General features: G+C 38.2%; 2 long non-coding RNA genes across 4 annotated transcripts; both read right to left on the reverse strand.

The window, feature by feature from the left end:
• Nucleotides 1-23118: 23118 nt before the first annotated feature.
• Nucleotides 23119-44811, reverse strand: LOC137166771 (uncharacterized). 2 transcript variants are annotated; one of them, XR_010923809.1, is made up of 3 exons: nucleotides 44682-44811; nucleotides 25344-25408; nucleotides 23119-23403 (listed from the first exon to the last, which is right to left on the reverse strand). It is a non-coding gene; the product is annotated as an uncharacterized lncRNA (long non-coding RNA). The 2 variants fall into 2 exon arrangements; XR_010923808.1 differs by lacking the exon at nucleotides 44682-44811 and adding an exon at nucleotides 40894-41033.
• An 18891-nt stretch (nucleotides 44812-63702) lies between these two features.
• Nucleotides 63703-69326, reverse strand: LOC137166770 (uncharacterized). 2 transcript variants are annotated; one of them, XR_010923806.1, is made up of 3 exons: nucleotides 69264-69326; nucleotides 65800-65869; nucleotides 63703-64647 (listed from the first exon to the last, which is right to left on the reverse strand). It is a non-coding gene; the product is annotated as an uncharacterized lncRNA (long non-coding RNA). The 2 variants fall into 2 exon arrangements; XR_010923807.1 differs by lacking the exon at nucleotides 69264-69326 and adding an exon at nucleotides 67185-67204.
• Between the last annotated feature and the right edge of the window lie 2763 nt (nucleotides 69327-72089).

Here is a 72089-nt window from a genome sequence, read left to right on the forward strand (position 1 = left end):
GGACTTCAGAAAAGCAGACTTTGACTCCCTCAGGGAGCTGATGGGCAGAATCCCCTGGGAGGCTAATATGAGGGGGAAAGGAATCCAAGAGAGCTGGCTGTATTTTAAAGAAATCTTATTGAGGGCACAGGAACAAACCATCCCGATGTGCAGAAAGAATAGCAAATATGGTAGACATCCATCTTGGCTTAATAAAGAAGTCTTTGGTGAACTTAAACACAAAAAAAGAAGCTTACAAGAAGTGGAAGCTTGGTCAGATGATTAGGGAGGATTATAAAAATATTGCTCGAACATGCAGGAATGAAATCAGGAAGGCCAAAGCACAATTGGAGTTGCAGCTAGCAAGGGATGTGAGGGGGAACAAGAAGGGTTTCTACAGGTATGTTACCAACAAGAGGAAGATTAGGGAAAGTGTGGGCCCCTTACAGAATGGGGGAGGCAACCTAGTGACAGAGGATGTGGAGAAAGCTGAGGTAATCAATGCCTTTTTTGGCTATGTCTTCACAGACAAGGTCAGCTCCCAGACTACTGCACCGGGCGGCACAGAATGGGAAGGAGGTGAACATCCCGCAGTGCTGAAGGAACAGGTCCAAGACTATTTAGAATGATTAGAAGGGAGGTCTAGGTTGGACATTAGGAAAAGGTTTTTCACTAGGAGGGTGGTGAAGCACTGGAATGGGTTACCTAGGGAGGTGGTGGAATCTCCATCCTTAGAGGTTTTTAAGCTGTGGCTTGACAAAACCCTCGCTGGGATTATTTAGCTGAGTTAGTCCTGCTTTAAGCAGGGGGTTGGACTAGATGACCTCCTGAGGTCCCTTCCAACTCTAATATTCTATGATTCTATATAAAAGTTTGTTAGAAGGAGGAGGGAAAAAAATTGTTCTAGTTAACCTCTGAGGATAGGACAAGAAGCAATGAGCTTAAACGGCAGCAAAGGAGGTTTAGGTTGGATATTAAGAAAAACTTCCTAACTGTCAGAATTATTAAGCATGGGAATAAATTGCCTAGGGAGGTTGTGAAGATTTTTAAAGCACAGGTTAGACAAACACCTGTCAAGGATGGTCTAGATAATACTTAGTCCTGTCTTAAGTACAGAGGACTGGCCTATAAAACCTCTTGAGGTCCTTTCCAGGCCTATGATTCTATGAATCTCCTTTCAGAGCCTTCCTGTCCCACAAGCAAAGGAAAACAGAAGGCAGAATATCATGGAAGTGAACTGCTGGCTAAATAAATTGCATAGGGTTGAGGGTTTTGGTTTTGTGGAACATTGGTCCACCTTCTATGGGGAGAGGGCTGTAAGCTTGGATGTCCTCTACCTTAGTGTAAGGGGGAACCAATCTTCTTGGGGATAGCCTGGCTAGAATAATCAGGAGGGGGCTAAAGTAATAGAAAAAAGGGAGGGTAAAAAGAGGGAAGATATGAGTGTTCAGCACAAAATCAAGATGTTGAGAACAAAATTAATCCAGGAACCAAAGGACACGAAGAGAAGAAATTATTGACTTGCCTATATACCAGTGCCTGGGTAACAAACAAGAGGAATTGGAATTGTTCATTTATGAGCATCAGTTCAATCTACTTGATATCACTGAAAACAGATGGGATGATTTGAACGACTGGAATGTTAAAATCAATGGTTATAACCTATTTAGGAAGCATTGAGTGGGCAAAAGGGGAGGGGGAGTGGCATTCTATGTCAAAAATGGCATTACTTGCTTCCAAGTCACTGATAACTCGGAAGAAAATGATTTTTAATGCTTATGGATCAATGTCCTAATGGATAAAGCACAAGATGGGGTATTAGTTGGTGTCTGCTACAGACTACCAAATCACACTAGGGAATAGGATGACTGTCTCCTTATGTACCTATCTATAACGTGAAGAAAAAAAAAGATGTGTGATTATGGAGGATTTCAATCTAAGTGACATACGCTGCAGGTCTCATGCTGTCAGTACTAGAACATCCTTGGAATTTCTAAATGTTATAAAAGACAATTTCCTAACTCAAAAAGTTAAGGAGCCAACATGGGGGGAATCCTAACAGATAAAAAGGAACTGATCACAGAACTAAAAATTAATGTTAGATTAGGTACAAGTGATTATGAATTGATCATAATGCAAATCTAGACCAGTGAGATTAGATACACAGACACACACACACACACACGCACGGTGCTTTAACTGGGCCAGTTTCACAAAGCTGAAAATAATTATGAGTCAAATCAACTGGGAGAAAGAATTTAATGAGAAAAATATGAATGATAATTGGGAATAATTTAAGAACACCTTACTAGATGCCCAAAAAGCCACAGTCCCACAACTGAGCAAGGAGGTTATATTGTTTAACAAAACCAACTTTGTTTAGAGGAGATGAGAAAGCAGCTATAAAAAAATGTGTGTGTGGACACCATTTTGCTCTTCACACAGCGTGACCTCGCAGGCACTGTACTTGCAAGGTCATGCTGTGTGAAGGAAAATAGCGTCCTCCACATACTAGGGATTGCCGCGACCCTATCTGCTGATGGTGCGATCCCATTTGGGGTCACGACCCACAGTTTGGGAACCACTGCTCTAGGGGAATGCTTCAAAGCGACTCAGGGTGCACCTATTGTTAACCTGCAAGGCAAAGTAAGGGCTGGCATAGCCCAGAGTAGAGTGGTTGGCTGGCTAACAGACTGATGATGTCAGGGAGCTGACACCCGGTTAAGCCCAAACAAGTCTCCCATTCACTGGAGACAGGGGGGTAACAAAGTGACTCACAGTCCTGGGCACACAGAGAATTGTCACTGCCCCCCCAACACACAAATGAGCAAGCCGTGGGAAACACTGAAGTGCTAAAAACTTTAAAAGAGATGATAAAGATAAGGAAACAATGTAAACATGAGGATTTTAAATGTAATGTGCAATTTAGCTACTGTAACAACCACTGCAAATTCAATACATTCAATGGAATAGGTAAGGCTGCTGTAGCAGGAGCATTTTAAAATCTACTGGAGAATTTTCTGGGAAGATTTTGAAGCCTGCTACCCTCTATGTGCTAAGGAGAAACAAACCTACTAGAATTAGGCCCCTCTGCTTCAAAATGAGAGAACAGAACTTGCCCTTATTCCCATGGAAGGCTCTCCATGGTATACTTCTGCGAATCTGGAGGGAACAAAAGAGGAATGGTAGGGATGGAATGGAATAGGGAATGGTTGAATCCCTCTCACATCTTCTCAAATTTCCCTATGTAAAATGATGCCAACCTCATCACTATTATTTTATCCAGGATCTCTCCCACACACCGACTTCCCTAAGAAGATCTTCTCTGGCAATCACCAGTAGGGACTACATGGAAGCATGCTGCTCAGACAGCTTTTCTGCCATGTGGGATGCAATGCCTCAGGTGCAGTGTGAGAACCCGAGGCCTCACAGAACACAAAACACCTCCAAATCTTGATGTTGAGCCCCCTGTCTGCCTACAGGATACACATAGGGGACAATCTGGAGGAAACTGTGAGATAGACCTTGCAGAGTTTTTTGGAAAGTATCATTTCCTTCTGCAAGTTTATCTGCACAAGGAGACAATGTGCAATTTTAATCACAGAAACACTTATCAAAGCAGCTCTGGGAACATGGGTGTGCATGGGAAGAAAAAAACACATGAATTCTTATGAAAGTGATTGTCAAATGTTTGTCCTTCTCCATCTAGTTATATGATAACCATGTTATTATATTGCTAACCTGAACGGAAGACAGTGAGAAAATACAGTGAATCTACATGAACTACATGTAGGACTCGACATCAAGGGGCCTGGGTTCTGTTCCGAATTCTATGAATGGACTTGCTGTCCAAGGTTGGACATGTCACTTTGCCTCAGTTTACCCATTTGTAAAATAGGAATAATAATGCTTACCTATTTTTGTAAAGTAATTCGCCAGCCTCAGATGAAAGGGAATGAGAAACACAAGCTATCATCACTATTTTATTTTTAATTTTAGAATCCTATTCTTATCTACTACAGCTTCACTTAATAGGTTATGTTTTCATACAAATACTGTTTTTCAAAGATTAAGAGAAAGATATTCAGAAGAACTAGCACTTCCTTTTTTCCCAAGCGCTAATGTGTTTTCTTAAAACACACTTTCAAAATAAACCAATTTAAAGAAGAAAACCATAAATCCCTATGGTGGAAGGGTACTAGACTCAACGTTTACAGGGTAATGGAATGACATAGCTAAAACTCAGTGCAATTGTTTGAAAAATTAGAGGTAAGCATTTAAAATACATGCTTAGCATCCAGTTTTCATATTTTGAAAAGTGTCCTAGACAAAAAGTAGCTTGGCACATCTGTTCCTTAGTTAATATCCTCTCATGTTTGTTATACTGCTTATATTATTGGTAGGGAGGCTAAGCTTATCATAATACCATTGACAAATTGTATTACTGAAGGAAAAGGTTCTCTCAAACCTTTCCCTTACACGCAGTTTAAAAAAAAAACTGCATCAAAGGAAATCCCAAAGACCTTGTAAAAACCAGGTTAGAATTTGGTCTATAGATACCTCCAAGTAGCAGCCCAAATTTTTCAAGGGAGAAAGAGTTAAAAACTTGTTTATCTGAAGGTCATAGATCAGTTTTGTTATTGTCTATGGTGGACCTTGGAGACAAGATTTTCTAAGGCTTTGGCATCATGAGTGGAAAAACAGATTTGAATATTGCCCAGGGCATGATAATAGTAATTAAGATCTAAGTTGCTAATGACATTTTTAGGTAGAATAACGTAATAAGAAATGGGGAAAAAAGTCAGGAGCGGGACTTTGTAGATCAGTACAGCTACAGTAGGAGTCATTATAATAATTAACTTGAACTTAACCACCAGTTACATGTTTCACATCAGTGTAATAAAAAGGATCAAAGTCCAAAATAATAATAACCAAAATTGCCTAAGAGAAAGAAGGACATATTAAAAATAATATTTTTTGCTGTTTGCATATTAGTTCATGCCATCGTCATTACTTATCTGAAGATAATGCATCAATTCCAACATTGTGTAGAATATAAATGTAACCATGTTTGTAGTCATCCTTTTTAAGTTGGGGCAAATTAGGTTTAATTTTGTTGCTGTTTGCTAAAGTGAGACAGGTAAGAGGGATAGCAAAAAGAAAACAGGCAGTTCAGCAGCTGTCCTCACAGGAGTTAAATGGTTCCAAGCTCTCTTACCATTAAACTATGCTAAACCAATCTGTAATCCAATGGCCATTTTCAAGATTACAAGTGATCCAAATGCTAAAGGAATCTAAATCAATTTTCTCCTTTGTCCCAGTAGGTCAATTATTCTTTTTTATAAGGAAAAAAATGCACTCTTGTTCTGTGGTTCATGCAAGGACTTTGAAATTCATAAGATCAGGATCAACAAATCTATTATCACTCTGCTGGAAAGACAGGGATCATAATTAAGAAAAACCAAAGGCCTTGACAGATTATGCAATGTGGGTTACTCAAAGAACTAAGGTCTGTAGTGAGATCAAGATTTTTCATGCTTCCTTGTACTTCCTCTACTTCTCCTTACAGGCTAAACTTTATGTGCTTGAACCCACACTCTGAGATTATATATAGATCTCAATGTCAGATGCATGCCAATGTCTAAACAGTGTATAACTGATTTTTAGGATGCACACTGAAGTCACAAGGATAAACAAAGTGCACAAAATAGGACTAGCCACTGAGGCAAATATATTCAGTTATGCCCACTTTTTAACCCAGAATTCGGATATGAATGTTAACAATGCAAGTAGAATGGAAGAGTTTCAAATTTGGGTCCCATCCACACAAAAATTCAGTATTCACAGCTGAACAACAGAGAGGACTCCTCAGGGGTGACACTCGAGTTTCTCCATAGAAAGATTTATCATTTAGTTATTTTCTACCATGACTCTGCACATAATTTTTTATTCACAAGTAGCCCTTCAGATGCCGAAAGGAGCCTGCAATACGTACTTTTCACTAAATCACAAAAGCGCTCTCTCCTCCGCCCCAATTTCTAGATTCAAATGTCTTTAAAAACACAGGGCTAGATTCTGTGCAGTGCTTCTCAGGAAGCATAGCACAGCAGGTTCAGTGCAGGAAAGAGAAGACAAAGGTGGGTTTTAAAAGCTTGGTTTGATCCAGCTTTTTCTACACAGTCTCTAGATCAGATTCTCATTTACAATAAGGTCCTTTTCATGCTCTAGCAGCACATAGCCATCAGAAATTAAATTTATACCCATATTAAGACCATTTTGTATTGCCAGAGTGGTGTAAAGGGGCTGACCTTTAAATGACAATCGCATCCTCTCTTCTGTAGTCCCAGGGTTCTCTCTCTGTATTAGCATCTCTTTTCTGCTACTAATTCCCCTTTTTCCTCTCGTATACATTCTTTCCAGATTGTTTCCCTCCTTCAGCATTTTATTGCAGTGGGTGAGTGCCGTGCTCAAGAAGTGCCATAACTCAAGTACAGTAGAACCTCAGGTTACGAACACCTCAGGAATGGAGGTTGTTTGTTTGTAACTCTGAACAAAATGTTATGGTTGCTCTTTCAAAAGTTTACTGAACTGAATTGAACATTGACTTAAATACAGTTGTGAATCTTTACTATGCAGAAGACAAATGCTGCTTTTAACCACCTTAATTTAAATGAAACAAGCACAGAAACAGTTTCCTTACCTTGTCAAAGCTTTTTTTTAAAACTTCTCTTTTATTTTTTTTAGTAGCTTACATTTAACACAGTACAGTACTGTATTTGCTTTTTTTTGGCCTTTGCTGCCTGATTGTGTACTTCCGATTCCAACTGAGGGGTGTGGTTGACCGATCAGTTCATAACTGGTGTTCATAACTCTGAAGTTCTACTGTACTGAAAATACCAGAAGTGCCATGACACACCATTCTGATACCCCAAAATAGTGCTGGAATAGCACCCTGGAGTATTCCAGTAGGACTTGAGCACTGCTTTACTGTCCTTCTTCCTCCCCTTTAGATTCTGCCTTTCTTCCAGATTCCTTTTTTTTTGTTTCCAGGCCTCTTGAAACTATTCCTATCCCATCCCACCAGCGCCAAGAATAATCATAATAATGCCAAAACTTGCCCTAGGGCAGCATTGCAAGAGGAACTAATAAACTTTGAAAGTCTCAGTTCAAGCCATGGAAAAAATTAATTGAAACACGTTTATTTCCACAGAAAACAGAAAAACAGGTGCAATAAATATCAGTTTCCTGGTTTGCATGAACAATTGGTCTTCTTTTTACAGCTTCCTACTAAAATATTAAAAATAGCTATGACTTATAATAGTGTGATTCCAGTATTTGGTGCCAGTGACTCTGAGACAGGATACTGGACTAGAAGGACATTGGCTCTGATCCCCAGTATGGCACTACCTAAATGGACAAACAGTAAGGGCAGTGATCAGCAAATCTAAATTTCCACCACAAAATTATTGGCCATTAAAATCATGAAGCTAACGAAACACCCCAAAGGGGCATTTCATATTACCATATTACCCATAATACTGTTTGAATGTCATAACAAGCCATTCAAATTGTGACCTGGCATTCTGACCTAAACCTCTGTAAAGTATAATCAGTTACTACACAGATTCTTTCAATTCAGGAATTGAAACCTCTTCCTCCCACCCAAAGAAGACATTTGTCCAGAAATCTATTAAATTAAATGACTATTGCTATCTCACATAATCAACATTCAGATCTTGCTGTGTCTATGCAAGCAAAACTCCCACTGAAAAATCAATCAAGCTCAAACTGTGAAATTTCAGATTCCCTCTTTCTTTTCTTCTTCTCACACATTTTGGTTTTGAATAGTTACATTTTATCATAAGGGGCCTGGATTCTCATCTCACATGAAATAGTTTACACTGGCGAGTCTCCATTGACTTCAACTGAGTTACTTCTGCTTTACACCAGTGGAAGAGAAGAAGAAAAGAATCAGGTCTTAGATTCCATTCTTCTTTTAATTTCAATTATAGTAACATCTAGAGGCCTCACCATGCTAGGCCCTGTACAAACACATAAAGTATGTTTACACTTCAAGTGGGGGAAGGGGAGACATAAGCATGGGTATGAGTAGTAAGAGACACAGTCGGTGCCCTGGAGATTTTATAGTCTAAATAGACAATACAGCCAAAGAGGTGGAAACAAAGAGTTAAATGACTTACTCGAGATGACAAAGCAGGTCAGTGGCAGATTCAAGAATAGACCATGGTCTCCCATATCCCATTCCAGTAGCCTATCCATTGGACAATGGATTATTAGCTACAATGGATTATTTCTAGGATTTTTCACAACTCTTTTGTAATGGGATGGCCGGGAAGCCTTCTTTTTTTAACACAAGGGTTTTTCAGTTCATGGGATACAGTTTAAGAAAAAAATCCATAACTGAAATGTAAAAAAAAGCTTGTTAGCCCTCACACACCCACCCAGCCTAAGACATTTAAATGAGTTCAATCAAGCCAATTTGCATAAAGTGCACACAATAAGGGCATGTAATTTGCACATTTTATTGTAAAGTAAAAGCACTTCTCATGTCAGCATTCAAGGTTTTTAAAAGCAAAATTCTATGCACAGTGAATGTTCCATAGGAAAGGCTGCAGGATAGATAGTATTCATAAAATATGTTTTACCTAAATTGGTAATGTCTTTAGTAATAAATATGTCTGGAATACATGTTGACAAGTGGAAATTATATTAAAAACCCGGCATCAATTCAACATATTCACAGCCATGTTACTGTCATTTCTATTTCTTATTATATCTTAGCAATCTAAATAAAGTGTATTTATCCCAAATTGAAATTTACTATATTGAGTCCTATCCTGCAGATTTTACTCCCGTGAAATTCTCATTGATTTCAGTGAGAATTTCACTTGAGAAAGGACTGTGGGAATCAGGCCTATTATTTACATGACTATAATACTAGCAAATGCCAAAGCCTACGCCTCAATTTTAATGTTATAAATATTTTCCACACAAAAATACACTAATTTTATGTTCATAAGCAGCAGCTGGAGCCATTATTTCTAAGGTCAAGATCTATTTACATTTGAAAATCTTTGTAGAAGGATCAAAATTTCATCATATTTGTGCCCATCATTGTGTCTGTGTGTGTTATATACATGCATATACACACACACACAGAAAAACTGAGTTAAAAGATCATTACTTGTAAAGGCAAGCTCTCAAATAAGAGGAAATGGCAGAATTAAAGTTGCCTGGGGAGGGTAGGGATTTTATTATCTCCGTTATACACATGGGAAACTGAGGCCCAATTTTAGATACCAAGGACCTGATTTTTCAGAGCATTTAACATTATATAGTACATTATATATATATATATGCCATTGACTTCAGTTGCAGCTGTAAGTGCTCCACACTTCTGAAAATCAGACCCCAGGATCTCAAGTCAGTCCCCAGAAGATGAGGAATACACAATTAGTGACCACCTGTGAAAGTTTAAGAGTCTTGCCCTGTAACACATAGGAATTCTGTGGCAGGGATAGAATCCAATTTTCTAGGGCAGCATTAATCTACTTTAACCATGAATGGCCATCCTTTTTCTTCCTATAAGCCCCTGCCTCATTCACTACATGGCTTCCAACTTCTGCAACAAATGAGGCAAGGGTCCTGCAGACAATTGTCTCCTTCACCATACACCTCTGCTTCATTTCCAGAGCATGCTCTGTCCATTGCACTAAATGACAGCCACGTGGTTCATCAGCAAGGTTGCAACCTTTAGATGCGCTGCACAGACCTTTGCCACTTAAGCTAATGGAGTAACTGATGAAAGTAGTAGGTTGTCATCCTGCATGTGGACCAGCACTAGAGGGAGATGTGACACATTGCTAGTGTGTTACACAGATATATCCTGACATCAGAGGAATGGTGAGACTCAGGAATCTTGGGTTCTTTTCCAGGCTCTGGAGGGGTGTGTGTTCTAGTGGACACAGACTCTTCTGCCCATTATCCCCAAGCATGACACCTTCTGACTCATCCTCTGAAACTTACCCCTGTCCCAGTCCTGTCTCTGGCTCATCACTGTTTCTTTGTCTTAGTCCCACTCTCCTCACCAAGCCAATCCCAGTCTCCACTCCTCAGTTTCCTGTCCCAGTCTCCTCATATAACAAGTACCAGGCTCCCCCATGCCCAGTTCCAGTCTTCGTGTTCAACCATTCCTAGTTCCTCACCCCTACTACACAGCTCCTTGTCTCCATACTCCTTGCCCAACTAGTCCCTCATTCCCACTCCCCTCATAGCACCTTATTCAATGTGTCTGTCCCTCCCTCATCCTAGCCTCCAGTCATTTTCCATCCCACTTGTTCCCTATCCCTACTGGCTCCCAGTCCCAGTCACCCTCCGCAGGCTCCTCATCTAATCCCAGTTTCCCCGGACTTGTTGTCCCAATCTGTTTGCCCAGTCTTGATACGAGCAAAAGAGATATTTTCCCCTGGACTCATTTTCAGATATGGCAGAACTGTGTTCACTGATTTTTTGTGTGTGTGTCTTAAATCGGCCTGAGGCAGGCACCTAGCATGGAAAATGTCATCCCAAATTGCTAAAGTTTGTCAGATTTATCAACAATTGAAAATCGGGTCTTATTAAAGGAAGTGTTGAGTCATCATACTAAAAGGCGATATTACAAGCCCTGACTATAATACATACAAACTAAACTAAGCACATATTGCTTTATGTGAAAAGGAGAGTATATATTTAATTATTTACAAAATTTCTTCACAGTAAGACTTTATGCATCAAAGGGGAATTTTTCAGAGATGTTCAAGGTTTATGCCAGAACTATTACTAATTTTAATAGGACACTCAATCCCATATATCACTATCAAAATGTAAAAGCAAGTTTAATATAAGATACATTTTCATGGGAAATATTTAATATGCTTAGAATGAAGTTTAGTGGCAAAGAAATTTCTGTGTGGATATAACCTTAATTATAGTGGCATTAGTGGGTGCTGCCATGACAAAGGAATCACCAGGAATTGTGCCAAGGACACTGGCCAAATTGATTGCTTCAGGAATCTTGAAGTAAAGTGGAATAATGTTTGCTGTGTAAACAGCACACACGACAGTAATTAGGACTGCTGATGGGATGCTGTTTGGCAGAGGCGATGCAAGGGGGGGGGGCATGTGGGGTCCATGCCTTCCCCCCCTTGATTTGCTGCTTGAATTTGGACTGAGCATGCTCAGTAACACTGCTGAAGCAGGCTGCCCTCACTCTGCCTCCCTTTCCCCACTATCAGCACAAATCATCTCTGCTGCTTGGAATTCTTTCCTTCCAAAACATTTCACAGTTTCAGTCAAGGCTATGCCTGAGAGCACTGACTAGTGTAGTATGTCAGTCTGTTTATGAACTCCTCTGGGCTATTTTTGACAGATCATTCAGTTGTGCTGACCAACAAAAGTCATGTACATTTTTAAGACATCTCAACTATTTAGCGATATTTTATCCAGGAGGTTAGTCTGATCAAATTGAACTATTGACATCTACCTTCTTTGGTTTGCTTTGTTTTGACTTATGTCATTTTTAAGAAAGAGTTTGAAGAGCCCTGTGAGGAAATGACACCAGGTAAATGAGGGCCAGGAAGCACTCATATATATTCCTGAATCTGCCTTTGACTCATTATGTAACTTTAAAGAAGTCATTATAATTCTCCATGCCACAATTTCCTCATCTGTAAAATGGAGATAATAGTTATCCACCTTTGTAAAGCACGTGGAAATTTTCCTAATAAAGACACTACGTAAGTGTGAATAATCATCATTCAGGTAGCTATGCTTACCTTGGGATGACACTTCCAGAAAAGGTATGAAACAATCCTCCCCCCAAAAAAAGTATACAATGCATACGAAGCCAAAACGTTAAGCAATATATTGGAAAATAAAAGAGTTTGATTCTGCTCCCAGGAAAGTCAATGGCAAAACTCTTGTTCACTTGGGATTGATATGGGAGTGGTATCAGGCCAATTTTTTAAGAACCATGGGCCCAATCCTGGACCCTATTATAGCAGGGCAAAGTAGCTGTAATGTCATCTTAACCTGCCAGTGTAGGATTACCCCAATGTGAAGGACTCCACAATGTGGCATAGGATTACCATAGCAGTTCCCACATGACTCTAGATCCTGGTGTAGGTGGCCAGTCCAGGGAAAGAGGGTGGGTGGAATGTCGCTAAGCCCCAGTGATCTTCAGCTGTTGGAAAGCCCTTTTGGGGCCACACTCAGCCAGGCATAAATGCATAGCACTTTATTGCTGCTCTAACTTATGCAGAGAACCAGCCTAGCTCCTGGGCAGCCCCAGAATCAGAGAAGGGTTAAAGCCACTTTTGCACCTTGGTGTTAAAAGCCACTTTTGCACCTTGCATCTGCCCCACACATTCAAACGGGACAGAGCGCTGCTCAGCTCCTGACCAAGAGTAGGGCTCACATCAGATAGCTTTGTTGAGAAGCTACCCTCACAGCAAACGTCCTTGGGTAGTAGCACATTTACTATGGAAGCCAAACGGGAAAAATAATTAAATTTAATAGAAGCCAGCTTTGCTTTACAAAGCTGTAGGGGAATGTAATTCTATGTCAATGGCCACAGCTTATAAGTGAAGATATACAGTATTCCACAAAATGAAAATACCTGGGAAAGGACAATGTATTCAACATGAATGCAGCTGCTTTCTATGTCAAATATAATCCAGTCAAACATGATATAGTGCGGGAGGAAAAGAATGTAAAATCCTGCTGTCAGTGTCCACTTGCTTTTGTCCCTCTTGCTGTCCAGTGGGGTAAGCATAGCCACCTCTGACAACTCTGATAGGAGTTACTGTGTTCCCCTCCCTCCCCACTTCATGTAATGATCTTCAGCCTGGTTGTCAAACACAATTATTTCTCTGAGTAACAATATGAATGGCAGCTGCAGTGAGCGTGGAGGTCAGGCAAAGCAGGCCAAGGATGCTATGGCACCTGCCTCTTGCACACGAAATCAGAACAAATTACAACATTTGTCGCCAAGGAACTGAGCAGCAGCACCATGTGTGATGGCCTCACAAGCACCATTTTCATCATGTGTACGGGTATATCTTTTCAAATCTAGAGCAGGGAACAGATGTTTCATCAAAAGACATTTAAAATAAAGATAATTATGCAGTAAGAAGCTTAATTACATAGGATTATTCAGGTCCACTTAATTGCTTGACAGTCTGAGAGCCTCCCATGTATTTGTTATAGAGGCACCCATCTTTTATTGGGTTACCAAACTCTCTGATGGCTTCAGGACAAATGTAGTCGCTTAGTAATTCAGCCAATATCAATTCCTGATATCCGTCTGGAAGGAGGAAATGTAAGTAATCTTAGCGAGCAATAAAATATGGTCTTATTCCTATAGGCATTGTATGCTGTTCCATAAAATATTAATAGCCTGAACTACTAAAATGGAAACAAAACTGAGGGCTATTATGGTAATATACTTAGCCAAACATTAATCATACTTGAAATATTTCAGATCTATCCTTTAGTTAGGCTGACCAAAAGCCATACAAACCTAGGAATCTCCTATTTTCAAGGGGTCTGTCCTGGATCTTCTAATTAGGTTTGCAACAATGGGTAGCCTTTTCAAAATACTGTCAAAATACTCACACCTTCCTCACTCACAAACAAAACACTCTCCAATATCCCCCCAAAGTGTCCTGGTTTTACATTTTGAAAATCTAGTCACCTCATTTCTGACTGTCACATGACTGCGACACAATCATGTTAAACCACTAGAAAATACATTTTATTTTCCCCTCTTTACAGATTTCAGACAGTTAAATCCAAGTATGAAAAAAGCAACACTATTATATTGTTTCCCCTTCCTCCGCCATCCCACTTTTCTTAATCAACTTATTGCAGGGTACCAGCAAACCTAACTGCAAAATTTGTAGCTATGGGATATAAAGTGATATTAAAAACCTGTAGGTTAAAATATTCTATCCCACATTCCATCAAAGAAGCACTACACTGTGTGTGTATGTGACAAACCATTGCAGATTTTTCTTTATGTGGACTAGCTAGGAGTGATTTCATTGTGAATTACTGAAACAAGTTGCTGTGGAATTAACTTCATAAGAAGTTAAATTTGTCATTTAAAAAAAAATCCTTAGTTCAGACTAAGCTGCTAAATGTAATTTAAAACTGGGGAAAGATGATTACCCTGTAATGGCTCCATTCACATTCACAGAGGTGGGGTCATTTTAAACTACTGCTATATTTTGGAAAGCTGCCCAGAAAACTTTTGGTGTGAGAAATCTGCAGAATGCCTTTGTGCTACATTAACTACAGTATTTAAGGTAAATAATGCAGGCACAGGCCTTCCTGTATGCAAATTGTATTGTAAAAATTGTAAAGCCTTCCTACAACCTTGCTCTACTCTATTTAAAATAGATTTTGTTTGAACCTTTATAACCAGCAACTACAACAACAAAATAAAATTAAAAACATTCTGTTTTGTTACTATCAGGAGGGAACAAAGAGAGAGCCTGCTTACAAAGCATAAACCAAGGATATAGCTCTTGCATTACTTTTATTTAATACAGAGCTACAATTTAATTTTTGTAACCCTAGATCAGCACTAAGTGCAACTTACCAAGAAAACAACTGAGACTTATATTACCTTCCACACTAATGGTTACAAGGTACACTAAAAATGCTTTCCCTTTGCAACTTGCAAACAATTTAGTGAGGCCTTCAGCTAAGTGTATGTCCAAGTTCTTAGTTCTATACAAGTTATCATTTGCTATGGTGACATTATGACAGATCACACTCAGGCGCTGGTTCTCTCTGTAAATGGGCTCTCTTATAATGGAAATGTTTAGTTCAAAGCAGTGTATACGTTACATATGTTATTAATGGCTGAAACAGATGCTTCCTTCCAGTGAACGGGGTTTGTTTTTCCATAAAGCAAGTCCTCCTGTAAATTTGAATCTTTTATTTGGTTGCATTTCAGTATGAGGGATAGTAATAAAAAAGCCCTCCCTATTTTGCCTTATACTACAGAGGCATTTGCATTTTTAATTTGTGTTACATATAAACAAATGTATATACATAGGCACCCATTTTATTACCCATTTTATATGACTCCATTTGTGTCTACTGTAAATTGCAGAGTTTCTTAATCACTGCTAAGCATAAAATACCCTATCAGTAAGTTATTCCTACAATAAAATACATGATGTGGTCTACAAATGATGGCTATTAATTTCATGACAGAAATGTTGCATTTATGTTGTGGTTTATGTTCAATTAACACTTGGCTGCATTAATGCAGAGCTTCAGCTTAGCTTTGCACCAGATATTAAATAAAAATGAAGTACCCTAAAAAGGAATGATTGCCTGTGCGAAACAGAATAAGAACCAATTTATTTGGGGGTTTGCTTGCACAGTATCACCTAAGATACTCATGAGGAATTCCAAATGTGAGCATCACATTTCTGAAAGGAAAATAATTGATTGCTTTACCTTTTCATGCATTTTTTTGGTGAAAATAATTGTCTCTCTATGCACATGATAGAACAATAGTTCTAAAGCTGGAGCAGCTGCAGTTCATGAAAAACAGATTATTAGCAGAGGGAAGACATCTTTAAAAATAAGTCAATGGAAACAATGGTTATGATCCTTTTTGATGCAAAACATGTAACAACAATCATTAGATTTACTAGATGCTAGTAAATCTAGATGTGTAAAGCTAGCTATAGGAAAAATTTACTAGAAAAAAGGTGGTTTAAACTGATATGCTGAATCAGTCCATTTGTTCATAGCAAAATCCTGTATGAAGATATCACGTGTATGTTTTGAATTTGAGTACTTCAGTGGTTAAAACTAGTTTGACTGCAAAATATGTTGATTGCATGGTAGATCTCACACCTGATTTACTGGTCTCCCAACCTGTTAGAGCTCAATGTTTCTTTAGCCCTTGAATAAATATCTGAATTATTCCATGGCTGTAAAATATTCAAACTTGAAAGTAGGTTGGCATCATTAAACAAATCCCAGACTACAGTGTTATTAAAATGGACTTAACATCAGGAAACAAAATTATGAATTAAATGTTCCTTTTTTCCAGACTATAGAGCTGCGCAAGTTTATAAGTAACCCGACAGAGACTGTTTGGCATACCTCCCGAAAAAGCTCCGTGGGCCACCAAATCTCGTCATGTGCATTTTACATTAGAAAATACGTATTTGTAGAGGAACTTAAAGAGTCCAGCTGGTGAAAAAATCATATTGGCCCAGACCATCCCCTCACACAGGAAAACTCTTGCGAAGGGGCTTTGGAGGTAGAAATCTCCACAATGTTCCCCTCATGGAGATCCGCCCCTGTCATTCCATGGAGGGGATGGGGAACACTAGTGTTTGCTCCCTCAGGGGAACAGTTGCAGATTCAGACTCAGATTCAAAGCTGATGGATCCCACAGGAGGCAAGCGCCATCTGTGCAAAGTCCCCATGGCATCGGAAAAGCTCTGTCTCAGTTTTCCCTGGCCCTAGCAGCATGAATCCATTGCATTATCTTTTCCGGGAATTTTCACATGAGCAGGGCTGCAAAGGCGAGGAAGGGCAATATAAATCCCCCTCCACCAGCCCTGACCATGCCCCACGGGGCCCATATATTCTTTCTCCCACCTCCGACCCTAAACTTATTGAACGTTCTCTGCAGGGTTTAGGGGTGGGGGGAGAAAAGGGTGCATTAGAGGTTTCTGACCTTCCTCCCCCACTTTCATGCAGGAGAGAGTAGATGTGAACAAAGGGTCCTTCCATGTCCAGATACAGGGTAGGGTGGGGGAAATTCTTCCCATTAAAAACTTGTCTTTCAGCATTATGAATTTTTTTTGGAAAGGGATTTCTTGACCATTTCCTTCCAGTCTTCATTAGCTGTGTGGTTTGTCAGTCAATACTTTTGTAGATTATTAATCAAAACATTCTTCATTAACCCCACCTTTGTATAATCAAGAAACATGTAAAACACAGTAAAATTCAATCCAGATTTAGAAATCAGATTTAAGCCTCAATTTACTCTGAGTATTATTACTACTTAGGTCTTTATTCAGTCCTTACCTAACCTATTGGTCAGTGCATATTACACATCACTTTCTGTGTCTGATCCCCAGAGGATGAGAGCACATTACATCCACCATTTATGGAATTTGGCTCTTTTATTCATGATTTCGCCTATAGCATTCCCCAATTCAGTTTTCCCTGGATCACGCAAGGTGGTGGTCATCACATTTACTCAGGCAAATGTTCCATGGAAGATCAGTCTAGGACCTAATGTGGGTACAGCTTCTAGCACAATGGGGCCCAGATCTCTGACTGGGGCCGGTGCGTGCTATCACAATCCAAATGATAATAATGCACACACAGTGATTTGAACATATCAAGTGCTATGTGAAGGATTATTAATAATTAGATGTTTATAAAGCACCATATATACTCAGATGAAAGACCTATTACTGAGTATGCTGACAATTATTACTATATTGACATTTTCTTCTGAAGTTTGATGAAGGCTGATTCCAGTTCTCTGGGCCCAGTTCTCCACTGCATTACACCAGTTTATTGCCAGTGTAAGTCCAAAGGAATTATAGTTGAGACACAGAACATTTTCTTAGGTTGCAGTACTATGGGCCTAATTTGTATTTCACTTAGTGTACTACCAGTGTAAATTAGTAGTAACAATGATTTACACCAATGTAAAACTGTTGTGAGGTCAGAATTAGGCCCCATATGTTTGAAAGGTGTTGAAATTTCTTCTACTGGGCAAAGACTTTGCCCTTTTAACTAAAACATAAATTAGTCTAGTTTATGATAATAAATCCCTTTTATTGCTACCATATTCCTCCTGTTTTAGAGTAATATTTTACTATTAATTTACTATAAAGTATATATTTATATATGTAGGTGATTTATAGGGTATATTATACTGCTGTACATCATAGTTTATTGCTATTATGTTGTTTTTAAGAACAAGCACTAAATCAGGATTTGTTTTCTATTTTCTTCTTACTGATAATATTGCTCAAAGAAAACAGCTTGTCTCACAAGCTAGGCTTGCCCTGCAGGATGTCAAATGACATACAATAAAACTTACTTTGACAGAAAATTGACCAGACATGACAATGGGAGGAAGGAAAGAGGGCATGAGGGAGCTACAAGGATGTACATGTACTTGCGTATTCCACCACAACACTAATTTTTTTTTTTTTTCAAATTACTTTTTCACATGAAGGACACAAAAGGTTTGGTTCTTCCTGGCAGCCAGGAGGCAGAAAACAAACCCATTGAAAATTTCCAATTTGTTTATTGATGGTCTTCCAGGAGTAGACTGTGAAATAATTTTGTCTTTCACAGACAGCTAACAGCTACCTGAGGGCATTGTGGTTGAAAAAAAAAATAATTTAACTTTTGGTACTTGAATGTCCTATTGTTCAGCACTCAGTGGTAGCTCTTAAATTGCTCATCTGGCAAAGAAAGAAAACTGAACCACCCCCACAAGGTATGCTGAGATTTTAGGAAGAGTGCCTTTATTTTGTTTCCTAAACTCACAGTTTAAGTTTAGAGTTTGTCTCTTCCTCATGACCTCTCAGCCAGTCTCACTACAATATCAATAGTGATACCCTAATTTTTTCCCCTGTTAACATATGACATGCTCCCTTTTCCTTGTCCCCAGCAGCCGCACTACCTCATACTATGTAGACAGATGCTCCCTCCCTTCAGAAATCACTTCTGAACCCAGATCTTTTGTGTAACAAGCGGGGCATGTGCCTGCCAACAGTTTTATCTCACTGAACCTGAGAACCTCATGTAAATACTTTGGACCTGATCATAGAATCATAGAATATTAGAGTTGGAAGGGACTTCAGGAGGTCTTCTAGTCCAACCCCTTGCTCAAAGCAGGACTAACTCAGCTAAATAATCCCAGCGAGGGTTTTGTCAAGCCGCAGCTTAAAAACCTCTAAAGATGGAGATTCCACCACCTCCCTAGGTAACCCATTCCAGTGCTTCACCACCCTCCTAGTGAAAAACTTTTTCCTAATGTCCAACCTAGACCTCCCCTCCTGCAACTTGACACTGTTGCTCTTTGTTCTGTCGTCTGCCACCACTGAGAACAGCCTAACTCCATCCTCCCTGGAACCCCCTTTCAGGTAGTTAAAGGCTGCTATCAAATCCCCCCTCATTCTTCTCTTCTGCAGGCTAAACAAGCCCAGTTCCCTCAGCCTCTCCTCATAAGTCTTGTGCTCCAGCCCCCTAATCATTTTTGTTGCCCTCTGCTGGACTCTCTCCAACTTCTCCACATCCTTTTTGTAGTGGGGGACCCAAAACTGGACACAATACTCCAAATGCGGCCTCACCAATGCCGAATAGAGGGGAATAATCACTTCCCGCGATCTGCTGCCAATGCTCCTACTAATGCAGCTCACTATGCTATTAGCCTTCTTGGCAACCAGGGCACACTGCTGACTCATATCCAGCTTCTTATCCACCTGTAACCCCAGGTCCTTTTCTGCAGAACTGCTGCCTAGCTCGTCAGTCCCCAGTCTGTAGCTGTGCATAGGATTCTTCCGTCCAAAGTGCAGGACTCTGCACTTGTGCTTGTTGAACCTCATCAGATTTCTTTTGGCCCAATCCTCCAGTTTGTTTAGGTCCTTCTGTATCCTATCCCTACCTTCCAGGGTATCTACCACTCCCCCCATCTTAGTGTCATCTGCAAACTTGCTGAGGGTGCAATCTACCCCATCTTCCAGGTCATTAATGAAGATGTTGAACAAAACCAGTCCCAGGACCAACCCCTGGGGCACTCTGCTTGTGACCGGCTGCCAGCTAGACATGGAGCCATTGATCACTACTCATTGAGCCCTATGCTCTAGCCAGTTCTCGATCCATTATACAGTTACTTCATCCATCTCCTAGCAACTTCAGTGGGAACTGAATCAGACTTTTGGGGCTTTATTCTCCTCTCTGTGGGCCCAGGCCTAAGCACAGCATTGAACCAGATGCATAACTTTAAGTATGGGAGTAGTTTCATTGAAGTTAATGGCATTTCTCATAGGTTTTAGCGCATGCTGTACTGGGTCTTTAAAACATGTCCAGTTAAGAAAACGTGGGAATTATGTAGTTTATAGATGCACGAGACTGCTTGATTATTTTTAAAAAAAGTGTTAGTGTTAAGGAATGTACATTTCTGTTCACAGGTTAATCTCAAACGCGAATGCCCTCACTGTACATATTACCTGTTATGAGATATGGGTCAGACATTTGCACAGCAAGCTTTGTGAGTGTGAAGTGTTATTGCTAGAATAAAAACACTAACAACCAAGCAAGAGTGAAAGCAAATAATGATTTCAAAATATTCCAGGGTTAATGAACAAAGGAGTTAAAAGGTCTGATATGAGGCTAAGTGATATTTTTTTTTTTTTACAATAATATCAAACGTATGATATCTTTTATTTCAAAAGTAGTATTCAAACTATAGATGACCTGACTTTTAAAGATGCTGAGTACTCAACTCCTGTTTAAAAAAAAAAAAAAAAAAAATCAATGGAAGTTGAGAGCAGTGGCTACTCAATAACCCTGAAAAATCAGGTTTCACATTCTCTCTCCGTTTCTCACTCACACACAAAAATAATTTCACCCAAGTAGCTGTCACTGAAAATTCAGCCACCTTTTGGGTAGGACAGCAACATGGCCCAGCAGCTCATAACAGAATGCTGGAATTAGAGGTAGGAGTTTGGGTAAAAATATGCAATTAATCAAATTGAAATTTAACCAGGACACTGTGGTCTCTGATTTATTTACCACAAATTTGTGCATGCTACCATTTACACACAAAGTTGAATGCACAACATAAACTATTACCTTTGGAAATATAAATGAGGATTTGCAGGAGTATCTTGATTAGCTGGGTACCCAACTACCTGATTTTTTCTGCAAATGAGGTAACTATTTGATAACAGTGGCATATAAATTTGGCCTTTAATGATCACAAGCGTGCATCTTATTTTTATATATATATATATTTTAAAAGTCAGAAATTGGAACTAGATTAGACCCAATGATCATCAGATCTGATTGAATTATTCATTGCAACTAAATTAGTAAATAAATGTAGTCATTTTTTCTCTTCTGAAATTGTTTGTGAATATGCCTGATTTTTATAGTTTTACATTATTCGTAAGTATTACCTGAATAGTTTAGAGGAACAATTTTCAGCCAATGGGTTATTCAAACATTGATTATGTTGACTATTTGCTGTTCATTATTTGTGGTCTGTGATTAGCCACCTAAATCATATGGTGGTGTTGCTGATCACTGATTGGATGCCTGAAATTTTTTAAAAACAGAAGAATAATGAATAAGAGTGCAAGTAGCACACACTGAATGGTAAATATACCTTTGTTCACACATGAATAACCTTCTATAAATGTCAATGAAGGTGTAAATCTGAAGAAAAGCAATTCCCCAATCACTAATGCTATAAAAAAACCTAGTAGTATGAAACTCTAAGAACACCTTGTTTTTTGTAGTATTTAGTCAGCTCTGGTTAATATAGATACTTGCTGCCAGACTGATGCAGAACAAAAAAATTCACCTTAATGCAATCAGAAAGGTCGAATCCCTTTAATCGCACAAGTCATTGACTTTAACAAACAGACACATCATAGAATCATGGGGTGAGAAGGGAGCATAAGGGTCATATAGTCTAATCCCCTGCCAAGATGCAATGTTTGTTGTGTCTAAACCATCCAAGACAGATGGCTATCCAGCCTCCTTTTGAAAACCTCCAGCAAGGAGTTTCCACAACCTACACAGGCAGTCTGTTCCATTGTCCTTACAGTTAGGAAGTTTTCTTAGATTTAATTTAATCACATGAGATAACACTGAATATACTCCTGAAATTCAGAGACCTTGCATCACTGTGCCATATTCCCTTCATCCACTCATTTAGTAATTGGATTGTGAAAAGCAAGGCCTTTTCTTGCCCTGATCTATTCTTTTTAAGTCCATGTTGTTTGGTGCTCATTGTTCTGTTACCCTGCAGGTACTTACAGATTCTCTCTTTCATGGAAGCAATAGCACAGTGACTTAAGCAACAGTTAGCATTGTTGTAAATGGAGTTTCCAACCACATTTGGTAGGTGGTAAGCACATAACAGAGGTCACTATTTAGTTATGTTTCATGAATTTACAAAACCTCTATTGTTCCATACATGTTCTGTGCCACTTTCCTGTTATGTCATTCCTCTCAGTTTCTCCATAACTTTGTACTTCATTTTGCTGTCGAGGTTTGACTTGAGTTAAAAGTAAAATAAGGCAATTTTGAATGTGAGACCAACTGACCTATTGATTTTTTTTAATGACAGTTTTAAAATAAATATTTTAAATATGAGAATTCCATCCAACTTTTCCTTTTGTGTCTTATTTTTTTTTGCTGGTGGTTCCATAAGCTTTGAAGGCGTTTGTATATTATAATACAAACACCATGGTACCTTTTTAAAAAAGTCAAAATTCAGACTGCTTTGAGATATTTTTTTAGCCTTTATGCAACTTATGTGTATTTAAGCCTTTAATTAATTTGATATTAATATTTGTATCAAACTACATTTTAATCACACCGAATGCTCAAGTGGAAAAAGGAATAGAGAAAAACATTTGATTAAAAGGCACAAAATTGATACAAGATAGAGTTTTAAAATTTTAGGACACAATAGACAGTTACAAATAAATAATAAAAATTATGAGAATATATTTGAGTGAAATTCAGGTCCCCATTTCTCCCATGCCTAAGTACTTGGAAGTGGCATAATAATTCATGATAAATAGAAAAATGATAGAAGCATATTAACAACATAACAAAAGTGACCCTGAAACTACAAACAGGAAAAATAACCTATTACAATCACGAGAAATAGGCAGCTATTCTGTGATATTCTGATAAAGAGGACTGTGCTGGGCATGATGATGACTAAATTACATACTCCCATATGACTAGCTAGCTGCAGTTGTGTGTTCTTTATTTGGGACCTGAAGATAATCATGGGACAGGAAAGAGAATGAAAAAAATCTTAAATTGGAAATGAATGGCACAGGAACAAAGGCCCCCAGACTAAAGAGTGGTGACTTAGGGGACAAATCTTTAGCCTGAGTATTATCTGGAAGTCCTTGCTGAAGCCTGGTGTGAAAGATTTTGATGCCACCAAACCAGTTCCTAGGGAAAATAAATCGACATGACTTTGAGAGCTAATTTGGTCTCCAAACCTACACCCTACAAAGAGTGGTCTTTCTAGGTCATGGTTGAGGTCAATGGGATGTCACTGTGAAGAGGCTTAACACCGCATCAGCTTGCCTCATGTTTGCCCTAGGGATCAAAAGGAAAAGCTTTAATGTCAAGTCTTACCACTGCTTTAACCTTCAAGGTCAAACATATTCCACTCCCTCTCATCATCCCAAATCCTCAATCCCAGAATTAAATCACATTGTCAGAGTGATAAGAGAGAGACTGGAAAAAAAATGGTCAAAATCTTGAGACCTGGAGGTCATGCCGAGCACCCACAACTTGGTACCTGCCATTTCTTAATATTTGACCCTAAGATTGATGCTAATTCCCCAGCTGTTTAAAATGAGAGTTTCATTCAACAAAGAAATGTTCTGTAATATCTTCATCTAAAAAAAATAAAGTAATAATATAATCAAGCTTTCCATTTGGGGTTTTTTAATGTATAGCACAGCCACTTATCAGTGAATCTGGTAACAGAAATGTGGCATGTTTTTATACTGTAAGTACCATTTCAGCAAATATTTGCCTGTTTCAAAATCCTTCTTGCTCAATAATGAGGAGTCACTTAAAACAGCCTGGGATGAATCACATTATGTCATGTATCATAACAAAACATGGTTACTGGTTGAGCTGATAGGACTCAGTACTAATCCCTATGACAGACAGGAGATTTGAAAAATTTTCCAAAGAGAGTGGTGAGAGGTCTGAAGCTGCACTTAAAGATTAAAATAAAATTTCCCTTCCCTCCAATGAAAATATTCTAAGAGAAACATGTTCCTTATCATAACTTTGTGTGGTTAATCAGATCAATGGGTCGGTTTATGCTTTTTTCATGTTCAGCGAATGGAGATGTAGAACCACTGATTAGGCAGAGACCTCTCAAAGCAAAAAATATAAATGATGCAAAACATGTAGGGTAACTCCTGACCTTCCTTCCCCCATCAGAACTCCACGACACAAGGAAACATTATTCAGTTACACAAAAATGCAATGAGATCAATCCACCAATTAAAAAATTGATGTTTCCCCACATCCACATATATAGTCAATAATAAAACACACAGATCAAAAGCCATCCTCAAGTCACATCCAGGCTAAATACAATTGTGTGTTGGTGTGAGCCAGAAACTTGGAGAAGATCTTTTGTTCCCAACAGAACCAGCCACATGTCTGATTATAGCTGTGTTTTAGGACATTATTTTTATACCCCAAAAGGCAGGTGTTTGGGTGGTTTTTCCTGACAGTCTGATATTGTACTCAGACATGTTATAAGGCAGCCATGACATAAAATTTAGAGAAAAGAAATGGAAAAAGGTATTGGGACCAGCATGCATCTTGCAGTGTTGCTAATGCCAGAACAGTTTGGAAAAAAACAAAAACAAACAAACAAACAAAAAAAACACCACACACACTACACACACAACCTAAATCACATAGTTGCCTTGCATCTGCCCTTGGAAGTATCAGGCTGTAACAGGCAAATGGTATATGACTCTTTTGAAGGGTCATATATCCCATATAAATATCTAGAGATTCTATGGGACAGTTTGATACATTTAAGATTTTTACTATATTTGACTCTATGCTTTCTTTTGGTTTAGGAGGAGCCCCATCTTTCCTCTATAGGCTCTTCCTTTCCCCAAAGATTCCTCAGTTCCTAATAAACCAAGCACCATTGTTTCATCCATGCATTGAGACCCTGTAGTTCTGCCTGTCTAACTGACCTTTCACATAGAACTAGAAGCATTTCAGAGAATGCGGCCATGAAAGTCCTGGATTTTAATCTCTTACTTAGCAGCCTAAATTTGGCCACCAACACCTCTCTCGTACCTTTCCCTAGGTCATTGGTACCTACCATGTACCAGGACCACTGGCTCCTCCCCAGCAGTGTACATTAGTCTGGCTAGGTGTCTCAAGAAGTCCACAACATTTGCACTTGGCTGGCAATTCATCATGCAGTTCTCCCGGTCTTCTCAAACCCAACAATCTATATGTCTAATTGAATCCCTCATTATAATTACCTGTCTCTTCCAAATAAATGGGGTCCCTGGTCAGGTATCCTCAGTGCAAGAGGATGCCATGACATCTGAAATCAAATATTAAAGATTAAAAATGCATTTTGGTTACACATTTACAATTACTTTAAAAAATGTAATTCAAACCATTTTTCAAGAAAATGTGACTCACTGAATGGAAATGAATAAAGGAAAATATTGATTCTTCACTATCCCAACAGGTGATTTAAAACAGCTTCAATTTTAAGATGCACAGATATGATTTTGAGGCCAACTTGCCATTATGCTGGAGAATGCTTTTTGGGTTGTTTTTGCCTTAATTCGTTATATTGTTTTGACATTTTAGTTTTCAAAAACTACTGGGCTTTTGAATATAGCATCTCATTGCAGTGGAATGTATTCTAATGAAGGTTTAGTGCATTAATGAACTTGATAATAAGTTGTTGGGGCTTTTAAAACACACTGAAAACAAAGCCATGTAGAAAAACATGGGTACATTTACATGCCAGCTATTAAACTTCAGTGAAATTTTCTTATTAAAACTTTTCGGTGTAGCAACTCAAAATATGTATTGTAGTGCAGTGGTACTTTTTCATAATGAATATTTTCTTTTTTCCTCTGGGACTATGCAGAAAGCTGTATTTTTTTCCCCCACCTGAAAAGCTCTCTACTCTTTGGCTCATGAACAATGAGGGTATTTGTCACAGCCAAACCATCTTGGACTTTGCTTTGCAGTTCCAACATAGCCCCAAGAATTCTGCCATGCATTACACAGCAGGATTTCAACTACAAGTACATGATAAACAATTAAGATTCATTTACATTTTACAATTAGGTTTCATTTACATTTTACTGTGATTTTAACACGCATCAAAGACTTTATTTCACATCTTTACTAAATCCACAAACCGTGAATTTCAGCATCCTCTATTTTTGACATGTTATTCCACATGCTAAATGTCAGTAGTCTTCATTTGTTTGAACAAAGCCTAAGAATTATGCAAGAGTGAGTCCAAATTGAAATGAAATTACTCTGAAATCTAAAATCTAAGCTAAATCATTTGCAACAGCTTCGTAAAAGGCTGACAGATGAAATGCAAATATATTTAACCCATGTCATGTATTATAAAGGTCTCTGTTGGTAGATTTTTGAACATCTGTCATTTTATTAGATTATAGATGATAACCATTAATTGGAAATTGATACATAGCACTAGATGCCAATTTTAAATAATTTTAGGTAAATGAAGGTGGTAAATTAGGAAATTTCATGATTACACAAAAGGTGTAATTTTCACAAGCAATACAAAAGTAATTTCTTTTAATCTAGAATTGTATTTGCAGGTTCTAATAGTTGGAGGTACAGATTATCTCTGAAACAAGTTTTCCTTTTAAACTCTGGAAAACAATGATCTGCAGAATATACATCAAAATTTTATTGCTCACATATAAGATTTTTCCCACCTTCAGTTTATTTCCATTTCATGGTCATTTTATGAAAAATGTTACAGCTACTGCAGTATATATTTACTGTTAATCTCTTTGGATAACTTTTTTGGTATATTCACAGTTTTTCAATTTAAAAAAAAACCCTCCGATTATATACTTTCTCAAAATGGAACTAATCTGACAGTTCATATGGTGAAAATCACTTAACAGTATTATGTGCTGAGTTGTGATGTTATGAATTTTTCCTCCAGCGCACTGTAACATTTGTGTCATTATTTTGTGATGCAAACATCTCCAGAGCCCAGTGTTAAGAGAAAGGAGTTACGGCTTTTAAAAACACCATAATAGTGGCTCAAATTAAATGTATACCCCAAATTGAAAAACATGGTAAGAGGAGCAAAAGAGTGCCACCAGGTCAAAACAAAGTAAAAGAAGTGGTTGGAGGCAAAAAGGCATTCTTTTGAAAACTGGAAGTTAAATCCTACTGAGGAAAAGAGAAAGGAGCATAAACTCTGGCAAGTCAAGTGTAAAAATTTAATTAGGCAGGCCAAAAAAGAATTTCAAGAGCAACTAGCTAAAGACTCAAAACTAACAGCAATTTTTTTTTAAGTACTTCAGAAGCAGGAAGTCTGCCAAACAATCAGTGGGGCCACTGGACAATTGAGGAGCTAAAGGAGCACTCAAGGAAAATAAGGCTGTTGTGGAGAAGCTAAATGAATTCTTCTCATCAGTCTTCACTGCAGAGATCTGAGGGAGATTCCCACACCTGACCCATTTTTTTAAGATGACAAATCTGAGGAAGTGTCCAGACTGAGACTTCATTAGAGGTGGTTTTGGAACAAAATGGATAAATTAAACAATAAAAAGTCACCAGGACCACATGGTATTCATCCAAGAGTTCTGAAAAAAAACTCAAATATGAAACTGCAGAACTACTAACTGTGGTATATGACCTATCATTTATATTAGCTTCTGTTTCAGATGACTCAAGGATAGCTAATGTGACACCAATTTTTAAAAAACGCTCTAGAGATGATTCTACCAATTACAAGCCAATAATTTGGTTGAAACTATGGTAAAGAACAGAATTATCAGTCACACAGATGAACACAATTTGTTTGGGGAAGAGTCAATACAGCTTTTGTAAAGAGAAATCATGCCTCACCAATCTATTAGAATATTTTGAGGGGTCAACAAAAGCATGTGGACAGGGGTGGATCCAGTGGATATAGTCTGAAAGTCTAAGTACACAAGGTCCCTCACCAAAGGCTCTTAAAGCAAAGCAAGCAAACATGGGATAGTAAGGAAGGTCTTCTCATGGACCAAAGACTAGTTAAAAGACAGGAAACAAAGGGTAGGAATAAATGTATAGTTTTCAGAACTGAGAGAGATAATAATGGTGTCCCCCAGGAATCTATACTGGGACCAGTGCTATTCAACATATTCATAAGAGATCTGGAAAAAGGGGTAAACAGTGATGTGGCAGTATTAGCTGATTATACAAAACTACTCAAGATAGTTAAGTCCAAAGCAGTCTGCGAAGAGTTACATAGAGATCTTACAAAACTCGGTAACCAGGCAACAAAATGGCAGAAGAAATTCAATATTGATAAATGCAAAGCAATACACATTAGAAAACAATCTCAACTATACATACAAAATGATGGGATCTAAATTAGCTGTTCCCACTCAAGAAAGACCTTCGAGTCATTGTGGATAGTTCTCTGGAAACATCTGCTCAATGTGCAGTGGCAGGCAAAAAAAAGCTAACGTTAGTAAGCATTAGGAAAGGGATAGATAAGACAGTAAATATCATAATGCCACTATATAAATCCATGGTATGCTTACATTTTGAATACTGCATGCTGTTCTGGTTGCCCCATTTCAAAAGAGATATTAGAACAGGAAAAGGTACAGAGAAGGGCAACAAAAATGAGGCGAAATTAAAAAAGACTGGGATTATTCAGATTGGAAAAGAAACAGCTAAGGCGAGATAGGATATAAAATCATGAATGGTGTGGAGAAAATGAATAAGGAAGTGTTATTTACTCTTTCACATAACGAGGAGTCACACAATGAAATTAATAGGCAGCAGGTTTAAAAACAAACAAAAAGGATGTACTTCTTCACACAACGCACCGTCAAGCTGTGAAACTTGTTACCAGGGTATGTTGTGACAGCCAAAACTATAGCAGGGTTCAGATACGAATTAGGTAAATTCACGGAGGAGAGGTCCATCAATAGCTATTAGCCAAGACGGTCAGGGATGCAACCTCATGCTTTGTGTATCCCTAGCCTCTGACTGCCAGAACTTGGCAGCAGATGACAGGGAATGGATCAGTCGATGATTGCCTATTCTGTTCATTCTGACTGTGACCGATGCTCAGTGCTTCAGAGAGAAGACAGCATACTGGGTTAGATGGACCATTGGTCTGACCCACTATGGCTGTTCTTGTTTTCTTATCTCTGTGTTCGGTTCCTGGCTGCACAACCTTGGACAAATCATTTCATTTAATCTTTGTTTCACTTTACCCTTCTTTAAAATGACGGTAATACTTCCTTACCTAACAAAGGTAGCATGAGGGTTCTATTAATGTTTGCAAATGACTCTGCGATCCTACATAAAATAAGACGCCACAGCCCTAATTACAAGTATTGCTATCATGCCTTGATGTTGTGCCACAGTCTCGAGTATTTCAAGACTGTTTCAATACAGAATGCATGATATTCCTTTTTATAATCAGTAGTTTCTTGTGTAATCCATGCCTACTGTGTGTCTGTCCGTCCCACGCTAGTGGCAGGACCACAAAGGTTTGTGACAGACTACTACAGCCTTTGGTATAATAGTACAGCAGGCTTGTTTAGCTCCAGCAGTAGGGGCATTGCTTTTAGGTCCAGACGTCTTAGGTCCAATCCCACAGCTGATGACCCACTTGTTGAAATTGGGAAGGATTGCAGTTCTAGATATGTATTGTGAAAGATACAGTATTTGAAAATATGATCACAAGCATTTGACATGATGCTTCCAAAATCAGTCCCAGAAACTGATTTCAATTGCCTTGTCAACAAAAACTTGAGATTTCTCTCTAGATACACTGCTGTGCCAGTTGTCTCTAAGGATTTGCTAATAGAAATGTCTAGGGGCCATAGCAATTTCACCAATCACAGAAAAGGGCAATTACAAGGTCAATTCTTCCTTCACTAAGGTAGTCAGAATATGTCCATTAGGAGGAGACTGGACTGTCTGTTTAAACTTTTTTGCCTAGGACACTACACTGCTTGTCTAATCTTCATCAATTTGCTCATCACAACAGCTGACCAACAATGACAGCTTCACAGTACTTTTCCACGGGCAGCACATAGTTATGTTAGGAGTTTATCATAGTGATTTCTTTGCTATACTATAGTTGTAGTTGGAATTGTATTTGATTTATTTACCGTGAATAAAGATATATTTGTTGAATAACCTTCCTGCCACCTCTCCTGTTTTCTTTTTACTTGAATAAAATAAATAAATAGTTTAAAAACAGGGAGTAGAGGGGAAAAAAATCCTCACATACAATATAGCTACAAGGTTAGTGACAAAGTGTTTCTTGTCAGTCATTTGACTGACAGTTACACTGTTGCAAGTAGTCTTGGTTATCGGTTCTGCTGCCATGTCACATTAGAATTTCCATCGCTGTAAGAGTAAATGGGATATCCATCAGAAAATGTCCCCCTTTTCAGAGCCACACACCAAGGATACCCATTATCACTTCTTTTTTGCCATGGTTATGGAGACATTTGCCCATTTGATCAGAAATAATTCTCATATAAATGGATTTACTGTAGGAAACAGGGAACACAAATTAGCTTTATAGGCAGATGTCATTGCATTTGTTATGAATCTAGCTCCTACAGTACTAGACTTGCAAGAGAAAAAAAATCTTAAAATTTGTCAGTGTCAGGATTTAAAATCAATTACTATAAGGTCAAATGCGTAGGCATAGATGTGGGTTCCGATCTAATGAAAGATATAAAAGATAAATATAAATACAAATGGGCAATTACTTCAATAAGACATCTGGAACTACAAATTTCAGAAATATTAATTATACTCCTTTAAGAAAATCAAAATGGATCTGGAAAATTGTTCAAAATATGAAATGTCATGGTTAGGCAGAATTGTGGCAGATAAAATATATATCCTTGTCAAATAATCCTGGGTTTAGTCCCAAAATGTCTTAGACCAATGACAATCTATGATAAACAATTTAATTTGGGGAAATAAGAAACCCAGGGTTAAGCAATCCATTTTACAAAGGCCATGGCAAAAGGTAACAGGCGAGATGCTAGAAGTGGGGCACTGGGGATATTTGCCCCCCTTTCCCAAACAATCTTTCCAGAGCTCAGAAATTATTGTCAAAGATCAAAATATGTACAAAGTTATCCAGTGTTAAGCAGAGGAAGAGACGATGATGTGGCTTTACATTCCTGTCTGTCTTCAGAACAGTGTTTGTAACTGACAATGCTGTTTATTTTAAACACATTAACAAGTTTGAAAATGCTAATCAGGCTCAAACAGGAAAATCCAATGTGTCTAGAATAGAATCTGAGAAGTCAGTGGTTACCATGGATGTCGCATCAGAGCTGGCAGATGCATTTGTGGTCCAGCACAAGGTGTTGTAGTAAACTACTCAAATTCAACTGTTGGAGTCAGACAGAAAATCTCCAGGACCCTGTATTTACTGCTGGTTCTGCATGTATATTTTAAAGGTATGCAGTTATTTTACTTCGAAAATATATTTGAGGCACTGGCATGTCATCTCTTCACCAAGTACCTTGCTGTGATTCTTAAACCATTTTATAAATACTCCTTAAAGTATTACAAGATAGCCATCTATTGTGTTTAGATAAACCATTCCCATAACATTGCTGGGTAATACCCTGCCAATGCCATCTTGGCGATGCTAAAATGCAAGCAGGCATCATGTTGGTAAGGATTGGGTAGCATTCTTTCACTGTTAATATGGTAAAGTTCAACCATGCTACCATCAAAAAAAGTGAACATATCTGTCAGAGGCTGAAAAGCAAAAACACTTAGTTACCAGAGTTGATACTATGCAACATCAGCAGGCCAGCCTAGCTGAGTGGCTTTTTGGTCCTGGAGACAGGAAGGAAAATATCATTTAGGACCTACTGCATCTATGCCTATAATGTATGTCTGCACTAAAAATTTAGGCGAGAACCTTACTGAACATGAGATGAACATATCTGCAACTTCGAAAGCTTGGAGAGGTAGCACTGACAATGTAAGTGAGCCCTCTGTTCCTATTTGTCAGGAAGATTATGATAATCTGTCAGCTCAGCCTCCTTAGCAAGTATCCAGGGAAAAGTCCCAAGCAATAGCTCCTCACAAGACAGACTGGAGCAAGTTCCAGTAACGCGGCCATGTCCCCTTGAATTTTCAGACTCCATTTGTTATCTTGAGAAAGGCCTTAGTCAAGTGCCATCTGCAAGTTTTAGTTTTCCACAGCAGAAACACAGATATTTCACTGATAAACACCATAAAAGAGTACTACCAAATGTAGAAGCGGTCAGTCGAAGCTGTGTTCCTGTGCAGTGGGCAGAGTTTGCTATTTTCCATGCAATGTTTGCCAGAGCACTTCTCAAGGCATCTAAACATCCAGAAGCCGTTTTCATAAATGGTGTCAGACTGGAAGAAGTTGGAGCTTAAGCTAAGGAAGCATGAGGCAACAGAGGGTCATATGAACCGTTACTAAATCTGGAGAGTATTGCACAACCCTCAAGAATTCTGTGATAACTGATGAAAAGCTGCAGCAGGAAATGGAAGATGAGAAACATCACTGACGTTTAATACTGCAGCAACTTCTACATGTCACACTATTCCTTTGTGAGAAAATCTGCCATTTTGAGTGGATGTTGAATATTAGAGACATATGGAATGGAAACTTCCTGGGACTGATTGAGTTACTGTCTACATATGATCCTGTTATGGCAGATAATTTTGATAAAGTGAAGGCAAGTGCAATGTTCATGACACCCAGAATGAGTTCACTCTACTTTTGGGTCAAAAAATTAAACAGCAAATTCTGGTGGAAGTGAAACTGCAAAATATTATGCTTTGCTACTGCACTGTACATCAGATTGTTCTCATAGGGACAAATGTCTTTAATTCTTTGGTATACAAAAGAAGCAGGCTATGGCTATTAAAGAATCTTTCCTCACATTTTTGAATGTCGAAGCCAATACTAGAGCAGAACTTGATTAAACTGATTTGAAGCAATTAGAAGACATGGGACTTAATAATAGACTGCCAATGTTATGACAATGGCTCAAACACCTGATTCTACCTGAATACAGGGAGAACTTTATATATTTGAGTTTAAGATGAAGGTCACTCCAGGCCAAGGATCAAGTTCTGGTTTAACTCATCAGTTTTATGTATCTGGTAACCTGCAGTGGTTTCTACATTATCTAATTCACTGTTTTGCTTCCACAGACATATAATTTCAGCAGCTACCATCACCTGTCAGGCTTTCAAGAATATTTTAAAAACATAGGGTAAAGTGGGAAGCCAGCCAGTCAATTCACATCTTGTTTTCAGTATTGTATTGGAAGGAGCTTAGCTTTAAATACTGCTTCCTTGTATTTATTAGAACCATCATGTCTATTTTTGATGATGCCAGTTGAAAAATGAAAACCGTATACAACTTTTTATTTTGTCAATCCAGTTTTTGACGTATGTTGTTTTACTGATTGACTTTTTTGTGAATGTGTCTTTTTAATTGCTGAGTAGTTCTCAGAGTTTGTTTTGTTTTCACACACACACACACACACACACACACACACACACACACACACACACGCCTTTCAAGTTCAGCACAGGCTGAAAATTAAAATACTGGAGTTTTGATTGCTATGCAAGCAGATTCTGTTTGGAGGTCCTATTAACATGCTTTAAACCTTGCATTGGCATTTGGAGTTATCAGCAGAAACAAGTGATAAATTAGATGCGGTGTATAAACTGTATCTCTTACCTTTTAGTGTGATAACTATCATAGCAAGAAGTATTGCAAGACTGTCAGTATTTCATTTTCTATTTTCATTTTGGATTTTATTTTTTTTGCAGTCTGACAGGTAAAATTATACTTATCAGCGGATAGGAGAGTTTTCACTCTTTATGTAAAGGTTATAAATCACAGCAAAATACTGACAGTTGCTAAATTTTACTTTTTTTAAACTTTTAAAATCCAAGATTTTCCAGGTGTCTAACTAGCTCTTGGACTCCTGGAAGTAGTTTAATAATTAGCAACATCCAAATGTCCCAAAATACCCACTTGCACCCCAATAAGAAGATCTTAGAACTGGTCCTGAAAGGGAGGCATGGCTTTACCAAACATTAAGCACTACTATCAAGCTAGTCAGATCAGAAACTTGGTGTACAGGACAACACCAAGCATTCATAAGCACTTGATAGAGATAGAACATGTTTATTGTTGCACAATCAAACGCCACGTAACCCCTTGGATAAAGAAAACATAAGCCAAAAATCAATACACAACCACCCTTTTATGAAAATTTGGGATAATTTATTTCAAAAGCTAAGCCTATACACACACCACTTCTAATATGCATAATAGCTAATATAGCATTTAACCGCACAAAAAGCCTGGGAAGTTTCGACATTGGGAACTTAAAGGTACATCAAAATTTGGCCAGCTGTTCAGAGAAATAGAATTAGATCACTTGATGAAAGGATACCAACATTTCAGTATATCAGTACCTACAATTGAGACTTTTTAACCCACCCCTATAAAAAGGCAAACCTGAGCAGAAAATTGATGGAATTTGAAAATTACATCCATGAAACAAAGGCTTTCTTTCCAATCTAGTCAAAAAGAATTGTTCAAAAATAACTATGTTCATGAAAAGTTGATGTAGGCATGACACCAAAAATTGAGGAATGGGAGGCCATATGGAGCAATGGTCCCACACCTTAATACAATAATGGAAGAAAATTACTCAAAATCTTTATCAGTGGTACTTAACTCCCCTTAAAATTAAATGAATTTATGGTACGGTACAGGCAAATTTGGGAGGGAATGTAACGAAATGGGAGGATTTATCCTTATATGGTGACTGTGCTAAAAAATGAAGACTTTTGAAAAGCCATTGGACACTGTGCAAGGGAAATAACAGGGTGTCATCTGTCAGGTAACTCCTTAATATTTTTATTAAATGATCCAGACAACTGTTTTATAAAAGCCATAAAGAACTGATAATCACCTATCTGCTGCTAGAATTACCATAGCAAGGTGGTGGAAGAGGAGTGTTTCCCTTAAAACTATTCTAGTATCAAAAAGTGTGGAAAATTCTGGTATTAGAAAAAACTAATGCATCAAGGCAGATGAATTCTACAGGAATGAAGGGAAAATAGATAAGTATTTAGAGGTCTGGTGGAACTTTTGGTGGTTTGTTGGAAGAGGATCATCATCGACCACCAAGTCAGATAATTCGAGAACTTTTTTGAATAATAAGGAAAGGAGAAACCCCATTCAACAATAGCCAAAACGGAACTCAAAATGAAGATAGTAAAAGACGACCTATGCAGGGGGAAAAAAGGGAAAAAAAAGCTTAATATCACAGAGTTTTGATAGGATAACTAATAAATATTTTATGCATTTATATGTAAGAAAAACAGTAGTTTGAACCTAAACATGAGATAATGAAAGACTTCATCTTCCATCTTGCCATTGGTAATGTAAGTTAAAGACAGCATCAACCACAACAACATCTGTTCAATACCAAAAAGTTGAAGAAAGCAACTGGTAGCAGGTATTTGTCGATACAGCATTAAGGATTTACATGGGCCAATTTATAGGTGTATATACTAAGTATCTTTACTTAAGTTGTAAAACAAGTTTTACAAGATCTGTTATAAAAACAGATCTGTTCATAAATAAAATTAAAGTAAACAAATGAAAAGAAAGCATTTTGTCCAGTGTTTGGTCTGGAAAGTAAAGATAATTGTGTTTGTATCAGTCATTTGACTTCAAGTAAGCAGAAATGAGCAATCTTGCCTAAATAATATTAATTTGTTTTTTTATCCAAGAAATCATAGTTAAGATGCAAAGTTAGACATTACTCAAATATACAGTTATTATCCCACAATATAGTACAGGTTCACAGAAGGATCCTGTCCTACCTCCCCAACAGTCATGGATACTTTCCACTTGAATCAGTGGGCTTGATTCTGATTTCACACGTGTTGGTGTAAAATCAGGAGTAATTCTACTGAGGTCAATGGAGATTCACCAGCATAAGCAGGATCAGAGTAAAACCCAATTTTGGGGTGATTGCAAATCCAGTCTTAAAAACTAATGGGTATTGAACTTTTAGAGTTTGGTAAAATGACTTAAACCCAGGCCAAAAGCTTGATGCTTTACGTACGTGTTCTGTTTTCTCCACAGACAAATTTTTGACCTTTGACTCCAAAATCCTCTTCAACAACATGACTGCCAAATTCTCTTGGAGAGATAGCATGGAAAAAAAAACTATTTATAGATGCTACTTTGATTTGCTGAGTTCTCAAAATCAAAACTGTTCAATAGGAAGTGTTAGTTTCAACAACTTTCCCCAATTCAAAATTTTTTTTGGAAAAAAAAAAAAAAAAGTTTAAAAAATTGTCAGAACATCCTATTTCAACAATTTCTAAATGAGAACTTTCATTTTCTGGTTTGAAACCTCTTGCTTCAAAATGATAGAGCATTTGTACTGACGAAAGGTGAAAAAAGAAAGATTGATTTAAATTATTTTTTTTAATTGGCCCACTCCAATCTTTTTTTAGGGGAACGGGGAAGATTATCAGTTTGCAAAAATTTTTGAGATTGTTTGCACTGATTTGTAATGGAAATACATTTCAAAATCAAAAAATTCTTGTGCAATAGGAAAATCATTTCCCACCCACTTCTGTAGACAAGGACTGAAGAGGAGAAGAGAATTGTAGAAAGTCAGACTGTAGCAAAATGGTAGAAGATGTATTACCACTGTGCATTCTGGTTCCGCCATGCTTTAAGTCACATGGGATTGTTTCTGTTCCCTGACTGGGAGCCTTATGTAATGAGACATATAATATTCATACTAAGAAATAACATTTGAAATTCATGCTTAGCAAATATTCTAGAAATTTAACTAAAAATGTGCTTTTCACAAGTATTCAGACTATTGCAACAAAGCTTAAATATTCATATATTTGTGGAGATCTAATATAAAACATCAGATATGGTCAAAATTTAAAATTGCTTTAAAATTTAAGTGTGTGAATTTTTTCCCACTATTTGCCCATCTTTAATTTAAATCAAACCCACACACACACACGGCATATTTTTGAAGTCTTTAAATCATGATTTGAGGACTTCTATAATAGACCGATAACCTCTGGCTGAATTACAGGAGTGTGGGGGGGTGATGTTTTGTGGCCTGCAATGTGCAGGATGTCAGAGCAAGATGATCTCTTCTGAACTTAAAAGGTATGAATCTATATTCTATATCAGCCCTATTTCAGACTTTCCATCTTACTAAGCATACCTTTCAACTATCAAACCAGGAATTTAAGACAAAAGCTGTCCAAAAGCACAGTTGTTGGGAAAACTGGTTAGGCAAAAAAGAGTTGAAGTTCAGTGAATATCATGATCACAAAAGAGTCTGAAGATGCATTTTGGAAGACAGAATTCCAGAACCAATTCTTAATAGAAAAGGAATTGTACAGTAATTTACCTTTAGCAATGGCCTGTATGCCTAAAGGGCAAGTATGGCTTGTGCAGTGGTTAAGCAGTAGCAGAGGATTTGTGAGACCTGAGTATAAGTCCTTGCTCTGCCACAGAATTCCCGTCTGATCTTGGGCAATGGTGATGATAGCATTTCCCTATCTCATGCTGTCTTTAAAAAAAAAAAAAAAAAAAAAAAAAATACACTCTAATAATACAGTAGTGAGGACCATGTAAATACTATAGATAGTATATCCTTAGAATGCAAATAATGAGTAATGCCGTGCTTTATGTGGGAGAAACAATTCCTTCTGAAATCCCTCTACAAGACATTTTATAATTTGCAACACAAGTTTTTTGACATTTTCATTTGCATGTCTGCAAATGAAGCTGAATGTCATGAATCTGAATTTTTACATTGCATTACAACCACACACAATCTTGTTAATTGCATAATAGGTAGATGCATACACAAACAAGTATTTTGGGGGGCAAATACTAATTTGTGCAAAAACAAATGCTCATACAAGTATTTTTTTCAGGCATGACTGAAGATCACAATTTTGCAAGTGTGGCTTGTTAGTCCTGGTAACATCATACTGCAGTGAATTCTGCAGCCTCATTATGTGCTGTATAAAAGGAACATTCTTTTGTATTTTAAGATAATTATATATAAAGTGGTACTGTCTGTGCTTTCAATCTTTATTTCAAGCCCTTCCATGGCAAATGGGAAAAACATGAGCATATTCTAGGATAGCTCTTTTTGCAAGAAACCAAAAGAAGCACGCTTTGGATCTCAACTTAATCACGAAAACTTGTGTTTATAAAGGATTTTCCAGCATATCCAGTAGAATTTTGTAGTTCTGGTTCATAAAATGGACAATTTAATGTTAATTGTTGTAAGTGTATTAGCCAACCAAATGTACATTTCTGGAAGTAGGCATTATGGGCAATATAACATCTTTTAGTACAAAATATGCTCATCTATTCTAGTGAGCTCTCAGTCCTTGTGTATAAGCTTTATTTCCCGCGGTGGTGCCAATTTACTTTCTCACCGCTTTTGCAGTGTTCATGCTGTGAATTTCTATATCTATTGTAAAATGTTCAACAATTTATAGAAGAAATTTTAGTCCTGTCTTTTTTTCATTTTATCTTTAAACATATAATGATTAAAGAATGAATGTGCAATCATATATATATATATATATATATATATATATATATATATATATATAGAAAACAACTCCTTGAATGAAATAGATGGTTCAGCTTCTTAAACCCCAGTGGAATTCATAAACATCTACATTCACTGTACCTCTCTTTTGTGTACTGCCTTCTACTAAATAGGTTCTTCAGAGAGACCATTTAGTAAGTTGGAATGTAGTGGTAGCACATTATTTTCACTTCTGGCGCAACATGAGCATTGTCCAAGTATTTGTTTCCAGTAATGAGACATGATAACCACATAGAGTGTTAAATTTACTATGTTTTATATTCTATAAAACTCTAGCTTACTGTGGTTTAATGCAGGGACAGATTTACAGTGAGACTGAAATCTGTGGAAAAGCTGAAAAGGAGATTTATCTTGTAAAAAAAAAGCACTTTCCACAACTATGTCCATGTTTTGGTTACAATATAAAATCTTTACTTCAGTTATATTCAACTTTACACTGGGTAGCAATCAGCTTCTCTGTGGCTCATTCTAACTGCATTTTCACATGTTTATACAATGGGCCAGATTTTCAAACAGATTTAGGCACCTAGATGTGCAGATATATGCCTTGTGGGATTTTCAAAAGCACCTGAACAGATTAGGCTCTTAACTCCCATTAATTTCAGTGGCAAGTAGCTGCCTCACCTGTTTGGACATTTTTGAAAACCCCAGTAGGCATCTATTTGCATCTCTAGCTGAAAATCTGGCCCATGAAACTGGCCTTATCCCCTGCAACTACATAAGCAAGGTGGTGCAGAGAGATGCAAACAGAGTCTTCTGTGCCTGCATTTGGAAGGAGGACTTCCCCCGATGGAGAGCAGTTGATGTGTCTGCTTGTGCCATTAACTACAATTCAGCAGGTGTGTGTGTATAAGGGATGTATACATGTATACAGGAAGGAGGTGGAAGCTTCACATCCCACAGTGCTCCATTAAGTGCTGACATCAGCAGTCTCTGGAATGTCCTTATGCCTCCATCTTCCAATAAGTAAAGTTACAACCATTTTGCAATTCCACCACCTGATTACCTCCCCATCCCCCGGTCTTTTGACAACCAGGTCCCACTGTTATTCATTACACTAGTATAAAATGGCATTGAATTCAGTTCAGAATATCTAACCTGATAAAACAAAATTGAATGCTATTTGGATATTGATCATTTATGTCACTTCACATACATGGGGATGCTCCTATAGTATGTGTGTATCTATATGACTAAATTAAAAGTTTTTTTTACCATTTATGGGTTGGAAAGTCCTACGGGAACACCACCTTTGTAGCTGTTGGTGCAAGCGAATACTCTGATGCTACATGCTCTGTTACAAAATGCTAAACCTTTTCTGTGCCCTCAATTCTGAACTGCACTAGAACAATTCAAATTAATTTATACCTATCAATGAGTATAACTTTTAGACTATTTCATTATGTCATCTCAGTTTTATGAGCAACAAGATTCACAAACATTTCATGAGCAATCCAAAAACATATATTTTTGTCTCTGTATCCTCACGTCTTTGGTATTATGATTATGCTAATTCTTAGAGATGGACATGAAGCAAACCCCTGGATCCATTTACCCATTAAATGTTACATCTCAGGCCTTAGTATATATAGATATATATCTTATATAAATTCTATCCTGGCCAGGAGGATTCTGTAATACTAAAAAAAAAAAAAAAAACTATTTTCAGAAAAACAATGCCATTGTGGGTAGAAATCTTACATTAACATATCCAGTAAGATAAAGGGTGAATATGCTTAAACTACTTCATCACATTAAAATACCTAATATTTTAAATATGAATATATGGTCAGTATAACAGCCAGGGCATGGCTTCATGGCCAGGTATAGTGTTGCAGCAACGCTGCCTCTGTTTTCCCCACCAAATACCTGTTTTTCCCTGCAACAGTCTACTGCTTACATCTCCAGACCTCCAGCTAGTCTCACCCCTTTCAAGGTAAAGTAGTCCTTTAATAAAAAAAAAATAAAAAAAGTCCCAAAAGGCATAAAAAAAGGACTCTTCCACCCAGCCAGGCCTTACCTCCAGTGCCTGTTCTGATACGTAATTGCCAGTTACACCTGGGCTCCACACCTCTCACACATATAGCATGGGTTAGCTCATTACCTTCCTGGCTTAAGTCATCCTTTCTGCAGCTGATTCTGGCCAGCCACAATCCTCACAGCATTCCTTGCCTCCTAGTAGTCTGCTAGTCCTTGGCAGGAACTTCCTGTCAGTACTCATCCCCTTCCCAGCCTTAACTCACTGGACTTCCCCCTTCTTGAGACCAAACCCAGCACAAGTACAATGGGTGTGGCTACCTGAGCCTAAGTCTGACATTAGCTCTTTCTAGTCCAGAATGGAGTCACACCTGGTTACAATCTGAATGAGAAGAGGAAGCAATTAGCTCAGAAGGGAAGGCTATAGAATCTGGAAAGTAAAAAGAACATGTAAAACAAAAAACAAATATATCAGTGTAAATCTAGAGTACCTCTTTGGTTCCAGCAGCAGATGGTCCAATGTCTTTAACTATTTTTTATAAGGAGAATATTGTCTGACAGCATAAAAACCTACCAAGAAATACTATATGATTGAATGAGGCCAATTTGCCATGGTAGATGGGGACACAGTGGACAAATTATTTTATTATATATATATATATATATATATATATATATATATATATATATATAAAATAACAGATCAGAGTTGGAGTCCCTCTTTCTAATAAGCTGTCCAGAATTTAATTATTAAAAGCAGGATTTTCCTGCTTATGTTCATGTGCTTGCAGCTGTTAAGATTACAAAACAAGGTAAGAACTGTTGTTAAAGAATAAGGAGACGAGGCTCAACAATCAAGTACAAAGCAGGTCCTCCTATCTAGGACAGGCACATGCACACTGCAATGCTATCTCATCAGGGAGCCAATTGCATTCAGGAGCCTTTTGGAAGAAAGATGTAGGAACATGTTTGCTCCTATCTGGTGAATGATACAAGGGGGTTATTTTTGAATGATGAATTAAAGGGAATCAATCTTCATTGCATTGCAACTGACATGAAAAGCACCATAGCTGTGCAATAATTGCATGCAATTATTCAACTACCCCTTTGGCAAGGACAATGTAATTAGTCCTGGTGGTGTCGAGAGATTTTCTTTACACCCAACAAATTGGCAGTTTTAATCAAGTGTGGCTGAAAATTTATCATAACACAGGGAAAACAATAAGGTGAAGTTACAAGGCCCCAAACTGTGTGTCTCCTATCTACAATGATACAAATTTACAATACTAACAACATGATGAATACTACCATTCCCTGCACAAGATGATTATAATTGCATATCAGTATCAAGCCACAGTAGTGCTTATTTATTTAGAATCATGGAAGTAACCCCTGTCATGCTTTGTTACTTGAAAAGGTTAACCACTGAGGACAATTTTCATCTGGAAGAGTTTAATATGAATCAGGAGAATTTAGAATGCAAAACAGCACATTCAGCAATTATTACTACTATTTATTATTTCTACTACAGTAGCACCCAAAAGCCCCAAATGGGAATGTGTCCATTATGCTGACTACTGTCCACAGATATATGAAGATATGGTCTAGGTTGCAAAGAATGCCCCAGTCTAAGTAATTCTATTCTATTCTATTCTAACTACTATTAATGTAAACTGCCTAAAATGACAAACAGTATGGACCAAATTTTCAATCAGTAGAATGTCACTCTTGCCTGTGAATTTGCACAGTATATGAGCAAACTAATTTGTGGGTACAACTAGAGCAAACTAGAGCTCAAATTGGTTAAATGTACGGGCAAATAGCCAACTAAGTACCCAGCAAGCTATATGTGATCACATTTATCCTGCGGGCATGAAATCTTTGTCCATAGCTCCAGTAAGCTCACAGCCAGTACACAGCAGTTGGCAAGCAGGAACATTTTTCTTAACAATATCTTCTTGCCTTCTAGAATCTAAAGTTGCATTAAAAAAAGTCCCCAGCACATATGGTTGCAAAGATTAACTTAGAAATGCAAAACAAGTTTAAACAGATGAAGTGGTGTGTTCCTGAGGCTGAAACAATAGCTCTGAGGTCTGAACTGCCTCTCATCATCTCAGCCCTAGTCTTCTTATGACAACTTAAATACCTGCTTTACAGAGTAGTATTCCAGAATCCACACCCTTCAGGGCTGAAAACAGGAGTTTTATGCCATTTTAAAGAGGAGATTACACACCTCTAATGTCACCCAGCATTGGTTCTAAGTCCCAGCACAGGAAGAACCACAGGTACTCAGATTTCAAACTGAGATGGTTTCACATGAAAATTAGTGTATTTTGAAGGGTGTTATAATCTCCTTTTGAGTCCTGTACAATGGGACTTACTGTACATTGATTTACAGAAGGAAGAATACAAAAAATCCCAAAGAACATTTTCTAACTCTTTAAAATAATCCCAAAGTAGTTGCTCTGTAACATATGTGGCTTATCCAAGATAGCTGATGGGATGGTTTGTAGACCTAGCTGAGCATTTTTTCCCCCACCAGAAATGCCGATTAACTGAATCCAAAACTATGCGAAACAGGGTTGGTTTTGATTAATTTTCTGACTCAAAAAATGCAGAGAAAAAGTTTTGAAATTATTGAAACATTTCATTTTGACATTTTTAAGTGACTTTTCCTTTGGAAATTTAAACTAAATAGACTAAAAAGATATTGAGAAAACGGTCACCGCTGAAGTGAAACATTTTGAAATAATTGAAACAAAACATTTTGATTGCCTCCCCTCCACTCCTCCCAGCCCCCCACACTAAAAATCAGTTTTTTGTTTTGTTAACAATTTTCAAGATTTCAATGCTTTGTCCCAATTTGGGACAGGTAAAAATTTCAAAATCTCATAAATGTTACAGGACAGAAAATCTTTTTCCTGCCCAACTATAGCAGTGAGGTATAAGGCTTTTGTTGGTGCCAGTTTAGTGTCACCTACATAACTCACCCATGGTTTTGTCATTCATGAGTAACAACTCATCTTAAACTCATGCTAATAAATACTTTTTTTACCAAAAAGCAACCATTATGTATATTCTCATTGACTTCCTCTCTTTTTCTAGATAGATAAATACACACACACATGAACATACACAGTTATATACACCTTTGAAAATAATATTCTAAGATGTTAATTTAGTGCAAAAATCCTTAAAATCATAACCCAGCACATCTATACTGAGTACATCAGAAGTCTGAGAAAATACGTTGTCCTTTTAATATCCACTGTCTCTAAAATTACTTTTGAGCTTAGAATGTAAAACTTTTCCTTAGGCTACATTTCCATTTTCAGTGTTTTATAACTCTGTGAGCGGAACTGCTTTGCATGCAGACAGAAGCATCCATTACTTGTGGCAACATAGTAATTTGTTACATTTTAATGCATTTAGTTGAAGGGACCAAAAAAAATATGGAGGGGAGGGGGAAAGAAGGAGAGAGAGAGGAAAGGAGAGAAAGTCACCGTACATATATACAAGTGGTTTTGTATATAATCTGAATAACTTCCATCCCTGCAGATGTCTCTTATCTTAATGACTTTGCTAAAGAAGTTGTCTTGTCAAACATATTCAAAAGCTTTTGCCTCATATGAATAATGTACAAATGGAAGCAATTTGGCAATAGCTTGACTTGAGATAAAGATGCTCCTTGGTATGGCAGAAGCATGTAAGTGTAGAACAAACCTATAGTTACCAAATATTGAAAATTTTTGACTGTCATTCCACAATGTTACATTTTTATGAGCTCACCCCATCTTACTCAGGGCTGGGGAGGCTTTAAAACCAGCATGCAACTTGATTAGGGTATGTGCCGTTTTCTTCCACAGCACCATGTGATGAAAAAACCATCCAGCATTAGTCCAATCAAAACTTAACTGTTTTGCACAGATGGATATAGACTGTACAGATTAAATCCATCTCACTCTGTACTGGCTTTCTGACTCTTGATTCTTACATGCGGCTTCCGTCAAGTTCGTTCATTCTTGAGCTGTCTCTGGGATGTGGGTGACCTGGGGAAGGGAAGAGACATGAGAACTGATGAATTCAGGATGGAGAGGAAAAGAAAGGGTGGGATGTGGGAACCCGGTGGCGGGAGGAAAGATGTGGGGAATTCAAAGAGAGGCAGAAGGAAAGATGAGGGGGGTTTGGGCAGGGATGGAAGAAAAGATTGAGAAACTGTGAAGGAGAAAAAAAGTAAGGAAGAGGAACAGATGGGAACTTGCAGATGAATTATGTTCCCACTGGAACCAATGGCAAAACTCTTTGATTTAAATGAGAATAGGCTCCATCCTGTGGAGAATGAGGAGTGGGCAGAAAATGGGAGGAAACAGAAAGAGGCGAAAAAACAGACTATAATAAAAAAGACGGGGGGAAAATAGGGGTATGTCCACATTGCAAGCACTACAAAAGCACAACTGTGGTGCTGCAGCAATGCCACTATAGTGTAGACACTTGTTACAGTGCCAGGAAAGGATTTTCTAACCATGTAGTAGATCCATCCCATGAGAGGCGTTAGCTACACGGATGGAAGAATTCTTCTGTCAACCTAGCAGTGTATCCACCAGGCAGCTTAACTACATCTCTCAGGATTGTGAGTTGTAAATAGGCCTATGAAAAAAGGAATGGAGATACAAAATCAATATTGGAAATAGAAAGAAATGAATGAAGACATGGAAAAGGGGGCAGAAAAATCAAGATGGGAAAAAAAACTTATTTTTTCATGTTCCTATCTTTTATGGATAGAGGAGTTGAAGGGATGGTCAGATATGGATAATACTAGAGCTGCACAAATGGTGAAAACATTAACAAACATGTTCACTGAATCAAAATGGTATCTGACCATGTGTCACGGGGTACTTCCACCCCATCCCTCTTTGAGACAGGTTGGGAAGTGTGGCAGCCCCATAGTTAGAGCTTGCCCAACTGTCCTTGACCTCAAGACAGTGTGGCTCAACGGCCATAGTTAATATGGCTGCCCTGGGGGTCAGGGCTGTACAACCCAACAGCCAGAGTCAAGGTGGCCTCCAACAGGGGGGGTAACAGCCAGGGTAGGGAGACCCAGGCCTTCCCTACTCCACCAGGGTCCAGCCCAGGGGCCTCACACTGGCAAGGTTGATTACCACTGAGTCAATAGGTAATCCACCTGCAACACGCTGACTTTCCCTGATGTTGTGAAGGTCAAAAGTATAATTGGGTTAAAAAAAGAATTAGAAAAGTTCATGGAGGATAGGTCCATCAGTGGCTATTAGCCAAGATGGTCAGGGATGTAACCTCATACACCAGGTACCTCTAAACCTCCAACTGCCAGAAGCTGGGACTGGATGACCGGGGATGAATCACTCAAAATTGACCTGTTCTGTTAATTCCTTCTGAAGTATTTGGCACCAGCCACTGCTGGAAGACAGGATAGTTGACTAGATGGACCATTGGTCTAACCCAGTACGGCCTTCTTATGAGGTACATTTAATTGTGCAAATATGATATTCATGGGCAAAAAGGCATATCTGCATGTGAACAAATGTATTCACATATAAATGAATATACAGATGCTGGAAGTGCTTACCTGGCCAGCCTGTATTTACACACACAATCACTTGTTGGGAATGTGACAAGAGAAAATGGAAAGTAAAGTCTGCTAGACAACCAATAAATAAGGCTTACATATTCTTCCTCTCGCCCTCAGACTAGAAGGAACCCAGCTATTTTTAAATCTGGGCACCTAGCCAAATATAAATCTCTTTCCAAAAGAGGACAGGAAAAGATTTTAAATCCCTTAACATTTTCTTTGTCTGCTTATCTCTTTATATTACCCACCTTTAACTGTTCCCCATCCGCTACCTGAGATATACAAAACACTAGTGAATTCTTCAGGCACTGCTCCTATTTCAAAAGATTAAGTCATCCACAGACATCTTGTCACATGAATAAGGTGTTCAATCACACAAGCCAAAAACCAAACACTTGAAGGAGCTCTTTCTGTGAAGAGCTCGTGAAAATCCATGGGCTCAAATATGTTCAGAAAAAATTCGTCAACCAGTTTTGAAAAAAAAAAAAATGGACAAATTCATAAAAATCCTGGTATGTTCACAGATACTATCATCAATAGGGAAAAGGGGCAATGTAAAACTTTCAAAAGGGCCCAAGTAACTTGGGAACCTAAATCCTATTTTCAAAAGTGACTCAGGCACTTACCTGAACTTACCTCATGGGTTCTGACTGGGTTCCTGAGTGGAGATGAGGAGAAAAAAGGAATCTGATCATGTAGGAGAATGTGGGTTGGGAATAAAAATATATTGATATGTTTTGTCTGTCTCTTTTTGGGGGTTAAGGGGAAGAGGTTTGCGATATTGATGTGTGGTTTGAAATTCTTGCGTTTAGTATGTGGCTGTTTTTGTTTCTAAAATGCTTAGCTTTGCTATGTGATGACTTAGGTCCAATTCTGCAAGCCGCCCTGTGTGGTCAACGCTCTGTATCCACACAGAACCTAATTGACTCAAATGATCCAGCATAGGAGCCCAAGGCATCACCAACATGGAGCAGTGTGCAGGATTGGGGCTATAATGACCACTTGGACATTCTCCTATCACCTGCCTCTTCAAGAAAGGATCACTTAATTTTGCTAGGAAATGTATTTTAGTCATTGCAGTGTCATAAACATGGACTGTCACTAGAGCCAATGAGAAATTCTCTGAAGAAACTGTTTGATCAGAAAATGCGGATTCCTTGCAACAAATCTTTAGTGAGAAAGGTTCAGGTTTAATGACTTTTCGCTGAAATACATCCAGGTACATTCCATCAGAAACCTGTCTGGTTCCTTGCTAGCTTGAGTGGTGGACTGAGGGGTCCAAGCTGGATTGCCCTGGGACCAGGGACCAGCCTTTCAAATGTCCATGGCTCAGGAGTAGCCCTGCCCTGCCATGGTTTTCAGGCTCCTTGATGTGGATCTGGCAGCACTGAGGCCATCTCTAGCTGAGGCTCAAACTCCTGGATATACAGCAGGCATCCTACAAAGCCCTGAGAACTCTGGGCTGTGCAGTCCTGGGAACTAGCTGGTTTGGGAGTCTGGAATCTCTGGGGTCTTTGGATCTGGGCTGTCCTCATGGTCCTCATATAGGGCTGGGCCAGAGCTATGGACCATGGGAACTATGGTTGCTGCTGACTGAAATTGAGATTCTTGGCCAGATCACCACTGCTGTGTGAAATATAAGTACATGTCATGATGCTGTCAGTGCCATGTGTCAGTGTTTCTGAAACCATTTTTCCCCCCAAGATATCTGATGCATGGGAAAATTCAAAAAATTGGTTAAGTTCCTGCAAACTGGAAATTCCTCATAGATTCAGACTCTAAAGTCAGAAGGGACCAATATGATCATCTAGTCTGACCTCCTGTACAATGCAGGACACAGAACCTCACCCATCCACACCTGTAATAAGCCTCTAACCTATGACTGAGTTATTAAAGTCCTCAAATCATGATTTAAAGACTTTAAAGGTACAGAGAATCCACCAGCAAGTGAGCCATGCTCCAGGCTACAGAGGAAGGTGAAAAACCCCCAGAGCCTTTGCCAATCTGTCTTAGGGGAAAATTTATTCCTGACCCCAAATATGGCAATCAATTAAACCTTGAGCATGTGGGCAAGACTCATCATCCAGACACGCAAGAAAGAGTTCTCTGTAATAACTCAGAACCCACCCCATCAAACATCCCATCACAGGCCATTGGCATATCTACCACCAGTGGTCAAAGATCAGTTAATTGCCAAACTAGGTTGTCCCATCATACCATCCCCTCCATAAATCTATCAAGCTCAGTTTTGAAGCCTAATTTTAGCCAGCATTACAATGTGACACTTTTATGTTGCACCATGCACCAAGACATATGGTGGGAAGCCACAAACACAGCAACATTGTAGACTCACTGTTGAGACGCAGTTTGGCTTCCCGCAAAAAAAAAAAAAAAAAAGCCCTCATTATGGTCCCCTGAAAATTTGATAGCCAGCCCTGCATGATAAGGAATATATTGAAGTGTTGCCTGCCCCAGCTGCCACTGAAGCTTTTGCATTGATATAATTTGGAGCAGTCTTAGATGTTTTCTGAAGATTTCTCCCAGATGTCTTATGGCTGGTGGTATTATTCATCTCACTGTCGCGACTACAACCATCTATTCAGAAGTCAGAATTTGTAAATGTCATTTTATCATTCACTCCAGAGATTACTACATGTCAATGTTTCAAACAATGCCTTAAGGAACAGTAAAATCTCCTCTCCTCTCAAGATATTAAAAGGTATAAATATTTGCGTCAGCCCTTTAGAGACCTTTATATTCCTCAACTGTTATCTTTTGACAAATTATAGATATGGGGAAGACATTCATGGCCTGAGTCTCCTCTTGCATATGCTTCTTGAATCAAGAGTAATTCCATCAAAGTCAAAACATTTACTCCAGTGTAAAGTCAATGAACATGAGAGCAGAACCAAGACCATAACTGTATTGCGAGTCTTAAACATGAGTGTAATCTCCCACCAAGAACAAATGTGTTTAATGTAATCTTCACAAGTCATCAGCACAGAAACCTTTCATTTTGGTTTGTTTATTCATGTTACAAAATGCCTTTGTGTAAGAATTTCACTGGCCTAATTTAACAAAAAGCACATCAATAATGCAAAACCCAACAAATGAGCTGATACATTATATTTGTAAATAGTGCAGTGTTAGAATAAATTGCATTGGATGGACAAATTCAAGTGCTTTTTCTCTAAGCAAGAACAGGAAACTTGTTATTAATTATTATTATTATTGGCTGCTTTCCTTTGCCACCCTCTCTCTCTCTCTCTCCTTTTTTCAATTGAAGAAGGATATTTAATTAAACCTTTTTTTTCCCTTAAAGAGTGAATAAGGAAGTATGTTTCTACAGTTCTACTAGACATTTTTTGGAATTATATAGGAAGATAATTTTTGAAGATTCTTGTCTTTTTTTGATGGAAGGAAAAAAGATTTGACACAAGGGATCTTTCATTATGTATTTGCATTAGCAGCCATTGGCTCCAATTTAGAAGAGGACTGAAAACCATAGGTACCAGCTGAGAACAGTACTTCGGACTGTACAAACACAATAAGAGAATAGACAAGACAGATAAAAGTTCTTGAAAGGGATAAATAAATTCATCTTCTCCACTCCCACAATAAGGTGGATAACAATTATTACCCCATTTAATAGCTGGATAACTCGGTTCCAAAGATTAATTGACTTGTCCAAGGTGACACAGGAAATCTGTTGATGAGCCAGGAACGGCACCCAGATCTCCATACTCACCAAGTGTCTGCAAGGATATTTGTACTTAGAGGAAAGGAATTACAATAGGGTAGAGGAAAAACTCCAAGGAACCACTTTCCCCTCGCAGTTGACTATAGTTGGTGAATGGTAAGTGTGTTCAAGCACTTACTAATTTTATAAGATAACATTTGGTAAGAGTAGAAATTAGAGGCAAGTTACTAGTTTATTTTCATTAACAATTAGGCATCTGAGCATAACAGCCAATTCCTCATGCTTTTTTATTCTCATCTACATCTTATTTCCTATTTATATTTAAAGTTCACTCTTCATAGAAGATCAAATCAATTTTAAATGTTACAAATAACTATTTGCTTTGGCATGAACAAGCTGATTTTTGCTTTTTAAAAAATATTTCAGTTGATCGTCCTTGTTATCTTGAGTAAATATCTTATTTCTTAACATTATTTCTCATGTTGTAATTATTATACAACAAAAACGGCCACACGGAAGGTGTTTACCCCTTCTGTTTGTCACAGGATTAATACATCTGATACACAAGAACAACTTTAAATAGGCCCAAGGCTGAAACAAAATGTACAATCAATAAATTCTCTTTGATCAACTCAGATTATTTTGGAAAACTTTCAATGTCTTTCTAAAATAATCTGAAAAAAAGAGGCAAGATTCTTTTCAACAAGTAGTTATTTCACACCTGTTATGGCAGTGTGTTGCAGAGGTTAGGGGTTGGAGTGTTAGCGTGTTCATGTTTAAATTAAACCATTATATTGCTTCTCAAAGTCCTCTGATGGAGATATTTGTGTAATAACCATAGGCGTGTGCAGCACAATTCATTAGGGTGTGCACCCAGAGGTTAGGGTGTGCACCCAGGGAATTTTCAGGGCTGTCAATTTCAGCCACCACCGCAAAATCTGCCAGCTTCTTCAATTTCTGCAGCAGCTTGTCAGTTTCACATTTCAATTTCCCATCCCGTCTTCCTCTTCCCCGAAAAATCGCCCTGATCCTTCAATTTCGGTGGCAGCTTGTCATTTTCACGTCACTATTTCCTGCCGCCTCTTGTTTGCCGCCGAAAAATCACGCTGATCCACGTATTTCAGCAGCGCCTCCCTGTACCTTTCTATGACACACCCCTGCATTAGGGTGTGCCTGGGCATACCTGTCTCCCCCGTGCATATGCCTATGATAATAAGGAAGGGTAAACTGGTAAGTACTGTATCATATTTGTGTGTTAGGTGTACAATGCGGTCGTTGCTGGTTCATTAAAGTCAATGGGACCAAAATTTGATTTTGTATGTTACAAATCAGTGTTAGAAATGCTATGTTATAGTATGCACATCACTGGTAATCCCATTGTCTAAATGAGGAATAGGGTTTTCCAAGTGCTCAGCACTGGCCTAAATCTTTTGGAGATAAGGTAATGACTTTATGAGGCTGCCGTATTGCCAATCCCAAATATCATGAATCAAGCTCACCAAAAATCATGAGATTGGCTTTAAAATCATGAGATTATGTAAAAATAGATTTGTGTTTATTTTCCTTTTGCTTTTTGAGCCGGTAGCTTCAAAATGAGACCCCAGTGCCCCCTTTCTCCACAGCCACAAGGGCTGGAAACGTACCTTTTCTTTAAAAATGAAGGCTGAAATAATCACATATCCGCTTGACTCCAGGCTTCTTTAAAGCTGGGGCTTTAAGGAAAACAATAATTATCCTGAGGCTCATGACAAACTCATGAGTTGGCAAGAGTGGGGCTGCAGTCATTCTTGCAGAGCAACCTGCTGTACTAGTCATGACAGGGACTCAAGGGGCACAGGAAGGTCCCCTGACTACAATGCATATCCTCATAGGGAAAGCAGTGAGTTTCCCTAAATTCACACTGCAAGTCAGTGGTATAGTCAAAACAAGGTTTCCCATGTTGCTTCATCTCCTTTTCGCATCAAGAATGGAAAGAAAGCAGAGATACATTTCTGTAGATTTCTGAAACTATTGCTTAGGAAGACATTTAAAAAGATATGAATTATCCAGTTTAACATCATTTATCTTTCACTGACATAATCAAATATAATTATATTTCAATCCAGGAAAGCTTAATAAGATGTAGGGGTAAATTCTCTCCTGGTAAAATTCTATTATCTTCAATGGTCTTATTTCAAGAGAATTTGACCCACAGTTTTTAGGAAAAAAATGCAAGGAAGCAAGTCTCAGCTCTCCAGTACAATTCATATCTTGTCATTTTTTCTATGTTCTTATAAAATGATAAATCTGAAATCCTAAGTTCTAGTGATTGGCCCCCCATAAAAATGCTTAACAAATAAAGCCAGGAGCAGGAACAGTCACAAATTAATATCCAAATCCATGATAATTTTAGAACATTGTTGGTTAGATCTGTTCTGAAAGCAAAGCCCATTCTGTACAGTCTTTGTATCAGGTTCTGGATGGAAGCTAGCATTGTTTAAGAGTATCAGTGGGTCTCTCATAGGCCACAGATTCTTGAATCAAGAACAGGTGCAGTCACACCCGCTCTACAAACAAAGATATTTTGTTTGAATAAGCACAGCACAGAAGAATGGGATGTATTAATAGCTAAATAGTGTCTTTATTAACAGTAGAACAGCTGGCAGTTTTATATGACAGCACTCATTCCAATCCATTTTATCCAATTGCAAAACCATAAGCACACTACACCAGGGAACCAAAGGGACCACACACAAGCAATCAGCTATTCAACGGCACTATAATTGCTTCACAGTTGGAAGTTTGTTCTACTCAGCCACTGTTATTCTTTTAGGCTGAATTGTTGGTGCACTGCTACTATCTAGAATCAAGGGCTGTTAATGCAGATAAGCTTGCTTAGAGAAACTTCTTTTGTTTTACAAGCCCCCATGAGCTATTCCCCCTGCAGGAGCTTTTGCTGTGCCACTGAGGATCATAAATGCTTCAAGTGCTGGGTGCCAGAAGTGAGGCTGAGACAGTTAGCTTCAGGATCTCAGTATCCCTAGCAAAGCGGTTACCCTGATGAGGGAAAAATAAACTCCCAAGTCATAAAGACCTGTTAGACCCTGCTTGAGAACCTTTCCTTAAGACTTCCTACTGAGCTAAAGAATAGCCTCTGTGAGTCAGTATGAGATGTATAAATGCCTGCAACTATACTAGTAGCCTCTACCCAGCAGGGAATCTGTTCTAGAAGGAATTGGTTCAGGGTATAATTAGGTTTCACAGGTAGATGTAAGTGTGTGTGTGACACGCACGCGTATGTGAGAAAGAGGAAACCATTTGGGAGATGTGAAAATGTACAAAGAAATCATTGCCCATTTAAAAAAACCCAAAACAAGTATAATCAAGTGTAAATCTAGTCTGCAATTTCAAATATTACTTTTTATTGTTTATTGTTTTAGTTGATTGCAGTATATAACAGCTCTAAAAATGTTCTTCATACAGTATTTCTGCAGTTCATCTCCCCCCCCCCCAGGGTAATATTTATTTGGTGGGTTTTCAAACTATCTTTTGGGGAGAACATTAAAAAGCTCTTGGCTGTACTTAGCACAGCAGATTACAGACAAATTTATAATTTTATATCTTCTAATTTGAAGGTCCCCCCCATCTCTGCTTTCTATCATCTTTTGTGATTATATGACTCAGAGGAATCATGGTTATTGTTCAAGGCTTACCATTCAGGAGATTTCCCTCTGACTATATCTACAACAGCACTTCAGTCCATTGTTCTGATTTCTTTGTTATTAATTGACATATGGCTCTAGGTAATAAAATAATGGGCTGTCCCAACTCATTATCGTGTTCTGCAGCTTCAGGATGACTTTCAGGTTGTCCTTTTTTGCTCCATCTCTACTAGTGGCACCTTATGAATAAATGAACAGGTCTTATAGGCAAGACAATAGATTTGTATGAACTGAAGATCACTGTTAACACTAAGAGTAGACTCAGGAGAGTCTGGGAAATTCTGATTAGTAAGGAAAAGAGCACTTTGAAAAAGTCACCATGCTCATAAGCTGACAGAGGAAGTTTAATTAAAGTCAATAGAGAACTGAAAGTGTGTGGGAAGGGGTTTGGGGAATGGGCAATAATATTTTAAAAAACAGATATAGGAGAGAAGATCATTGAGAGTCATGTTTAAAAAAGGATACTTAAATCTGAGGCTGGAAAAGATTGTGAGAAAGTATAAACAGATAATTGTGCATGCAAAATAAATGGCACCCTTCTGCCCCGCAATATAGGGCAGGAATTATCTCTATTCTGTACAGTGCTCAGAAATTCTGACTGGAGCATCTGTAAATAATATCTGCTATTACTAGGATTACTGCTATAATAGGTGATGATCCAAAATGGATACTGAAAACTTGGATACTGAAAACTTCTCATGTGTGCGCGCAACTTTGGCATGTATTTTTGAAAAAAAAAAAATAGAAAAGGAGAATAATGAGGAAAGGAAATATTTTCCAACTGATTGGGCAGGGTTTTTCCACCAGTGCATCCTTTTTCCCAACCGACCTTAGCTAAAGCAACTGACAAGTGGACTATATTTCAGATGAATGGTAATTGCAGGCAGAAAGTTGTATTAGGCACACATTTTGTAGCCACTATTGCCTATTGCTTTTTCATACTTTTTATCTGGGACTTGTTATAGTTTAAGAGTTTGGAGACCATGCTGAAGAAAAAGGTCCCCTACAAAAAAGCACTACAGAATTCTACAGCAATGGCCCCAAAACACTATGGGCATTTTGCCATTGACGTCAATGGGGCCAGGATTTCACCTAATGCTACCATGGTGTTTTGGACTATTACTGATGAATACTTGTGCATTTTAAAAAAAAGTCCTATGTAAAATAAGGACATTAGCTAGCCAGATATATTAAAGGGGATTAATTAGCAGAAGTGATTCCATTGCATCAACCAGTCCCAAATCACTAGACCCATTCTACCACCCATTAAGAGACTCACTGATTAAGTCAGAACCATTTCTGCCCTAGATTTGTCTCAGCATACAAGTTCCTTCTAACCTCTATAAATGAGCAACAGATGATGATTTGGATTAGAATGCTCATAGTTCCAGCAGTAGCACCACAAATGCCAAAACTAAAGAAAAATATATTTTACAAGTAGAAGTGAATAGAGATGGAATACCTGATCAACTGAGTACTTTTTGGTACCACAAAAATTCCAATTAGGTAGCTTAAATGATCCAACTGGTACCCTAAACCATGTGGCTACTTCTGAAGTTCAGTAGTCAAAGAAGCCACCTGAAAAATTACTATGTAGTACTGTATTTCAGCAAGCATTCTCTCATGTGAATTATTTATCACTGCCATAGCATGATAGAGAAAAGACCCACAAAATCACCACAAGGCAAAAAAGATAAACAGTGAGCACTGAGAATCAAAAGCTTGTTGTTTCTTAATTGAGTTGGAAAAAGGAGTGAGAATCAGTGATGATAATGGACTACACCCTGAAAATATTGTTCTAGTGATCTACATATGACTTGAATAGCAATATGGTATCTACACAATACACTGAGTATTTTGATACAATAGGTCACTCATGAGCATGTCTAAGGAATGCATAGATAGTGGCTCTATACACACACTGCACACGATCTCTCTGCACATAGTGTGTAGGCAAAATTGTTTGATGAAATGTTTCAAAATCACGTTGTGGCCATTCTCTGATTTTCCATTCTTATCTTCTGTTCTTGGTTTTCTAATAGTTCACAGAGTAAAAGACAAGTTCAGTGAGTTTATGGTTGTAAAGGAACCACTGTTGTTGGCAACCAGCAGCATATTGATGAAGATGCACTTCTTCTGGAGAGTGCCTAATATCAGTGAGAGTTAAATAGGAGCTGGGACAAGTCTAAGTAACAAGATGGCTAACAGATATAACATCTCCTCATAAGGGATAAATAAGCCATACATTTCCAGTTGTGGAAGAAAAATAAGATTTCATTTCAAGTTCTACTGTAGGGTAGAATTAGGGTTGTCCAGAAAACAAGAATATTTGATGAAAAATTCCAGGTTGACATTTGTTCTGTTCCAACACGGAATGAAACCAAGATCCTTCAAAATTATTCTTTCACAAACACACACACCACACACACGAGACAGGCAGATGGAGCATGAAGGTACTGGGCTAAAGAGTCACTCTCTTTCTCTGGCCCAATGAATGTTTATTTAAATAAAGTGGAACAGCTCCAACATGCAAGATTGGGAGAGAGGCTGTCTATATAGCTCAGTGGTTTCTTCACTCATTGGGGATGTAGAAGTCCCAGGTTTAAGTCCCTGCATGAATTGAGGTGAGCATGGATTTGAACCTGAGTTATCCACTTCCCAAACGAGGGTCTTAGCCATCAGTTATTTTGAAGGTCTCATTTACATTGACCTGAAACTCCATCCTGGATCTGAGCAAAACCTTCATAACAAAATATAGTCAAAAACTGATAAATATTCAGCACATTTGGGTTCTGATGAATTGGTATTTTACAACAAAAACATTTTGTTGAAAAGTTCCCAACCAGTTTTAGTTAAAAGTACATGGTTTCTGTTTTATATACCAATTAATTTTCATGAAATCTAGCCTGAACTAATAATCATTCAAAAGAAGTTAGTGCAAACCATTCTCAGTGGGAATCTTAAGTTAACAGTCACTACAGCACTAATCAAAAGGTTCATTTATTGCACACACTCTGGGTCTTATCTGAAGGTTACTGATGTTACATCCCCTCCAAACTCTAAAAATGTACTCGTACAAAAAGGAAGCCAACTTCATGTTTAAAAAAAAAAAAATCTACTGTTTAGAGAAAAGAAATCCAACCTGTGTAAGACATTGTTTTAAACATGATTTGTGTGCAGGAAAACTGATAGAAGTTGGAATAAAACTATTTTGCCAACATCTTTTAAACAACACCTATCCCCATTACAAGATGTAGTTTGAATTTTTCTTCAATGCAAAAACAAAAATCTGAGAGAAAGCCAAAAAACCTGTACCTGCCAAACCAAGAGCAGCTGAAAAGTAGTCTGATTCGATGTGAATTTTAATAACCTACCTGCATATTTCCCAGGTGTATACATATAATATTAGAAGTGCATTTAGTTTAATAGTGCATTTGGCATCTAAATATAGGAGCCAGTGACTCAAGCTGCATAAATATAGATCACATGTGCTGGAGAAACAAACTGTATAAAGGCATATTCTTTTCAAACAAGGACAGAAATAGTGGGATAACCTCGTGGTTTTAGGTTTATGACCTTTGTCTCATTAGGTGTACCTTTAACCATGATAAACATCCACTTAAATGAATATCATTACCTTACAATTACAGCAGGGTCATATATAATACGCTAAGTTCCCCTGGCAGCATATGTGTAAGTCATGCATATTTCATAAGCAGTTTTATTCCACCAGTCTGCGTCAAGCAATGCTCAATCCTATGGCTTTGGTGTGTAGGAAATAACAGCCTTGTCTATAAAGAGATCCCATGGCAATTATTGTAACTCTGCACTTTATCAAGGGAAGCAATAGAATGACCTGCTTGTAACAGCTGACCGGCACTAGTATCAATTTTCCTCCTAATATATGATGCTCCTATTATTTCTCAGTTACTATAGAAAAGACACTGATTTTTTTTATACATGAATGTAAATACCCTGAGTGATACTGAGCAACGCAGGGTGATGAGCTTCTAAGAGAATCTATGTAGTTACATTATAAATGTGAAAAAAAAAGCCATGCCTCCTATATGCTAAACATTCCTAGGGCAGCAAAATTATATCATGGTCCACAGAGCATGATCAGACAATGTAAGTGAAGCAAAATCTGTTTATGCAGTATGATGGCTTTTTCCTGCTGCATGAGCTGAAGGAAATAAAGTGTTGTAGTGGTAATAAGCATAGAAGAAGGTTGCAGTAACAATGGAATACAAAACTCTTTATATGTTCTCAGTAGTGCTGGTGTCATTTTTCCTTTTCCTCTTTTCAAGGATATCAAGTTCATCACGGCAACTAAATCTATTTAATATTTCTTTCCATGCTAAAAGATACTATGAGGAGGTTCATAAGTCACAAACTCCAAGGCAGCCAGTAAACATGTTCCAACTACTGTAGTGAGAAGCTAGATCTTAAGTCACCGAAAAGGTTATTCTTTAAACTGGTAATCTCAAAAAGAGTGCAAAAGCCAGGTAAAATAAGACCCAGAAGAAGTGTTCCTTTCATAAGGATATTGCTATGAGATTCTGATGACAAATTTGATGCTTTTTTTAAGCAGTTTTTTGTTCAAGCCATTCCACTGAAGAATGCATGTTCTTCTTGATGTACTAAATTAATATTTATGTTGTTAGAATATCAGAGAGGCCACAGAAAAATATTAATATAAAAAGGTTATAATTTTCTTTAAAAATGTGGCAGCAATTGAAATGTAAATCCTAGTGAGCTGGGAGAGATACTTGTTTGCATTGTGCCTGGGGCACCCCGCCTGACTGCCACAGCTGCAATTGATCATTTCAAATCAAAGGAAGCTGGAAATGTCTCTGGTGGCTCAACTGGAAAAATGTAAGCAGAGAAAGATGCTCTGTTCTGCAGGACTGTTATCAAAAAAATGAGCTGGAATGTGTTTCAAATCTTTCCTCTGTTGAATTTGCAGCCCTTCAAAGCTTTATCACAATAAATAAAATTTTCAAAACACATAGAATCTAAGAGACACATTTTAAAATTCCTCTGAACTAACTGTTCTCTTCTCTTGTCATTACTAGAAAACAGAAATATGACACAAATGTGCATAGGGTGATTAAGTATGAGGGATACGCAAACATTCTGAGGCCTCCATTTTTTATAGTGGGCCCACTCTTGAAAATAAAACATGTCAATTATTTTGAGACGGAAAGAAGTTGAGGGAGAATGCAGTGTGAAAGATGAGAATTCTGGGTCGTCACCCCCCTCCCCTGCATTGTATGGTCTCTATGCAGCTGTGGGCAACTACAGGCAAGATGCATTCAGCAGTCTACACTTCAAATAATAGAAGATAAAATATATCTTCACTAAACCCTGAATATTACTGACTGTGTAGACATTTCTTGAGGTCCATTAAATTCTATTTGACGTACATTAAAAAGATTTAATCACAGATGTCAATCAACTAACCAACCCATTAATCTAGATGTTTTTCCTATGAAAATTGTATTTAAAAAGGTCTTTTTTTCTCTCAATTTAGTCATCCATTTAAATTTCATGTATTTATCATGTAAATGTGCCTTATTTGCAAAAGAAAAGCTCAGGACTCAGTGAAATAAATAGTTATTTCATTAAAATGGATACAAAAAACCCTGTGATTAGGGTAATTAATTTGCACACTAAAAGCTATCTTCCCAGTTCAGATCATTAATATTGATGGTGTTCGATTTTGTTCTCAGTAATGTTTCTTGAAATACCCTCAGAACTGGCAAGCAAGGATAAAGAAGCAGCCGCTCAAACTAGAAATGAGGCTTCAGTAAGCACTTGGCGATTTTCCCTTTGCTACCATTCAGAATTAATAACACACAGTTGTGATGCTCATGTCCTGAAATGAACTGGATTACTTAGATTGTGTGGGATTATGTAGTTCGTCACAAGTGGTGCTTATTTATGTATGCTGCTCTCGCTTTTTCTGATTTTTAGGTTATTTTTTAAATTGCAATACATTATAGGAGATTATGTCTAAGGACCCCGTGCTGCTATACACTTCACTGCCAGATAACAAGGTAGTGTCTGACAGTATATCCTTTTGTCATTCGGTTTGTATTTGCATACTCTGCAAATTGTGTCAAACAGTTTCCCAGTTTGAATCCTTTCTACCACAAGTTTTAGTCAAGACCTATATTTGGTTTCCTCACTGCACAGCACATGTATTCCACCAAAGATCTTGCAGAAAAGGGGTCACATTACTGTGGTACATTACCAGTTACAGCTGTAGGCAAACTCCCATGAAAATCAAGTCCTGGAACAATTTCAGATAGAATCTACACAGATGGTTTGTTTTCCTTGCCACAAAGCATAACAGTTCACTGTAGGCTGAATGTATTTTATTTATATACACAAATTACACAATACAGAAGTTATACTATATAGATACACACACAAAGTGTGTGTATATTCAGGTGAAATATTAATTTCTCACCTCAGCTTGACTCCATAACCTACCCTCTGTCCATTCCTCCTCCCTGGAACTTACTTTAACATTTCACCCCCAGAGCAGCTTCATAAAGCTGCCATTTTTTAAAAACCAAACAGCAATAGCCATTTTTCTCCACCCCCCAGTTGTGAAACTATTGCCCCCTCCCCACAATCAACCCTTCCTCAAGGCCCAGAATTCAGCCCTGGGCTAAGAATAACTTTTCCATATGTAATAATGCCATTGGTTTAAAACCTAACATTTCTTACCCCTGCAGGGCAAGAAAGAGGAGTTTTACCTCATTGGAAGCAGGATTCAGAATTCACTTCTAGCTTTAAATTCCCAAGAAACCAGACTTTAAAATTATGACATTACACACACACATTTTAGGTCACTTTTTGACTATTTACATTTATTAGTTTTTTATTTTTCTCTCCCTCAGCCCTGCACAGCTGAACTCACACTAATATTGCACTGGACTTTCCAAGGGGAGAGCATCAAGAATTAGTCTCAATACATTACTTAGAACTCTAAGACATTCCTAAATATTTTTATGCAAAGTGTGGCATATACAAAAATATGATGGTATGTGCAGCAGCCTAAATTCATTCATTGTACATGGCCTGCATAATTCGCTCACAGCTCTACTAATAGTGAGTAAAACCATGGCTATTTCAAATACATGCTGATAAAGCTTTTGGAGCATAATCACACCGCCTCATTTTATATTCTTGCTTTGTATTATAAACAAGATTTTCAAAAGTTACTCATGATTATGGGTACCCACACATTTTTAGGAACCTGTTTTCACGGGGGGGTGGGGGGGGAGAGGGGGGAAATACCCAGCACTTTCTGAAAATCCAAGTCCATCAAGGTGTCTCAGGTTGGACACCAAAAAATTGAGGCCCTCAAAATTGCTAGCCTCATTTGAAAATCTTGGTCTACATGCATACGCATACATGAACAGATATATCATGTAAATATATATGAGTTAAGAATTTTATACAAAAAATATATGCTATACATTGTTAGAAAAGCTTTGGCCTCATATCAGAATTCAAATCTCAGGTAATATTTAATTACTGTTAGGGGTATGATTTGTGACACCAATATCCATTTTCCCTACTGCTCATCCTATTCATCTAACACATTGTACACTTGAAGCCCCAAATTCCCTCATGAAAGACATTTCAAATCGCACAAAGTACAATAATTGTTCTCTTGCCTCTGCTACTGTGGAGCTTATTTTAGCCCAGTAAATCACTTCAGAAAATAGGGATTCCAGATCTGAGAACTTTACTCTTTTTAAACAAGCTTCTGGGTTGTTTTACTGTCAGAAGTATTTGTGTTAATATTTAATACTGTTTTATAGAGTGCAGATCACGTCCTATGCAGGATTCAGAATACAGACTGTTTTGTTCTTGCTCACTCTGGACAGTATCTGGCACCACACTGATATTTAAACATTTCTGGCATCTTTTCTGTGGATTTCGGTCTGTTGAGGTTTTTTCCAGAGGCGCAAAAGTCAAAGCACAGGTCTATTCCAGCTCAATTTAAGTGACCCCTCACACTTGCAGACCCAGATCAGAATGCCCCCTACACCCAGGGCTGCTACAATGGAGGTGTGGAGTGGACCATTCAGTCTGTACTGTGCACAAGGAGCACCTCTGCAACAGGAGTATTCACTGAGGATGAAGCCTGCCCTTCAGCCCCTTCACGCTAGCCTAGCTGGCACAAAATTACTCTCTGACAACACTGAATCATGCCTTATTGGTGTAAATCCAGTATAAGTGAGAAGAGAATCAGGCCAAAAAGCTCAAAACAAAAAATTGTAACGTCATAAGAATATATTTATTTAACTAGAGAAAATTAATAACAACCTATTTTATTCTTACATTGCTTTTGATGCATATTTTTAAACTGATAATTTCAGTGCTGGATGAACCAGGAGAACATATTTTTCTGTGGTTGCCCACATAGCAGGCATGAAACACAGGTTTCACTGCACCAGTTCTTTTGTCTCTTCCTGCCATCACTTGCCATTCATGGCTAGAGCCCTGCAGGAATACAAATATGTCAATCCACATCCCATAGGCAGGAATACATTTTTACATGACTGCAATCCACCCTCCTTTTAGATTTATCAGCGTCTGTGCATCAGCTGAGCCCCTGCCACCCCATACAGCTGATGAGCCCCGCCCCCTAATAGCTGATGAGCTCTTCAGCCCTTTGGGCTGCCTAACATCTGATCAGCCCCACCCTCTCGCCTAACAGCTGATCAGCTGTTCGCTGCACCCCTGGCTGGCAGCTGCTCCAGCCCTGCCCAGAAGTCAGAGGTCCCAACCTCTGTGACCATCTGACCACGATCCGCAAGAAATGTTCCTTGGATATCCATGGATTTGCAGAGCTCTACTCATAACACCATCTCCTACTAGCCTTTTCATTCAAGGTCTCTGCAGATCATTTTCTCCTTCTTACCCAACTTGGATAGAGACTCTGCAGGGATTTTGTAAAGAATTTCAAACAATGAAACAGCTAAATGAATTAAAATGACTTGTCTATCCTTTTATTCAATTAGAAACCTTTAAAAATGCAATGATATTTAAGAGGCATAAAAAATGGCTTGGAACTCAGAGAACTGATACTAATAAAGAATAAAGCAATTAAGAAGTCTTGTGAGCTTTGCTCTAAAACAGCATTTTTTACCCAACACAATTCAGTTCTGTAATATTTTCCCATCATGATTTTTTAAACGTAAACTAGTTTTAGACATTCAGCTACCTAAAACTGGAATTCTTTTCAATGTTGATGGCCAATGTCTTCCAGGAAAAAAAAAAAAGGAGCAAAACTGACAAATAAATTTCAATACTCTGTTTCACTCCCCCTTCCACCCTAACTTTTCTCATGAACTGCTCCAAGTGGTATCCTCTGGATGTATTGTAATAAGGCAGCGTTCATCCATATAGCGGCAACAGCAGTCAGGTTATAGCAGTGTGCTAATTAAAAAGAGGAATACGCCACAAATCTACTCGTTACTATTCATGGCAAGTGTATAGCAATTCACTTAGCTGTTTGCTTTTAAAATAAAAGCTTGTGTCTGTCTTGTGTAGAAAGACATGCATGGTCTAAAAAAGACTTTTACAAAAGCATGACACTGAAAAGACATTGCCCTAAGATTTGCTAGAACAAAAGCCTGGATCATTTATATTGTTTAACGTTATATTTTATTTTCCCCCTCCTCCCCACCTATTCACCTTTCACAATGTTTCCTTTAATTCACTCCAGATCAACAGCGAGGTGAGCTGATGGGGGGTCTTCTAGGGTATTTTTCAATATCAAGGTAAATGATAAGAAAAGCTTTTTATTGATGATAACAGAATTTTGATGCCTGGCTGTTAAGTAAAGTCTATCTTTATTGAGGCCCTAGGAAGAACAGGCATTTCTGACTATTTGCAGTGTCATCAAGTAAGCAGTTTATTGAAGGTGGTACAATATGCAAAGACTAGGTGATCTTTGTCCTGAGTGAGGTATGGTGCACAAGCTACACGTTTTAAGAAAATAATTCTCAGGAGACGGTTTTGCAATGGCACATTTACAAGCAAGTCCTGTTTGCTGTGGGAAAACAGTGGGAAAAGTCATAACTTTGTCATAAAGTAAATGCAGATGTCATCATTTTAGTTTTTAAAATAAAAAAAAAGTTATGGCACAAAATATTTTAATTCACATCAGTTTATTTTCCTTAAGGAAAATTATGAACATCTGTTATTGGTATTTTAAAGCACTGAAAAAGAGCAAAACTCCAAAACAGAACCATGGGTGAGATTTTCACAAACATTCGACACTACTCCCATTGAAATCAATGAAAATTTTACTCTTTACTTCAATGGGAGCACAATTAGGCCAATCCCTTGTGCATTTGAAAATTCACGGAAAAAAGTCTTGCTCAATGCAGACAGACTAGCATGAAGAAGATGACGACTAAACGTTGAATATTTTCCTTCAGAGAAATTATGGCCATGACAAACACACATATGTAAATATACAGTAATAGACTTATTTTCAGCTTTTAAAGTAGGAAAGCCAATCATGCAGAATGTAAATACTTTAATCAAGGACATATCAGATACAATTCATGAAAAAAGCATAACGGCACAGTTAAAATATGGAAATACGGTGGGAAATATTGTCCACCAGTATATGGAAATACTTCAGAAATGGATATGTGCAATTGTCTTAAAACAGAAGACACTAGAAGTCATATTAGAGGGTCTTACAGTTTCTCATAATTATGGAGAGGGGAGTAGGAGCCTTGTGACCAAGAACAGACGTCAATGTTGAGGTGAAGCATCTCTTTCTGTAACCTCCCTCCCCAGAAATGTTGAATCTGTAGTAACTTTTTTCTCTTACTAGTGGTAGGAGAGAATTTGATTAAGTAGTGTACTTCGAGAGTCTGGAGAGCAAAGAACATTGTTTATTATTTAACTTGGCTGCTTAAAAGTAGTTAAGGCAGCAGATGGAAAGGCAGCAGTGTTAGCACAGAAAACATAGGACAGTGTGCCTTGGCACCAGAGGAAGCCATATATTAAAACAAAGAGGATAGACATTTGGATTATATCATCACCACAACATAAAACATAGAAGTGAACAAAAGATCTTTAAACATGAGACAGATCAATGAGAGGGAAAAATATAATTGATTGTTTGATACCATAACGGTACTGCAATGGGAAAGAATAATTAAAGAAGTAGAAAGGCAGATTACAAATACATGGCAGTGCCTTAAGCAATTTACCTCAAAAATTTTAATTAAAGAAGCCTTAGATGAGGGGTGGGGAAAGTAGGGGCAGGGGACAAGACATTCTACCATCTTTGCTTTTTAGTGCTTCTCACAGAACCTTTAAATAATAGAAGTTATGATTGATATGTCCTCCTGACATGCTAATGACTCACTTGCAGTAGCAAGAATTGGTGTTGCACGAAATGCCAGGAGGTGCTGAAACCAACAAAGCTATGGCATACAATAAATATGAACAGAACTAACATGCTGGCTCTGTGCCCACCATCTGTATGTAACCGTGGATAAAACTGTGTGCCCATAATTCATATTTCAAACTTTTCTCAGACTTTATATAAAGAGTTCTCTGTACCCAACACTTCAATGCAGCAGTTTCTGGAATGGCACATGGCAGCTGATCTACCTGGCAAAAGTGCACAACAGTTTTTAGAAGAAGGGAACGTATCTTCTCCATTTGAAGCAGCAGCAAGAGTTAATGTAGACAAGATTTGGCCAGGACTCCCAAGCTGCCACCATCATTCTTGTTAAAAGTTCAGTGAGATCTTTATGGATCAGAAGTGATCAGAAACGCAGTTTTAGAGAATAGCATTAGTTATTACAGGTATTACATTAGTGCCTAAAGACCCCCCAATGAGATCAGAACCCCATCGTGGTGGGCACTGTGCAAACACACAGAAAAAGACTATTCCGGCTCCCTAAAACTTTTTTAAATAAATAGACAAAAGAGGGAATGCCAGGGGAAACAGACAGGAGACTTACTTACCCAAAGTCACACAACAGATCAATGGCAGAGTGAGACTAGAACCCCGGTCTCCTGAGTCCCAGTACTCCTCCTTTTAATAGAAGAACACTGATGAAAAAACCTGCAACTATTCTTTTTTCACATGTTGTGAGCAACTTAAAAGGCCCAAAGAAAAAAAATGCATTTGTTTAGTTATGTATAGAATGTAACTCGATTGATGGTTTATGGATCAAAAATAAACTAAACTTAATCAAGAAATAAAATTAGTAATGGGCTAATGATTAATAAGATATCTCCTTTAACCAAAGCAATATATGCCAGTAAAAACTGCATTTTCTGGCTTGTGAAATTGGGTAAAAAGAAATGGAAAGGCAAATTATGCTAATTTCCCTTAGATGCAAAAGATCTGCTAATAAGATATCAAGCCCACTTTTAAATTATGGCAAGGCAATGCCAAGTGAAAGGAATTTTTCCAATTTGGTATTCTGCCATAAGGGCCTTATCTTGAACACACTGAAGTCAGCCAGAGTAGGATCAAGCCCTGTTTGTGTTTGTACTGAGTGCAAAGTCAGAATGAAACCGCACAAAGATACATGGCTAAGATTTTTTAAAAGAAATGTTTAAATTTAGGATTTTAAATCCACATTTGGGCCCCTAAATAAGTGGCCTAATTTTCACAAGTGATTAGCCTCCAACAAAGGAAGCCTTTGGCATCTAGCAATTATGAAAATCTGGCCATTTAAGACATCAATAGTGAGTGAGAATCCTAACTTCAGACACCAATTTTGAGAATCTGGGACAAATATCTTTAGCTGGAGATAAGCTTAGCTAGATCAGGAAAAACTGAGTAAATACAGCATCATATACTCCTTTCAGTACATTTTTATTTCTCCACCAATTTTATACTCTTACTCTCCTCCCAGCTCATTCACTAGCTCAGTAAGGATCATTTGCTACCCCAATTGTGTAGGCCACTTCAAATTCCACATAAAAGAAGAATTTACACCTACTGTACAGCATCACCACAACACAGAGTTTGGAGAATGAATGATGTAAAGGCTACAAACCCTATTATCAATCCCCACAGGACACCTTGCACCAGCATTTTCCTTTAAATGGAACACATGTTCCAGGTAACAGTACATCTGTCATTTCACACTATTACATTGTAAAAACTGCATAAAACTAAACAAATTAAATTGATTTGATGTCTTCAGTCATACTCAGACCACATGCTCCATTGACACCCACAGGAATAGAAATCAAGAGTTAATCTGGACCATAACAGAGCAGAAACATGTTGTCACTGTGCACTCATTTCCCACCCACATCTGAGATTTAGCTACAGAAACAGGATAGGCTGCATGGCAGAGTCATGTTTACTAGTAAGAAATAAACAGACATACGTTGAGACAGATGGGACAGGCTCGTCTCCCCTTTTATTCAGTCTCCAGTTGTAGCACCCTGCCGCAGACACAGAGGTATAGTAGTGATGGCTCCCTGGACATTCAACTCTTCCAAGACATTAGCCACTATCTTCACATCTCTCTCCACTTCGGCAATTATTTTTTTGTTGTAAATGGTCTGAGACTTATCCCCACAATACACAAAAATATTGAGACTTAATACCTACATAATTTAAAAGTAACAAGATTGACCTGTACATTGATACCAAAAGCAACTATTTTCCTTCAGGAAACAGACTTCACCCTTCCTCTTATTTACAATTTAAATTGAACATGAACTTTGCAAGATTTGCCAAATTACCACACACTGTACAAAAGAGAAAATTCCACTTTCTTGTTAAATACAAACTCCACTGTTTCACACTGACTCCCAGGAGACCCACTGCGGATTGTTACTCACTAATTCTCAAAATTCAGTGTCTTCATTGGGAATACTTGTGTGCATAAAGTTAGATTTGTGCTTAAATACCTTGCTGAATAGGGACCTAAGTGAACACACACAATGTATCTATGGATAAGGTATCATAAAAATGTACCTAATTCATCGAATGTAGGGTTTACTAAATGTTTTCTAGTATACTTTGAGAAAAATCAAGAAATGTCCATAAAATGAGATTTAAAGAAAGTAATCCACTATTAAATCTGTGTTGAGAATGCAGAAACCACCAATTGGTGTCTGCCAAAACTGTAGAGGTGGAGAAGTGTGAATTAATTAAGTTCCTTTTTTCCTTTCTATAGTGTACATGTTTGTGTGTGAGAGAGATTAGAGCTGGTTAAAAAATGGAAAAATAAGTGTATGAAAAATTTCAAAGTTGTTTCTTTTTCAGGGTTTAAAACAGAACAACTATTTTTTCATTTCAAAATTCTTTTGAAAAATGTTGACTTTTCTAAATTTTAAGCATTCAGTTTTTCCCCTTTTTTTCCTTCCCCAAGGGGTTTACCATCTATATCAGGGATGAGTGAGCAAGCAAGATTTACTATATCTGAGAAAGGGCAAATGAAGCCCTTTCCTCTGATTGGACACAGTGAGTATATAGCTTCTTTTTTTCCATCTAGGAACCTCAGTCATGATCTGCTTCAATTCTAGACTGCTCCTCTGAGAGCTCCCCACACATAATACACCACCTGATCCCTTGCTGGTAGGTCTGAATGTTTGTCACTTCATAGTGATTTTATTTTTTTAGATCATAACAAAGGAAATGGATACAGTGTGAGGAGCTATACATTGCAAAATAATAAAATAACCAAAGTTTAAGAACCATCAAGCAATACTGTTAATAATAAAGAAACAGGATTCAGTTGCATAATAAGCATGCATCAAAAATGAGTGGACCACCAATTTTAGATAAGTCATCAAGAGAGGAGCTAATCCAGGTTTTTCTGGGCAAAAGAAAAGGCAAGAAAACCTTTTTTTAAAATTGGCTGTAAGAGGACACACCATTCTTACCACCCAATTACAATCGGAAAAAAGCTATTTGGTGTACTTTAGAAATGACTTTCATGTGTCTTTTGTTCAATAGTTTCAGTAAGAATAATATGCTTATATGAGCCCTCCATTATTAAAGAACTTTGTTAATTTTGATTACATAGTAGTAGCTCATTTTATTGCAATGCACATATCCAATACAATGTGAATGTAATGGGGCACCCACCTCTCACAAGCAACCCCTTCCGTTCGGGTGTGTCTGTAGTCTTTCAATTATGGTGACCCCTGACAGTGGTTTCTCAGGCAGTTTTCAGTGACTCAGCTCCCCAGCAGAGTCACTCACACTGTCTGTATGTGAATACAGACAACCCCTTCACACAGTATACAGTTCACAAGAGGTCTCTCAGTACCCCTCTGTTGGGGTCTCTCTAGTCCTCCTCAGGTTCAGTCTTTAAATAGCACTGGCCCTGATATGCAGCCATACCCCAAGGGCTTCCTTCCTGAAGACACTATTTTCTTGCAGCCCTCTCTGGGCTCAGTCCTTACTCAATCTCAGGAACACCTTTGTTCCACTGGTCCCTACTAACACTGACCTGTCTTGTGCCCCACTGCTCAGCCAACCAGCCAGGAACACAGTCTTCTCTTCTCTAACTCTTGGCAGCAACAAACTGGTAAACTGTTCTGCAGCTTCTTTTATATGGCCCTGCTGGGTCCTGACTGGCTGCTCCCTGCAGCCTCTCTCATTGGCTGCTTCCCTGCAACCACTCTAGGCAGCTTGAAGGTCTTCTCCTCTGCTCCTTTCTGGGACAGGTTGTGGCAGGACCCTGAGGCCTTCAGCAGGGGGCCTCTGCACCTGCCCCACCCCGTCACAGTGCCCCACTCTGTTCTCCCTAGACCAAAGACTTCTGCCAGAGAGCTGTAGTTAGTCTTCTGAGTGCCATGGCAACTGTCTTATCAACATGGACAGCAGCTATTGTATACTTAGTTTTCCACTGTTAGGCTGTTGGCAGATCCACCCAGTCAAAAGTGGGTTTGGTTAGTCAAAACAGCCATAGTATTCTCATCAGTGCATACAATGTGGCCTGGCTCAGAGTCTGCCTTTCTTGTGGTTCACCTCAGTAATGTAGATGAATACAAGCTTCTGCATTTGCCTCTGCCTCCTTTTCAGGTACCCTGTTTTACTGAATTTGAATCTGACATTATCCAAAGTGGATGGAAGGTGGCAAGATGTCATTTTAACATATAAGCATGTTGTACAAAACTGTTGTTGAAAGAAAGCACACAACTAAGTCAAAGAAATTATGCATGCCAAGTGTGATTTTTCAGGACTCCTGGTGAGGTTACAGAAGTATTATAGCAACAAACCAAAATATTCTGAAAATGGAAGAAGTGTGCGCACATGGACATGAGACATTTGCGTTGATTGGATAATTATAATCCAACAAAGTTGCTATCCTTTTTGGAGAATACTTTTCTAGGAAGTACATGGCAACTTGCTTATGACTAGCTCATTCATTCTGGCTTATGAAAGCTCAGAATGGCCAAAAATGCATTCCTAAAGACATGGTGAGGCAGAGTACAAGGTGTGGATCAAAACCATGGCTGGACAGAAATGCTGCTGTGTAGATGCAAAGTAAGCCCAGTAGCTTGTAACTAGTTGAGCTAATAAGTTTAACCAAAGTTTAAGATTTCAACCAGAAGGGGCCTGAAAGGGAGTGTGTCTATGCTCTCTCATTTTAGCAGCCAGCTACAGAAAGCTCCGCGGGTCCAGCTGTAAGCCCCCCTGACCTGTATGGAGAGGCTGTGGCTCGAGCTGTCAGCCCTCCACTCAGGCAAGAAACTGCTGGAAAAATCAGACATACGGTAATCCTCCCCGCCCCCATGCCCTGCAACCCTCACTTATGTGCTGTTGCTGGCAGTGGCCCTGGCTTTAAAGCTGGGCGCCCAGCCAGCAGCCTTCCACTCTGGCTGCTCAGGTCTGAAAGCATCGTCCCTGCCAGCAGCAGGGAAGAAGTAAGGGTGGCAATCCCATGACACCCCATACAATAGCCTTGCCCCCCACCCTGACTGCCTTTTGGTCGGGAACCAAAATTAGAACACCAGGAAATTTCAGATGTAAACATCTGAAAACATGAAACTGATTAATTAAAAAACCCCTAGGCCATGAAATTGACCAAAATGGACCATGAATTTGATAGGGTCCTAACTGTCAGTGAAGCTACATGTTCTTTCCATTTCCTTAAGCTACATCAGCATGTGTTCACTGGTCTTCTTAAAGGCCAAGATCATCAGTCTGTGCTGGCCAATAGAGAAAGAATATAAAGGTTGCTCACAAACTTATGTTTCCCTAGTGATATATTGCTCTTCCTGTATTTTGTACATTTTGAAGAGCCCCAAAACATATCTTTGTCCTTAAGGAGTATGTCAAGGTGGGCATCATAAAAGAGCATTTGAGGATAGATATTATCATCTGTGTGAAGAAAATCATGTAATTGTGTCTCTACTAATTTAATTCCTTACAGAAGCTTTTCTACTGATGGGTCTATCATCATTTACAAAGTTAAATTTTCATTCACCAATGAAACATCTGTTGTCTTGTTTTACTTCACTTCCAAAAATGATACGAATTATGGATACATCCATATGCACAATATCATGTGATAATGTTATTATCATAGACAAACTTCATTTTCACAGGAATATGCAAATAATGTAAGACACATGAATAGTATGTTCTGTGCTTAATTCTCTCTGTGGTTGTGTAGTACATTTCATTTCCCTGTGTCTCTCCCAGTCTCTCATTATTCTTTAATTAAATTGCTCATGTTGCTATTGAAATTGGATTTTTTATGGAGAAAGAAATGTTTTTGAATGTGTGTATATCTATATTTAACTTAATGAGCACCGAAAAGTATCTTCTTGCCTTTGACCTTACTGTAACTAAATTAATATAGCTAAGATTAATGAGCCATTTATTTTTGACACAATAGCAGACATATACGTTTATTTGCTCTACTTTACCATTTTATATTATTAACAAATGAATAGCATCCCCAACACTAGCACTGATGGGTGCTTACATCTGAAATCTATTCCTAAGGAATTGACAACTATTTGGGGTTTTGCTCTAGAATTCTAAAATATGGAGGAAGAAAGGGTACACAAAGTGTGTCTATCTACTGCCTAAAACTCCACATGAGAGGGTGGGGAAAATGTATCAGATCTGAGCTCCTATTACGACCTATGAACTATAGCAGTAGCAAGGTCTGACTGCATGGCTGCCACATTCTATCTCTAGGTTATTAAGAGGGTCTCCCCTCAAACACTACCAGTATAGTTTCCCTGTATAAAACCCATGAGCTCAAACATTGCATGAGAATGTGAATTTCACACATCTGCAATTAAGGAAATGAATGAAA

The sequence above is a fragment of the Emydura macquarii genome, unplaced genomic scaffold (assembly GCF_026122565.2).
Source record: "Emydura macquarii macquarii isolate MOO-44397 ecotype Brisbane River unplaced genomic scaffold, CSIRO-AGI_Emac_v2 contig_2897, whole genome shotgun sequence".
NCBI classification, from domain to species: domain Eukaryota; kingdom Metazoa; phylum Chordata; order Testudines; family Chelidae; genus Emydura; species Emydura macquarii.